We start from the raw sequence: 72089 nt of genomic DNA on the forward strand, positions 1-72089 counted from the left end.
GTAACCTGGTGAAGGATGATATACAAGCCCAGGAAGTTCATGGAGTCCCAAATGAGATGACTCCAAAGAAGCTTTCACTAAGACACATCATAATTAAAATGCCTAACAGAAAAGCAATTAGTTACCTACAAGGGAGCTCCCATAAGATCATCAGTTGATTTCTCAACAGAAACTTTGCAGGCCAGATGGGATTGGCAGTTCCTTGCCTTGCATACTCAAAGTGATGCAAAGCAAGGAACTACAACCAAGGTCACTCTACCCAGCAAAGTTATCATTTAGAATCGAAGGACAGATAAAGAGCTTCCCTGACACACACACACACACACACACACACAAACTAAAGGAGTTCATCACCACCAAACCAGTATGACAAGGATTCTTAAAAGAATTTCTTTAAGGTGAATATATATATATATATAATAAAATGGCAATTACATACCTATCAAATATTACTTTCAATGTAAGTGGATTAAATGCTCCAATCAAAAAACAGGGGGGCTGAATGGATAAGAAAACAAGACCCTTACATATGCTGCCTACCAGAGACTTACTTCAGATTCAGAAACACACAGACTGAAAGCAAAGGAATGGAAAGAAATATTTCATGAAATGAAAACAAACCAACCAACCAAGAGCTGGAGTAGCAATACTTATACCAGATAAAATAGACTTTAAATCAAAGACTACAACAAGAGAAAAAGAAGGACCTAGTAATCCCACTCTTAGTGTTTTTCTGAAGAACCCAAATGCTACTTCAAGGGAACATGCTCATCCATATGTTCATTGCAGCATTATTTACAATAGCCAAGGTATGAAGGCAACCTTGGTGTCTCCAAATGGATGAATGGATAAAGAAGAGGTGGTACATATATACAATGGAATATTATTCAGCTGTAAAAAAAACAAAGAAATCTTGCTATCTGCGACAACATGGATGGACATAGAGGGTATTATGCTGAGTGTAGTAAGTCAGACAGTGACAGAAAAATGTCATATGATTTCACTGATAAGTGGAATCTAAAGAACAAAATACATAAATAAACAAAACAAAAACAAACTCATAGATACAGAGAACATTTTGATGGTTCCCAGATGGGAGAGGGGTTGAAGAGGTGGGTAAAAAAAGGGAAGGGATTAAGAAGTACAAATTGGTTGTTGCATAGTAGTCATGTAAGGAATATAGTCAATAATATTGTAATAACTATATATGGTGTCAGATGGGTACTAGATTTATAGGGGTGATAGATGGAAGAGGGGTTGGGGGCAGTTTGAAAAATGTGAAGGGATTAAGAAGTACAAATGGGGAGTTATAAAAAAGTGAAGGAGATGTAAAACAAAGCATAGGGAATATAGTTAATGATATGGTAATAACTATGTATAGTGCCAGGTGGGTACTAGACTAGGCACTTCTTAAATTATATAAATGTCTAACTACTATCCTGTACATCTGAAATTAATACAAAATAATATTGAATGTCAACTGTAATTGAAAAATTAAAAAGGGGGGAACATAAAGGGGAGTAAGAAGTTCAAAGTTCCAGGTATAAAACAAATAATTTTTGGGGATGTAATCTACAGCATAGAAAATATAGTCGATATTATTGTGATAGCATGGTACAGTGTCAGATGGTTGCTGGACTTGTCATAGTGATCACTTCTTGCTCACAGGGAGTACAATCAATAATATGGTAATAACTATGTATAGTGCCTGGTGGGTACTGTTGAAGAACTATGATGTACACCTGAAACTAATGTAATATTGCATGCTAGATTTATTTTTTAAAAAAATCTTTAGAAACAAAAAATAAATAAAAATAAATTTCAAAAAACTGTCAAAGATATTACCAAGAAAAAGATTACAGAGAAATATACATTATCTACATAGATTTAAAATCCTTAATAATCTTAGCAAATTGAATTCAGCAGCATATAAAAAGAATTCTAGAGCATGAACTAGTGGGGTTTATCCCAGGAAGGCAAGTTTCATTTAACATCAAAAAATTAATTATTGTAATTCACCAGAATTAGATGAGCTGGCTTATCTATATGACAAAACATTACATAGTCATTAAAAAGATCGATTTGATCCATGATGTCAGAAACATGGTGGCATGAGGGTTCCCCTTGAGGTTACAACAAATTGAACAGCTATAATTCAGCAAATGATTCCCTATGCAACAAACAAACATGTCTGAGAGATCCACACATCAAAAGTGAATTGGGGTGAACAGGGGAGGAGTGAAGGGATAAGTGCAGAGATGCATCCCGGAGCTTACTCTGGTCCAGAAATAAGGGAGGATTGAGACTGTAGGTGCAATCCTGCCTGAGTGATCTAGATAGAATACGGCTGAACCCAGTGATCAGAGCAGAGACCTAAGGGCAAAGACAGAATACAGAAGTGTGACAACTGTGGTTTAACAGCCCTCACTGCTAAGCAGAAAATGAAGCCATGGAACCTGGCCACCTTCCCTCACCCTCCCAGGGTCAACAACAGGCCCCAGAAAAATAAAACTGTAGCAGCAGCAGATTAAAGAGCAGGACATCTATAGCTCTGAGAACCAGAGAGATACTTCCTGAGCGGCAGACACACACTGAGGCTAATTCTAGTGACAAGGGAGGAGATATACGGGCAAGGCAGCTGTGGTCTGGCAGTAACCATTACTTGGAGGAGAACAAAGACAAAAACATATCAGATGCCGTTGCCAGCCTATCCTGCCCCTACTATTCATGCTTGATCCCAGTGGGGGCACCCAGAGTTGCTGAAGTGTGTCAGGCTGCAGGGGCAGCACTGGGATTTCAGGGGCTCAGAACCCCATCACCTACTACATATTCCCATGGGGGTGGTGTCCTGAAACCAAGGCAACCTGATGACAGAGGAGATGTCCACCTCCCCAGAAAATCTTCCCTGTGAGTAGCCGGAACAGGGCAAAAGATAATAAAATGCTCCAGTGCTACCTACTGGAAAATAAAAGAAAGACATCTTCATATCAACCTGCTGCAGAATTCATTCCCATAAATGCCCAGGAAGAGAAATAATTAATCAATTATCATGAATAACCAAGATAACAAAGCATCTCAGAAAGAAAATGAAAAATCTCCAGAAAATAAACTTAAAGACATGGAAAATGAGTGACTTAAATGACAGAGAATTTAAGATTGCCATTCTGAAAAAATTCAACAAGATGCAAGAAAACTCAGATAGGCAGTTTAATGGACTTAGAAATAAAATCAATGAACAAAATGAATACTTTACCAAAGTGATTGAAATTTAAAAAAAAGAACCAAATAGAATTTCTGGAGTTGAAGAACTCAATAAAAGAGATGAAGAATGAAATAGCAAGCTTAGGAAATAGAGCTGACCATATGGAGGAAAGAATTAGTGATATCAAAGCTAGAATTCTGGAAAGGATGCAGATGGATGCAAATGGAAGTCACGAGACTTGAGAGTTCAAAGAAACGAAAGAACTCTACAAGAACTATCTGACTCCATCAGAAAGAGCAATATAAGAATAATGGGTATATCAGAAGGCGAAGAGAGGGAGAAGGGCACAGAGAGATTATTCAAACAAATAATAGATGAAAATTTTCCAAACCTATGGAAAGAACTATATCCTCAAATCCAAGAAAGAAACAGGGCACCTCATTACCTCAATTCTAAAAGGCCTTCTCCAAAGTACATTATACTGAAGCTATCAAAAATTAATGACAAAGAGAATTCTCAAGGCAGTCAGGGAAAATAAGACAGTAACCTACAAAGGAAAGCCCATTAGATTATCATCATATTTTTCAGCAGAAACTACAAGCCAGAAGGGAGTGGAAAAAAATATTCAAACTATTAAAAGACAGAAATTACCAGCCAAGCATAATATATCTAGCAAAATTATCTTTTAGATCTGAAGGAGGAATAAAGACATTTCCAGATATACAGAAGCTCAGGGAATTTTCCACCACAAGGTCTGCATTATAGGGAATAATAAAGGAGGTTATTCTGCCCAAAACAGAAAGACAAAAGGATATAAAACTATGAGTAAGATCACTAAGAGATAGCCAGAAGCAGGAAATGGCAACACCTACACAGAATAGGGCTCTATACACTTCAACATAACATAAAGGGTAAAGGAGATAAAAACATAAAAAAAGAAAAAGAGAAGAAGACAGTTTGCTACTGCAATTTAGAAATGAACTCACAGCATAAATATGGATAATTGGTGACAACAGAAACATAAAAGGGGAGGAGGTAAATGCCTGAATTTGCAAAGGGAAATAGAGCTAAGTTCCATGCAGAAGAAAAAGGACTACTGTATACGATGTGCGATCAAAACATATGGTGAATGTTTAAATAAAAAAACACACATTATTTCAGTAAAAGACATATTGCCCTTAATCACACTCAAAATACTCCCCCGTCACTTTGAACAAACTTATCCCATCATTCTTGCCACTTTCTGAAACAGTTGCAAGTCCCCTTTCACGAGCGTCTTTAGTTGCACTGTCATGGCTGCCTCGATGGCCTGAATCAATTCAAAATGTTTACCTTTCAGGGCTATTTTGACTTTGGGGAAGAGCCAGAAGTCACACAGTGCCAGATCTGGTGAATAAGGTGGATGAGGACACACCGTAATGTTTTTATTTGACAGAAATTGCCATACCAGAAACGATGTGTGACACGGAGCCTTTCTATTGTGATCACAAAATACAGTGAATGCTGCTGCTGAGTGCGAGCCAATGGAAAGGCAGGGATCTTCAATATGGGAAGCGGTGTGTCGAACCTTAGTAACAGTGTGTGACAAGTTTTAACTTGTTCAGTGTAGTCAATTGGGGGTGAGCTACAGTTGAGAAAAGGTGTGTTTTAAAGTGTCGCATAAATCATCCTCCGTCATGACAATGCTCTGTGTCACATGTCACTTCCAGTATGGCAATTTCTGTCAAATAAAAATGTTACAGTGTATCCTCATCTACTTTATTCACCACATCTGGCACCGTGTGATTTCTGGCTCTTCCCTAAAGTCAAAATGATTCAGGACATTGAGGTAGCCACAGAAGCACAACTAAAGACACTTACGAAAGAGGACTTCCAGAATTGCTTCAGAAAGTGGCAAGAATGATGGGATAAGTGATGTGTTCAAAGAGAGGGAGAGTATTTTGAAGGGGATTAATGGCAACTTTTTTATTGTAATAAATTTTAAAAATTTAAACATTCACCATATTGTTTGATCACACCTCGTATATGAAAGTTTCTTTTACATAAACGTAATGGTAACCACTCAAAACAAACAAACAAAAAAAACCCAGAACTGAGACACATGAAATAAAAGGAGAGGAAACAGAGGGGAAAAATATAGAATACCACCAAACTAATATGACAGACAGAAACACAAAGGCAAAGAAACAATGGAGATACTGAGCTACCAGAAAACAAAAGATAAAATGACTATAGGAAATCCTCATATATCAATAATTACCCTCAATGTAAGTGGACTGAACTCACCAATAAAAAGACACAGAGTAGCAGACCAGATCAAAAAATAAAACCCAACCATATGCTGCTTTCAAGAGACACATCCCAGCTACAAGGACATCCTTTCACTCACAGTGAAAGGATGGAAAATGATACTCCAAGCAAACGGCATCCACAAAAAAGTGGGTGTATCCATAGTTATATCAAACAAAACATGCTTCAGAATAAAAAAGGTAACAAGACACAAAGATAGACTTTTCCTAATGATAAAGGGGACAATATGAGAAGAAGACATAACACTTATCAATATATATGATCCTAATTAGGGAGCACCAAAGTATATAAAGCAACTACAAACAGAACTAAAAGGAGAAACTGACAAAAGCACAATTATAGTAGGGGACCTAAATATGCCATGACAGCTATGGATAGATCATCCAAACAGAAAATCAATAAGGAAATATCAGCCTCAAGTGACACATTAGACCAAATGGATATTTACAGAACCTTTCATCCTAGAACAACAGACTATACATTCTTTTCTAGTGCACATGGAATATTCTCAAGGATAGATCATATGGTGGGACAGAAAACTATCCTAAGCAAATTTAAGAAGATTGATATCATACCAAGCATATTCTCTGACCACAATGTTTTGAAATTGGAGATCAACTGTAAAAAGAAAGCAGGAAAAACCAGAAATACATGGAGATTAAACAGCATGCTACTAAAGAACAACTTTATCTCTGATGATCACAGACATAAAAATCCTGAAGAAAATACCGGCAAATCGAATACAACAATACATCAAAAATTATACATCTCAAACAAACAAGTCAGATTCATTCCAGGGCACAAGGATGGTTCAATATATGCAAATTGATCAATGTGATACAACACATAAACAAAATAAAGGATAAAAATCATATGATCATATTAATAGATTCAGAAAAAGCATTTGACAAGATACAACACACACTTATGATTAAAACACTCAATAAAATGAGTTTAGATGGAAATACCTCAACATAATAAAGGCCGTATATGACAAAACTTCAGCTAATATCATACTTAATGGTGAAAAACAGCAAGCTCTTCTTCAAAGATCAGGAACAAGACAGGGATGCCCCCTGCTACACTGTTATTCAACATAGATTTAGAAGTCCTAGCCAGAGCAATTGGGCAAGAAAAATAAATAAAAGGTATCCAAATTGGGAATGAAAAAGTTAAATTGTCACTTTCTGCAAATGACCTGATCCTTTATAGAGAAAATCCTAAAGATGCCACCAGAAAACTATTAGAAACAATAAACAAATACATTAAAGTTGCAGGATACGAAAATCAATGTACAAAAATCTATTGTGTTCCTATATCTTAACAATGGAATTTCAGAAAAAGAAATGAAAAAACAAAACAATTCCTTTTGCAATTGCAATAAAAAGAATAAAATACCTGGAAATAAACTTAACAAAGGATGTGAATGACCAATACACTGAAAGCTATAAGACATTATTAAAAGAAATAGAAAACACACAGAAATAGGCAGATATTTTGTGTTCATGGATTAGAAGAATCAATATAGTGAAAATGGCCATATTACACAAAGCAATATGCAGATTTAATGCAATCCTCATCAAAAATCCCAATGGAATTTTTCTAAGGAAATAGAACAAAAAATCAGATTTGTATAGAATCACGAAAAACCTGAATAGCCAAAGGAATCCTAAGGAAAAAAAAATATGGCTGGAGGAATCACACTCCCTGACTTCAATTTATACTACAAAACAAAAATAATCAAAACAGCACGGTACTGGCAGAAAAACAGACACACAGACTAATAGAATAGAACTGAGAACCCAGAAGTGAACCCACGTCTATATGGGTAGATAATTTTCGACAAAGGAGCTAAACATACAATGGAGAAAAGCAAAACTCTTCAGTAAATGGTGCTGGGAGAATTGGAAAGCCACGTACAAAAGAGTGAAACTAGACTGCTAACTGTCACCATATAACAAAATTCTTACAACTCAAAATGCATCAAAGATCTAAACAGAAGACCTGAAACAATAAATTGCATAGAAGAAAGCATAGGTACTAAACTTATGGGACCTGGGTTCAGAGAGGATTTTATGAATTTGGCCTTAGAGGCAAGGGAACTAAAAGCAAAAATAAATGAATGGGACTATATCATACCAAAAAGCTTCTGCATAGCAAAAGAAACCATCAACAAAACAAAGAGACAACCAACCAAATGGGAGAAGATATTTGCAAACAACGTCTCCGATAAAAGGCTCCAAAATATATGAAGAATGCACTCAACTCAGCAAGAAAAAAACAAACAATCCAATTAAAACATGAACAGAAGACCTGAACAGACACTTCTCCCAAGAAGACACATGATGTCTGGTAATTAAGTCCGCAAACTTGCCACCTGCATTTACATTGGAAGTACTGTACAAACAGCTCAGTAAGGTTTCATAACCTTGGTATATGAGTGTCTCACAGCTGTGTTCATGTCAACATGTGGCAGTGTCTTGCTGAGTGGCATTCATTATTGTTGTTGCGTGATTTTGTGTGCTGTCACGAGAATGTTTGAGCTTGAATTAGAGCAACAAACAAACATTCAATTTTTTGTTAAACTTGGCAAGAATGGAAGTGAAATCAGGGGCATGTTAGTCCTACTTTATGGGGATAATGGCATGAAGAAAACAGCAGTGTACCAATGGGTTAAACGTTTTTCTGAGGGGAGAGAATGTGTCACTGATGAAGAGAGGTCAGGGCAGCTAGTAATAAGCAGAACTGATGAAAACATTACAAAAATTCATCAAATTGTGTGTCAAAATCATCCACTGACTGTGAGAAGCATAGCAGACCAAATAAACATTGATAGAGAAACAGGAAAATCTTAACTGAAAACCTTAGCATGAGAAAGGTGTGTGCAAAAATGGTCCAAAAGGAGCTCACCAACGAACAAAAGCAAAGGAGAGTCGAAGTTTGCCAAGACCTTTTAAAGAGGCAAGACAATGTTTTGAGCTGCATTATCACTGGTGATGAAACATGGGTGTACCTATACGACCCTGAAACAAAGCGTCAAAGTGCACAATGGAAGTCAGCCAATACTCCACGGCCAAAAAAGTTCTGTCAGTCTAAATCAAGAGTCAATACAATGTTGCTAAACTTTTTTGATATCAAAGGGATTATTCATTATGAAGTTGTTATACCAAGTGGACAAACAGTTAACCAAGTTTATTATTTGGAAGTGCTTTTTCAGCTGCGTGAAAAAGTTAGACCACCTGAACTTTTCACCAACAATTCATGGCTCTTGCATCACGACAATGCATCAGCTCACAGGGCACTGTCTGTGAGGGAGTTTTTAGCCAGTAAACAAATAACTGTATTGGAACACCCTCCTTACTCACCTGATCTGGCCCCCAATGACTTCTTTCTTTCCTGAAGATAAAGGAAATATTGAAAGGAAGATATTTTGATGACATTTAGGACTTCAAAGGTAATACGATGAGAGCTCTGATGGCCATTCCAGAAAAAGAGTTCCAAAATTGCTTTGAAGGGTGGACTACGCACTGGAATTGGTGCATAGCTTCACAAGGGGAGTACTTCAAAGGTGACCATAGTGATATTCAGCAATGAGGTATGTGGCACTTTTTCTAGAATGAGTTCGCGAACTTAATTGCCATACCTTGTACAAATGGCCAACAGATCTATGAAAAGATGCTCAACTTTATTAGCTATTAGGTAAATATGAATCAAAACCACAATGAGATACCACCTTACACCTGTTAGAATGGCTATTATCAACAAGACAAGTGATAATAAGTGATGGAGAAGCTATGGAGCAAAAGGAACCCTCATACACTACTGCTGGTGGGAATGTAAATTGGTATACCCCTATAGAAAACAGTATGGGGGGTTTCTCAAACAATTAAGAATAGAATTTCCGTATGACCCAGCCATGCCTCTTCTTGATATCTATCCGAAAAAGTCTGAAAACATGTATTTGTAAAGATATATGTACCCCTATGTTCATTGCAGCATTATTTATGGTGGCCAAGACATGGAAATCACCAAAGTGTCCTTTGATAGATGATTGGATAAAGAAATAGTACAATAAATGGAATGGAATATTACTCGGCCATAAGAAAAGATAAAATACTGCCATTTGTGACAACATGGATGTATCTTGAGATTATCAGGCTAAGTGAAATAAGTCAGATAGAAAAAGTTGAGAACCATGTGACTTCACATAAGGGATATAAAACTGAAAGCAACAGATGAACAAGACAAACAAACAAAGAAACAAATCTCATAGACACAGACAATAGTTCAGTGGTTACCAGAGGGTAAGGGGAGAGGGGGAAGTGAGAAGAGGGTAAAGGGGGTCAAATATATGGTGAAGGAAGGAGAACTGACTCTGGGTGGTGAACACACAATGCAATATATAGATGATGTATTATAGAAATGTACACTGGAAACCTATATAATTTTACTAATGAATGTCACCCCAATAAATTTAATAAATATTTTTAAAAAGAATACTTTTTCCTCAAAAATTTGAAGGTATTTCTCTTCTGTCTTTGAGCTTGCAATGTTGTTTTGTAAGGTATATACACGTCTAATCATTATACTGTACACCTGAAACTAATATAATATTGAATGTCAACTATAATTGAAAAATAATACATTTTTATAAAGCAAAAACATAAAAAGATCAAATTTGATCTCTATGTATTGTCCTGAAAAGACGTTTGTCATATATTGTTAGTGGGGGATGGGGATAAAGGGGAAAAAACCAATATAGTAAAATATATACAGAATCAAGGCTTATGTGTTTTGTTATCATTGGTATTGTTAAGTTTTCAATAATATATACATAGAGGAGCTGCCTCTTCTTCAGAGTCCACGTGTATTTTTGGCAAATCTAAGAACAATAATTTTTAAAGAATCTGAAATGATCTGAACATGAATCATTGCCTATATGGCATGACTAAAATTTAATCTTCTAAAAATATTTTAAATTGATCTTCATTGGTATTCACGAAGAAGAATTCAAATTTTTGAAATTTAAGGGCTAATGTCAGTATAGAGAAAGATTGCAACATTTCATTAGTACGTATAAACAAATGGGATTCACTTCTCAGAGGATTTCATCCTGTCTTATCAAGTACCAACCTCTGGTAAGTAGACCAGAAAAAAATGGCAGCAGCTAACTTATTGAGGACTGACTCTTTCCCTGGAAACTAACACCAGCACTTTACACGCATTATCTCGTTTCATTTTGCTTTATTCTCACAACAACATTAATGATATTATGCCCATTGTACAGATGCAAAAAGTAAAGCACAAAGAAGTTTAGTAACTTGACCAAGGTCAACAAAGCAAATAAAATGTCATAGCCGGGAGCTGAATCCAGGCAACTGCCTCCAGAGCCTGTGGTGAAAGCAAAACTAATGTTTAGATGTGATTCTGAAAAAAACATTTTACCTCTGATATTCATATGGCTTCGGTACATGTAAAAACATGTTTTACCTCAAATTGTGAAGTGCTTTATTTTATAACTACAATAGCCTATAAAACAAGTATGTAGTTTAAACTCATTCATCCAGATATTTGCTTGAGAAAGAAATTAACACATTCCTCAAAGGGAGTGGTTAAAAGAATAATAAACGTTAGGTGAAATACACGAGGGAGGCAGATATTAAACAAGACAGCTTCCTTGGGAAGAAACGCCATGTGGGGCATGAGCATATTACAGCAGATCATCAACTTTCGCAAGGGGTAGGAACCGAAATCTCCCAAACACCTCCATTCTGGAATGCCACCACAGTTTATCATGCAGTCAAGGTGATTGGCATTTAAGGGCTCCTTCAGACATTGAAGGAGCATTGTCAGATTCCTGGTAACTGGGCCAGTGTTGAGGAAGGGATCGGGATACAGAGAAAAAAAAATCAGGGCTTCATTCAGCTTATGAACAATTAATTCCCTGTCAAAGGTGTTCCATTCCTTCCCAAGGCATCTGTGAAACATTTATTCAGAGTCGTTTAGGCGTCAGGAATGTAATATCTGGAATAAAAGCATTAGCTGAATTCCAGTTTTCAGAACCACGGGGTATGAGTCAAAATTAAATATTGATAATACATTGTGTTTGTGTCCAAAGTAAATATTGAGATTACATCATCAGATAGGAGTTATTCTTTACCTATGATTTCTGCTCATCCTGCAGGTTTCAACTTTCCATTATTTCCCTTCATAATCTTTATTAAAGTTTGCAATTGCAGTATTGTTTGTCTCTTATTAATTATCTGTTTACTTGTTTACAGTTTGTCTCCTCCATACCAGAAGCCAGGAAACTTGCTAGCACTGAATTCTTATAATAGTGTCAAAATCCTAGAACACTGCCTGGTAAAAGAAAGAGCTTAGTAAATGACTTAAATGGATGAGTGAACAAAGGAAGGAAGGAGGGAGGGAGGAAGGAAGGAAGGAAGGAAGGAAGGAAGGAAGGAAGGAAGGAAGGAAGGAGAGTTTAAATGTCAATGTGGGGAGATCTGTAAGCCTCAGTCACTAGGAAATTGACTCATACCCAAATACTAGTTTTGTGGCCTGCAGTGTAATTCCACTAAGTGGCTCAGTAAAATTATAAGTAATTATATCATATGCCTGCTGCAGCCTTTTGTATTTTTGAAACTGGAAAAACCAAGAGTGTAAATTTTGAGAATCTTGTGTGCAGCAAGTCAAACCCTAGTGCATATAAGAATTTCATGGAGAGATTTTTAAATGTCTATTCCCAACTCCCACTCTGACAGTGATGCACTCAACGGAGATGAACACCAGGCAGAGAATGAGGGGACTTAGAATCAAATCCTGACTCTGGAAAGATTAAGTGAACCTGGGCAAGATATTTCTCTTTTTGTGTGCCTCTCCCTGTGGGCAATGTGAGAGGACTGGATTTAAAAAGTTTGTTTTCTTTCTCTCTGCAGCATTATGTAATTCTGTGGGTCCGGATGTATTTGAGCACTATGTTAGGAGTACAAAGAAATATCACTTATAATCCTTGTTCTTAAACAGGAAGAAAATAATTTAAGCAATATAAAAGATTAATAACAATGTCAAACAACTTATGGTTACCACATTTCTTGTGCTATAAAATGCAAATCTCTCCTTCCACATTTAATGCTTTAGAAATTGAGATGTATATTACAATTAATATTAAAAGAAACCTTCAAGGAAAAAGAATACATTATGACATAGTTCTCTTTGTGTATTAAGTGAACCGATCCATTTCTAGAAGGTACACCTCAGTTAGGATGATCATTTGAATCTTACCTGAAACTTGGACACCTAACAACTGCCTAAAACGTCTTCTAAAATGAAAATACTGTGCTATAATAGTGATACAAACATTTATTGGGTAAGTAGAAGATGAGCACTGTTGTCAACATAGCAAGGAACACAAATGATGGCAGTAAAACCTATAGAATTTGCAGGATAACTCATAGGAGTTTAAAGTGAGGAAAGGTTGGCAGGTTTGACTTATTGATCTTAAAGGTTATTATGCAGAACCCTTCCCATAAAAAACCTCTCCAGCTTTTAAGAAAAGCTAAACATGTAATTAAATTTAAAGGGAGAGCAAGGTGATATGCTCAGTCAAGTAGAAAATGCAGAGAAACCCCAGTATGTTTCATTACACCTAAAGATTATTCTGTGAGGAAGCAGAACAGTGGTTGCCTGGGGAGAACCATTGGTGGGAAGACGGTGGGAGGGGTACAAGGGAACTCTGGAGCATGACAGATATGTTCATTATCTTGATTGCTGTGATAGTTTCATGAGTATGTAAAAATTCGTCAAATTATTCACTTTAAATATGTACACTTCAGTATACTTCAATTATACCTCCAAACACTGAAAACAGGTTTCTTGGGTCAGTAATAAAGATACTACAGAGGTCATGGTCACCGGGATGGATTATCAAAGGCAGCATGACATGAGATGTCATGCCAAAGTGATTCAGGAGAATCTTCAGACTCTGAATAACATGTGAGTATCACCATCACCTTCACCACCACCACCAGCGTTTACTAAGTGCTCACTCTGCATGGAGTGGGAAGTCCACAAAAGTTTACTTGCATTATTTCCTTCAACCCTCCCTACGACCACAGAGGGTTTGTCTTATTATTATCCTCATTTTAGAGATATGGGGGGAGGGGAGCCATAAAAAGATTAAAACTTATCCTGGATCACAGAACTAGTAAGAAGCAAGTGCAAAAATGGAAACAGTCAGCATCTGTGTTCTTAAATCACGAGTCTAGGGGGTCCTCAGCACCGGGAATCTGATCTGATACTTGAAGGTTGCTATTGGGCAGGAGTTTTCATACTGGACAGAACAAGGAACAGTGATATTTCTTAAAAAGCTCTCTCCCTGGCAGAGCCTGCACGAGTATGTCAAGTCTGTGGCATGTTAGAGGGCAACCACAGCTGAGATTGGTCTTGACAACAGCACTCAGGGACTTTGATGGGTCTGTGGTTTGAGCAGCATGCAGTGAGGGTTTCCAATAGCGGTGAACAAGGGGCAGGGTTGCCTCAATCTTGGTTTGGTTATTTCATTACTTTCAGAAAGAGGAATGGTGAATAAAAGTTTAGAGGGACTAGGAAACATCAAATATTTCCAAACGTCTTATTCTATGTGCGGTATGGATTCATGGTTTTATGCCCTGTTTTATTTTTACCGTGGAAAAATATATTTAACATAATATTTACCACTTTAACCATTTTTAAGTGTACAATTTAGTGGCATTAAATACATTTGTTGCCTTAGTCTTAAGGGTAGTGTTTCCTTCTGGGAAGAGCATGCATTGTGGTTAGGGTCTAGGTGCTGGAGTCGGAGAGTTCAGCACTTGGTTTCCACTTCTGCCTCTTGCTACAGTGTAAGACTTTGGACAATTTAATAACCTCTGTATCTTTCAGTTTCCTCATCAGTAAAATGGTGATGATAAAGATCTACCAGACAGCCCTGTTGCAAAGAGCAAGCAATAATATGTATGTAAATTAGTCAGTATAGTTGCTGGCATATCCAGCATTTCTGTGAGTCAGAGGTTCTTCACCTGGGGGATGGAAACCTTAGGGCATCATGGACTGGGCCTGAGGGGAGCTGTGATTCTCCTAAGTGATGTGCAGATCCATGTGTCTTCCCTGTGGGAGTGTTTGGGAACCAGGGACACAGCTTTCATCCAATTCTCACAGTGAGAAATTCAGGGCAAGACCACAAAACCCATCAGAAAAATACTTATAATCAGATCAACCTTGTTCACCTGCTACTCAGAAGCTTTGATCATTGACCTAAGTTTTCCCCTTCTCACTATAGAGATTATGGGTGAATAGCAGAGAAAAATGCTTATTCTTTGTCTCCGGGCCATGGTGTTGTACATACGGGGGTACAATTCACATCCCCTAGAGTTGTGGCCTACAGTCTGTATAACTCCACCTCCTTTGTCCCACACTCTTAGCACAGTGTAACTGCAAACTGAGTGTCCCAGGGGACACAATGCTCACTGGCCAGCAGGGTTGCTCTGGGAGTGTGAAGAGCAAGGCAAGGGGCTCGTGGTGGTCAGAAGGCTGTGCCGTCAGGTGCCCCTCTGTACCCTAAGGGTACACTGCACATGTCTCTGACAGCATTTTAATGTGCATGCAGATTACCCGGGGATCTTGTAAAAATGTTGACTGTCACTTAGGTCCAGGGTGGGACTGAGATCCTATGTTGGTAACAAGTTCCCAGGGGCCCACACTTGGACTACAGAGGCCATAACCTCTTTAGTTTACTTTCCTGTCACTTAGCAAACTGAGGGCAGGAACAGAACATTCTTTTATTCTGTTTCCCAGGGGCTTAGTACAGAGAGGGACTCAGTGAGGCTGAAAGTAAATGCTTAGTAAGTGAGTGAAAGAAAGAAAGAAAAAAGAAAACAGCAAGGAGCTTTTCTCTGAAAGCATGACAGTGTTTTTCCAGGTGCCTTTTCAAGGAACCTTTCTCGATACTTTCCAGGTACTTTTCTGTCTCCAAAGATGAAAATTCCCTTCCCTTCTGGGGCTCAAAGAAAAATCCCTCTCCTGAGCCAGAAAAAGGGGCGGGGAATAGAAGTCATCATGTTGACCACTTATAAAGAGACTTATGTTTGTCAAACACCAATTCTGAGAGAACAAGAACATTTACTGTGTAATGAAATGTGTTGTGCAAATGCTGACCTACATGTAAAAATCTACAGGACATAGACAGAGACACACAAAGCCGTTTTAGACAGCTTATCTTAAAGTAGGCTGTTCTTTGACATGAAATACAAGGTTTAACTTAGGCAGTTATTTTAGCCTTTACGGCTAATGCATGAAAGGTAAAGTCTCAAGGAAAGAAGGAGGAAGGTCTTGGGAAGATTCTTCACTGAGACAGACACAAAATGGGGTTGTAAAGCACAATCAACTTCTGTCACTTAGATTATGCCAGGTGGAGACAGCTGTAACCCCAGGTGTGACCACGTATATTACCTTTCCTGCTCAGTCACTACTGCGTTTACTTGTGAATGGATCATTTCGCAGACAGGCAGAGAAAGTGAGTACCATCAGTCAGATGCTGTGCCTGGATGTCACACTATGTCGTGGCAATGATGAATCACCCTGGGGTTCTCACATCTACTTTCCCATGACCTCAGAGCAACAAGGGAGAGCTGGAGAACAATTGCAGGCTTTCAGTTTCCCTAACAAAGCAACAGAAGGCCCAGATTAAACTGGCCTCTTTGAAACTTAAAAGGAACCACCATTTGTCACTTTTTAAGGAGGCAAACTGATTAATGCACAGTGAATACTCACAGGACAATTGCCCGATTAAATGTGTAGCCATTGTAAGTGCAGATTCAAACCCTTAGAAAGAAATAAATGCAGACCCTTCTTGAGTTCGGCTGAGTCTGCTTGTAAGTTTCACATTTTTAAAGAAAGTGAAAATTGCAAAGGCCATTTTTGAGAAAGCGCTTAAGAGACAAGGGGAAAAGCAAGTCTTTCGCACAAGTTCTGAATGAAGTTAGCCTACTGAACATGGTCATGATTGTTACAATCCACCTCTGGCCACCATCCCAACAAACGCCACAAAAGCTGGGAAAAGCCACACATCTTCACCAAAATTTCAATGCTGTCTGAAAGTTTCTGTGATGATGACAATAATGGTGATGATAACAACTAAGTTGACACCAACTGGGCATTCTAAACATTCTTCAGCTATTGTTTACCCCTCAGACAAAATTGATAATTATCTAACCTTCATTTTCACAGCTGAGGAATCTGAGGCATACAGAGTTTGAATAACTTGCCTAAGTTACACAGCTGGTTAGTGGAGCAACTGCACACATGGGTAATACAGCTCAAACGGTGCTTTCCCCACCCCCAGCTCTACTGAGATATACCTGACGTATAACATCACATACGTTTAAGGTGTACATGTACTGATTTGGTACATCTATCTATTGCAATATGATTACCACCATTGCATTGGCTAATGCCACTAACACATCACATAATTACCATTTCTTTTTTATGGTGAGAACATTTAAGATCTACTCTTAGAAACTTTCAACAATATAATACAGTATTAACTATAATCACCATCCTGAGAACTTATTCATTTCTAACTGGAATATTGTACTTTTTAATCAACACCTCCCCACCCCCAATCCTCTGAAAACCACTGTTCTATTCTCTCTTTATATAAGTCTAGCTTTTTTAGAGTCCACATATACGTGAGATCATATAGTATTTGTCTTCCTCTGTCTGACTTATTTCACTTAGTATAGTATCCTCTAGATACATCCATGTTGTTATAAATGGCAGGATTTCCTTCTTTCTCATGACAAAATAATATTCGTGTGTGTGTGTGTGTGTTTATATATCATATCTTTATCCATTCATCCATTGACACTTAGGTTGTTTGCATATCTTGGCTGTTGTGAATATTGCTGTAATGAACATGGGAGGAGCACCTGTGCTTTTAATTCCTCCCAGCATTAATAATGATGCAACAAATAGTATGCTTACATGATATTGCAGAGTCTACAGTACTTACTGCAACCACCTATGAAGTAGCTCTCCCAGTTCTAATATTCTGTAAGACTATGAGCCAACCATTGCTTCAGTGGGTCGGTGAGTTTAGTTGAAGTGGTTCAGTCCAAGTCAATCCAATAATGAATGCCTAGTGATTCCTTTTTGTGGCACTGGAGAGGACAGGGGGTGATGGGGAAGGACACAGAAGCCACACAGAACATGGTCCCTGTCCTCATACCGTATCTTCTAAAAGATATGTGTGAACTAAATGTGCTTGAGCCTTGAGAGGCTTCAGCAGGAGGATGGCATGGCCACACAGGGAAGCTGAGGGTGGTGCTGGTTTCTGTGGCCCAGCAGCCTAGCCCTTCCATTGGTAACACCACCCTGAACTTCATTGCAAGCCTCTGATCTCCCGTTCTCTCAAGATACACTTTCTTGTTTTGATGTCATGGGGCAGACAAGTGTCTGGAGCTAAGCCACTTGGACTCATCCTCTCGGAAATTCAAGTCTGAGCAGACTAACACAAGAAAAAAATGAAACAATCAAGAACAAAAAACAACAAACAAAAAAAGATTAACATCAACACAAACTGTTCATCACTTAGAGAAGCTGTTGATCGAATTCCGCTACCTGGATCTCCAGATCCTAGAGCAACCCTGGTGTGGCTCCTTCTGGGTCTTGTTCTTCACTATTGCTTAGATTCTGTGTGAACTCCCGTATGTCTCAACACATTGACTTTGGGCCTAAGTTGCCCCGTTTCTGCTGTTTGTAATGGTAGCTGGTACACCAAAATTATGTATTCAATTATTGTGGAAAAGTTAATACTGAACTACACACATCTCAAGTCACTTTACAGAAGCTCTCTGTTGATCACAAAGGGGAGTAATTAGGAAGGATTCAAGTAAACCTGCTGCTGAAAGTCAACGTGGATATATTTTTAAAGAAACATAGTACATTAGAAATGTCCCACAAACTCTCTATACAGTCATTTCATTAACTGAACTAGGTGCTGAATCAGGAATCAAAAGACCTCACTGCTAGGTCCAGCTCAACCACAATAAGACCACGTGTCCTTGAGCAGGTTACTTCTTTCTCTGAGCTTATTTCATACTGTAAAATTAAGGAAGGGCAGGTCCTTGAGCATTCTATGCATAAGTCAGAGTTTCTAAGGTTATAAATGAAAAGGAAAAGCTTCAGAAATTACTGAGGAATTAAGTAGATGCACCTTTAGTCCTCTTTTTCCTGAAAACAGACATTTTTCTCATATGAATTGGTAACATGGAGTTGAGTTCCAATTTGACTCCTTGAAGCAGAAATCTATGGTATGCGTATTAGAGGATCCGGTATTTTTCTTGGGCCTGTAATGATCTTACCATTCAAGAGAAGAAATCCAAAGGTCAGGATTATTAAATAGCTCTTCTGTCATTTAACTGAAATATAGTTACAGACCAACCCAAAGGAGGTCAGCGACAAATGTAATTTAATTCTTAGTTATTAATAAATGAGTTTTAGATTAATTTAAATCTTCAAAGGAACTTTATGTTGAAGCAAAAATTCATCACAAAACTTATTGGATTATGTTGTTGGCAACTATTCAAATTTTATAGTTTCCAGTTTCAGGCTATCACTACAGAGGAACAAAAATTATATCTCTCATTTGAAATAAACAGTTTGAGTCCTGAAATGTATTTATCTTCTCATCATATTTCCTTATACTCCGCTGACCTCCAAAAGCCACCCAAACCACAAGTTTCCTAAAGCTACTCCTGACCTATTTGTTTGTTCTAGAGTTCTCTCCTTTTGCAATTTCATGACATCATTTCCCAGCTCTGAGGTCAGTGGCCTTGAACTGAGCAAAATGGTCAGTTCTTATGGTGAAAGTCTAAATATCAAAGGATTTAGATCAATTCCATCTAGAGCTAACTTTATCAGACAGGTTGAGAAAAGCTGATTCATAGGAAAAGTTTACTTTTTCCAAGTATCATGAAAACAGACACACAAAACACAAAAACTATTGACATATATTCTTATATCAACGTAGTTTTTCTTTCAAAAATACTTTCAGAAGACATACTTTCCCCAATTGTCATTTTTTTCCTGATTTCATCCATGGGCATCAAGATTAAGATTAAAAGAGATAATATGTGGAAATCCATTGGCACAGCTTTGGGACTTTACACTAGCTGTCACATCTTGAACTCTCATATTGAACTAGGCACTGTCATGAATTATACTTAAATCCCATCATTTGATTCTTACTGCCCTTTAAAACAGATGCTATAGTATTGCATTTTTCTGATAAGGAAACAAGATCAGAGTAGTAGAGTACATGCCCAAGGTCACACAGTGAGGGGGTAGCAGAAATAAGGTTCATGTGTAAGACTCTTAAGGGTCATTATTTTAATTACGCTGCATGTTGGCAAGTTCAAGGAGAATCTGATGGAAAAAGAAAGCAGACTGTGGATTTTTGAAAACTTTGAAAAATTAAGTGAATATTATGCCAAAGGGAAAGAAGCATTTCCCCATTTTAAATGGCATAGTTAACAATACCGATGCTACTGCATGTATGACACCTGATGTCCAGAGCCACCAGCACACCTACTGGTTTTGCATTTGACCAGGTAATCTGGGATCTTTCTGGTGGTATGGTTTGGAGGGGAAGGAAGGGAGATGGCCCTCAAGGATGTTGGCTCCTTTTTATTAAGAGGTCAAAGCTGGAGGTGTTGTGACCTAAGCAGAGATCCTTTGAAACAGCAACCAGTTGTCTTTCACTAGAGGTTGCATTTGTAAGAGGAACCATCTGTGCAGTCCCCTCAGGAGGGGCCACATATTTCTCTCCAGAGATTTTGACACAAGCCATTTGTCAGCCACAGTCACACGTGCTTGATGTTGCCACGCTTTATCCCTTTAGTCAAAGCAATAATTCCTCGTTGTGAGAGAGCAACTGTGGGATGCCAGGTGTTGATATTTTAGAAACACACAGTGGTAGGGACAGCTGTGGTGGCAGATTTCAATTTTTTCAGCCAAGCTGGTAATAGCATAATGTGCCAGATGAAATTAAAGAGTTTCAGATATGAAGCCTTTGCATCTCCACAATAATGTATGATTTGTGATGGCCTTTCTCTGAGGGATTCTCCATGGAATTTACCTTCATGCTGAGGCAGGGCACACCAGAGAGCGGCTGCACCCGGGCTCACACTCCTCCTGATGCTGCCAGAGAGAGCTCTCAGGTTTGCCTGTGCCAGGCTCCCCACCGCTGTGCCTGTTCTCATCATCATCCGTCGTCAATATGCCCACTTTCCTGTCAATTCCAATTCAACGTGACATTTGCTTTCGCTTTCCTTTGTGGGTCATTGTCCTGCGAGCTTCAAAGGGCTGGCCATAGCATAATTCTTACTGCTTTAGGTCATAATCACTTGTATGTCCTGATTTCATTAAGACAGAGACAATAAAGAGATTGTATTTTGGAATCCTTTGTTTCTCACATAAAAGCAGGGCAGTGCCAACAAGAATCAGTCCTACAGATTTTTTGATAGGCAGTAAAATCAGGCCCTCAAATAAAATGAACATTCAGTTCAGTTCAGGAGTAGCAGGACATGACTTTGATGATTTAATAGTCCAGTTTAGTGTTTTTAGAAAATGCTGTGCTAACCCTGGCGTACTTAACATGTTTGATAATCTTACGAAAGCCATGCCCCTCTTCCCCAAAAAAGATGCAAATAGGCCCAAAGTTTTATATACATTTTCAGATTTTCATGGGTCCAGTGAAAGCTTTATATCGTAGGCTCTACACCAGTGTTGTCTAAAAGAACTTTCTGTGATGGACATGTTCTTATATGTGCACTGTCCAACATGGTAGCCACGAGCCACGCGTGGCTACTGAGCAGTTGAAATATGACAGGTGCAAATGAGGAACTGAATTTTTATTTTGTTTATTTAAATTTAAAGAGTTACATGTGGCTACTGCACAGGACAATTAGCTCTAAACTAGAGTTCACAGACATCAAATTAAGAACCTGTTTCATATAGATTCATTTTTTTAAAACAGCTTTATTGAGATATAATTATACCATATAATTTACTCATTGAAAGTACATATTTCAGTGTGTTTAGCATATTCACAGTTATGCAACCATCACCATAATCAATCTTAAAACATTTTTGGCACCCCCCAAAAAACCCAAAAACCCATCAGCAGGCATTCCTCATTTCTCCTCAGTCTCAGTCTCCCCTAGATCTAGGTAACCATTAGTTTACCTTTTTTCCTCCATAGATTTGTCTATTCCGGACATTGCATATAAACGGAGTCATACAGGATGTGGTCTTTTGCAACTGGCTTCTTTATGTTATTTACAAAGGTTCTTTACAATGTTTTTAAGGTTCATCCTGATTTAGTATCAATGATACTGATCAAGATGCATCAGTGATTATGGTGTATCAGTACTTCATTCCTTTATACTGTTGAATAACATTCCATTACATGGATAGACTACATTGTAAGGATAGACTATATTTTGTTTATCTATTCATTAACTGATCAACATTTGAATAGTTTCCACTCCTTGGCTATTATTAATAATGCTGCTATCAACATTTATGTACAAGTGTTTGTGTGCATGCATAGTTTAAATCTCTTGGGTATATACATAGGAGTATAATTGTTGGGTTATATGGTAACTCCACCTATAACATTTTGAGGGACTATCAAACTATTTTGCTAATCAGCCATACCATTTTATTTTTCCCAAAGCAAATTATGAGGGCTCCAATTTTTCTACATCCTTACCAAATCTAGTTATTATCTACCTCTTTTATTTTAGCTATCTTAGAGGGAGTGAAAAGTATCTTATTGTGGTTTTGGTTTGTATTTCTCTAGTAGCTAATAATGCTGAGTATCTTTTCATGCACTCATTAGCTATTTGCATATTTTCTTTGGAAAACAAATGCTTTGTCCAAATCCTTTGTTCATTTTTGATTGGACTGTCTTTCTACTGTTGAGTTGCAAGAGTTCTTTATATATTATGGACAATATATATGTAAATAAATATATTCTCTCATTCTCTGGATTGCTTTTTCACTTTTTAATGGTGCCCTTTGAAGCATAAAAGTTTTTAATTTTAATGAAGTATAGTTTATCTTTTTGTTGTTTTTATTGTTCAATTGTGCTTTTGATGTCATATCAAAGAAACCATTGTCTGATCCAAAGGTCATGAAGATTTACTCCTATGTTTTCTTATAACAGTCTAATCAATACAACTCTTATAGTTTGTCTAGGATCCACATTGAGTTCATTTATACATATGGTGTGAGGAAAGGATCCAATTTCATTCTTTTGCATGTGGATATCCAATTGTCCCATAACCTTTCTTGAAAAAACTATCTTTTTCCTCTTGAATTATCTTAGCACACTTGTCAAAAATCAATTGACCATAAATATAATGGTTTCTTTCTGGACTTGGAATTCTATTCTACTAATGTGTCTATCCTTAAGCCAGTACCACACTACTGTAAATTTGAAGTGAGTTTTGAAATTGGAAAGTGTGACTTCTACAGCTTTGTTCTTCTTTTTCAAGATTGTTTGGACTATTCTGAGTCCCTTTCATTTTCATATGAATTTTAGAATGAGTTTGCCAATTTCTGTTAAAAAAAAAAAATTCAGTGAGGATTCTGATAGAAATTCTGTTGAATCTCAAGAACAATTTGGGGAGTATTGCCATCTTACCGATGTTAAGTCTTGTACCCATAAACAAGGATCTACATTACTGAATACATTCATTTGAAATTCTTCTCTAACAATCCTGTTTCACAGCATTTTTCTTTCATTTACTTCAAACTTTTTCATATTCATTTGCAACAACAGAATCATTTTCAAACTTTTATATTATAATGACAATCGTAATAATATTTTTGTGATAACTTCAATTATTCTTCATTAATTTACTCAAAAACATTTTATTGTGTGCTTACTATGTTCCCTGCACTTTTCTCAGCATTCTGATTTTGCTAATTTGAATTGTTTCTCTTTTGCTCATCAGTCTAGCTAAAGGCTTGTCAATTTTGCTGATATTTTCAAAGCACCAACTTTTAGTTTTATTATTTTTTTTGTGTTTTTATTCTTTATTTTATTAATTTCTGCTCTAATCTTTATTTTCTTCTTTTTGCTTGCTCTAGATTTAGTTAACTCTTCTTTTTGCAGTGTCTTAATATGGAAAGCTATGCTATTAACTTGAGACCTTTCTTCTTTTTTAATCTAGGCATTTATAGGTACAAATTTTCCTCTAAGAACGCCTTTAGCTACATCTTATAAGTTTGGTATATATGTTTCATTTTTATTAATCTGAAAATATTTTCTAATTTCCTTTGCAACGTCTTCTTTGATACATTGGTTAGTTATTCATATATGAGGTTGGACAATTAAGTTTGTGAAGTCATCCTAGAAAAAGTGCTACATACCTCATTGTGGAATATCACTTCAGTTTGAAGGACTCTGCTTGGGAAGCTATGCTGTGACGCCAGCACCTAGTCCACACTTCACAGCAATTTTGGAACTCTTTCTGGAATGGCCATCAGAGCTGTCATTGTATTACCCTTGATGTCCTGAATGTCATCAAAATGTCTTCCTTTAAATATTTCCTTTATCTTTGGGTAAAGAAAGAAGTCACTGAGAGGCCAGATCAGGTGAGTGGGGAGGGTGTTCCAATACAGTTATTTGTTCACTGGCTAAAAACTCCCTCACAGACAGTGCTGTGTGAGCTGGTGCATTGTCGTGATGCAAGAGCCATGAATTGTTGGCTAAAAGTTCAAGTTGTCTAACCTTTTCACACAGCCTTTTCAGTACTTCCAAAGAGTAAACTTGGTTAACTGTCCAGTTGGTACAAAGTCATAATGAATAATCCCTCTGATGTCAAAAAATGTTAGCAACATTGCTGCAACAAGTTCGCGAACTTAATTGTCAGACCTCGTAGGTTCATTTTAAAGTGTAATTCGGTTCAATAAGTTAATTATGGAAGAGAAATATACCAATTTCTTACCTGTTATGTTTCGATTTTCAAAAATTAATCATTTGGATTTAAGAAATAAACACATTCTGTACTCACTATGTTAATTTTCACTGCATCTTTGTAGTGCTTCTCAAGCTTTCACATGGACACAAGTCATCTGGGAACTTTGATAAAATGCAGCTTCTGTAAGTCTGGTGTGGGGCCCAAATTCTGCATTTCTAACAAGTTCCTGCTGGTTTCAAGCACACTTGGAATAGGAAGCCTCTGTGCAACTGCTTGGGATGCCCTTTCTATGTATTCTTTGTGATTAGATGCAAATGACCCTTTTTCTGGAAACACTTGCCCTTGCCCTTGTGTTCAGGGTGAATAATATCCTTTCCTGTAATCTCCACAGTACTTTCCTCATATCCTTTATTTGCACTTGCCCCGTTCTTATAGTTATTTCTTTATTTATTTATTGCTTTCTCCCAAAGGACTATGACTATGGAAAATAGGGTCTCTGTTCTCTTCATGATTTGATCTCTATTGTCTGGCTTAGTGTTTGACGGATCAGGCTAGATGTTTATTAACTATCCATTGAACTAATAACAACAACTAACACTTATATGTGTCTGCTATGGCTAGTGCAGTGTCAAATCCTTTGCAGACATCATCTTATTTAATCATCAGACCAGCCCGATGAGAAAGGTACTGTTACCCCCACTTATACATGAGAACTAAGAACCTCGTTGGTGCTCATGATCAATTGAGTTTGATTCTGGTTCCCTTAGAAAATTAACTCAGTCTAATTTCACTATACTTAGCAAATCTCTAAGGAATCTAACGCATGCTATAGTTTATTTGTGTATATTATGGCAGCCAATTTAAGAAAAGAAAAACAGGAAAACACCTTTTTATCTTATGCCTTCCCAGGACAGTGAAAAAGGTTGGCAATAACATTGATATTGCCCTCACCTTTTCTTGCTTGGTCAGTGTATTCACCTCCCATCTTGGACTCCTACCTCCAGACCCCTGTCTTCTATGCTTCCTCTAAAATGTGGATTTGATCATGTCACTGGCTGCAGTTTTCAATGACTCATAATTGCCCTATATGATAATGTCCAAATTCCTTAAGTTAGCTTACAATCTTCCTATAAGCAACTTGTCTAGCATCCCCCACCTGCTGAAAGAGGATACTTCTTGAATCCAGAATTATTCATGACCCAAACTAGACACATTCTACTCCTTTCTGTCTTTTCACATTCTCTTCTCACTGCTCTCAATGTCTTTTTTTACCTGTCCCTTGCCATCTCATCCTTCAGGATCCAGTTCCTACCAACTCTGTTAAAAAAGTAACCTCAGCTCCACCCTGGGCTCCAGGTTCCTTCCTTTGTGCTTCTTTAGAATTATACCCATAATTCTGAGGTTGTAGTTGCCACATTTTAGGATGGTAATCTATTTATGTTTTTGTCACTAGGCTGTGAGCTCCTCACAGGCAGGAAATGTCTCATCTTCCTACTTCCAGCACCCAGCAAAGGACATGGCACTCAACAGATATTGCTGAGTAAACAAATTTGGTCAAAATATAAGTGGTTTGGGACTAAGATACCAACTATGAACCTTATCTATAAGCAGAGTTCTTTCATTCATTCCCAGAGCGCTCCATGTGTACTAATTCTATAGTAAATATCACATCTGCTTTGAATTAGAGTTATATTTATGCATGGAATTGTGAGTTCCTCAGAAGGGCTGTAGTTGTAGCACATTCATCTTTGTATCTCTCGGTTCACATAGGACAGTCTCTTGAACATAGAAACCATTTTGTAAAGGTCTGCAGAACTGAAATGAGCTTAACTAACTTCTTGGGTTTTAGCCAAGTTATTATAAAGCCTCCCAATACTCTGGGGAAATGATTATCGCTTAACACAGGATGGAGGGTCTATTGTAAAGCTGTTTGATGTGTCACACTTTCACATTCCTATGGCTGGAGATATGTTCAAAAGAGGTGGGCATCCTGTCTACTCTGATTACATCGGTCAATACCTGACCAAGATAACAGCAATATAGTGAGAGGAGTCATTTTAGAAGACAGAGTCAATGGAAGAAGGAGTAACGATTCAGAAAGGGAAATATATTTCAATTTGAAACATGTTCATAGTTCCACTCTCTTTTTATTTTGTTGTATCAGAAATGAATTTGTAGGTAAATATCAGAACATGTCTCTTAATGACTTCTTCACAGAATAGCCTCTGGCAACCTCAAACTTTTTATCACTCACTATTCTACAAATGTTTATTGAGCATCAGCTAAGCATGAAGTGCTGTGCTAGGCCCCACTAGGACAGAAGATTGGGTGAAGAAAATATAGAATCAGAAAGCATTATTGTTTTTTTAAATAATATTTTCAATATCAATTGCAAGAAACATCATATGCAAACTACAAAATTACACTAGAAAACACTTTAGGCCATATGAGTTTTTAAATCCAGACTTGTTGGATATTGCAAAGTCAATAGCTGAGATAATGATTCTAATGGTTATATATTATCAACATTTGCCACTCTAAGACAATGGTAATTAAAATTAATGTAACTGCTCCTAGGATGGAGACAAATATTAATAAGGCCGCAGCTTTCTTCACCAACCTCATCGCCTACCACACTCCTTCCTGCTGCCATGCATGAGTACTTCAGCCATATTAGACTTTGTTCAGAGTCGTGAACACTTTCTGCTCGTATGCCAAAGTTGTACATACTGTTTCCTTTTCCTGTAACATTCTTATCTCCCTTCCCCCATTCACATGAAAAAACTCTGTTTATCTTTCATGCTTCAGCTCAGTGTCATTCCTCAGAAAATGTCACTTCCCTCACTTCCCTAATCAGGTCATATCCTCCTTGCATATACCCTCCCAGCCCAGACACTTCTCCTTCAGGGTATTTTTGGCAGTTAAAATTTTTTAAAAATCATATTCTAATGTACCTATCTGGAACTCTAGACTATGAGAACTCTAGACTATGAGTTCCATAAAAGTAGGAACGCAGTTTCTTTTTGTTCACTACCTGCTCCCCAGTGCTCAGCAAAGCACAAGGAGTGTAGTGGCACTTAATTAAAAGCTGTTGAATAAATGAATGAGAAATAAGTTGAAGTATCATTAAAAATAATATTACTATAGTGATTATTATTATACTAGTTTAAAAATTATTTTATGTTAGTAGATAAATATGAAAAAGTATGAAGTGAATAAAAGAAAAAAGCTATGGAACAGGACTGTTGGAGAAGAATTTCAAATGAATATATTCAAACAGATTAGATTCAAATGAATATATTTAAATAGATTAGAATACATTCAAATGAATAGATTCAATGTGGATTCTGAAAACATGAATAATGACAGACAAGATATGTTATAAACAAAGGGAATTAATGGATGAATTATGAGAACCTTCCCTAAAAGCTGTGACAGTAAGAAAAATATGAGCCAAAGACTTTTCAAACTATAAGGAAAAGGAAGCAGTGACACAGGTAACACGTCTTCACATTTATGGTAGAAATGTAGACGCCTCTTGGACTGAGTCTGAAAGGTGCATGAGAACTATAAGTACTTTGGAGAATTGTCGATCAAAACTCTAACTGAATCCACCTTAGAGGTTTAACCAATGTGAACTACAAACTAAGCACATGAATAATGTATGCAAGAGTGAAGTGAGGGTATGGGTATGTGAAAATGAAAACTTGTGATTAATACATCTGTCAGAAATTAGAATGCTATGCCAGTTGGTGATTTGCCTTAAGCTTCTCTCCCTGAGAACTCACGTTGCAAAAGGTGCCAGTTGTTCAGTTTGACACCACCATTTGTTTTCGGTGGACCACCTAGAACGGGGTGTTAGACTCAGTTCTATATTGAAAGAAGAAAGAAAATGGCTTATTTCTTAGCCTCAAAGAAGCCTGTGGGCTTCCATATGACATATTCAGCCAGGAACACTTAGGTCAATAACCAAACTCTCCTTTAGGAAAGCATCTTGTAGAAAACTCGTGACTAAGGGTGGCGTGGGTGTTTTCCAAAGGAGACTTCCAAAGTCTGCAGGGACTTGGCACAAAGGGACCTGGTTCCCTCAGCAATTACAGAGCTCCTTAAGAGAATAGGCTTGTACTCTGGTGATTTAAATGCTCAGACAGGAAGCAGTTCAGGGGATTGTCATGATGTGAAGTCGCTAGACCCACAGGAACAGACTTGCTCTGAAATGACATTCTGACCCGTTTTCTTCACCTCTGCTCATTCTTAACCTCCATCCTTTCCTAATTCCTGACACCATGTGCCTTCCTGGCTCTGTAAGCGGTGGGCTTATCTGCAACATGACTCTTGTAAAGAGCCTATGATTAATTATAGAAGAGACCGAGGCTTGGATAATCAATTGTGCGATGCACCTGTTCATAACCGATTTCATGCTTGCTCTCACTCTTTAATGGCACATGACCAATTTCTTGAAGGCCTGGGGTGAATTTGCACATGTGGCGGCTGCAGAAAATTCTCTGGGCATAATGTTAATGGTAACAAAGAGTTACTTGGCTACATAATACTTAATGGAAGGACAGATAAACTCTTGGAAGGAAATTTGGCAATATTCACCAAGAATCAGGAAATATTTATAGCCTTCGACAGAGCATTAACACTTTGCTTTTTAAAACCTAGTCTAAGGAAATAATCCATATACTGAGAAAAACTATATACACAGAGACATTTTTGCTGCATTTTTATCATAGCAAAGAAATGGAAATAAATCAAATGGCAAGTAGAGGAACTGCTAAGTGTAGTATACCCACTTGTGGAAATTAAGTGGTTATCATTGATGGTAGTTAGCAAGACCAGCAAGAAAAATGAAAAACACCACTTAGAACTAATGTAAAGTGACAAAAAAATCAGAATAAAAAGTTAAATGTATATGAAAATTATAAATAATATATACACATTATAAAATGCAAGCAGGAGACACGTTAAGTTGTTCCCAGGAGAATTTATAAATTGTGGGATGGTGGCCTGTTTTTAATCTTCATCTTTATTTTCTAAATGTATAGTTTGTGAGTGTGATGTTTTAAAGAGAGTTTTATGGAAATATAATACCCATACCATAAAATTCATTCGTTTAAACTGTACAATTCAGTGCTTTTCAGCATATTCACAGAATTGTGCAATCATCATCACTATCTAATTCCAGAACATTTTCATCAACCCTAAAAGAAATTTGGTACCCTTCAGTGGTCACTCCCCATTTTACCCTTCCCCCAGCCCCTGGAAAAAACTCATCTACTTTCAGTCTGTATGGATTTGCCTATTCCAGAGAGTCTATATAAACACGACCATTGGTGTTTGGCTTCTTTCATTTAGCATTAGATTTTCAAGGTTCATCCATGTTGTAGCACATATAAATAGTTAATTCCTTTTGTGGTCATATAATATTTCATTGCATGACTATTTCACATTTTATTTATCCATTTATCAGTTGATGAACATTTGGGTTGTTTCTTTTTGGCTATTATAAATAATGCTGCTATGAACATTCAGCTACAGGTGATTGTTTTCATTCATTGTGGGTATATATCTAGAAATGAAAGTGCTGGGTCATATGGAAACTCTATGCTTAACATTTTTGATGAGCTGCCAAACTCTTTTCCAAAATGAGGGCACCATTTTACAACCCTACCAGCAATGTGAGGGGTTCCCATTTCTCCACATCCTCACCAAAACTTGTTATTGTTTGTCTTTTTTATTTAGACATTCATCTGTGTGTGAGGTGATATCTCACTGTGGTTTTGTTTGCATTTCCCTAATGATTAACAACACTGACCATTTTTTTTCCTCATGTGCTTATTGTTCATTTGTATGTCTTCTTTAGAGAAATGTCTATTCAAAACCTTTACTCACTGGGTTATTTTCATAGTTTTACTACTGAGTTGTAAAAGCTCTTTTTATATTCTTGATACAAACCTCTTATCAGATATATGATTTGTAAATATTTTTCCATTCCATTGATTATATGGATAGTGTCCTTTGAAGCGCAAATCTTTTAATTTTGATGAAGTTGTTTATTTTTTCTTTTGTTACTTGTGTTTTTGATGTCATATCTAAGAAACCATTGCCTGATCCAAAGTCATGAAGGTATACTCCTATGTTATTTTTCTAAAGTTTTTATAATTTTAGCTCTTAAATTTAGGTATATCATATATTTTAATTTAATTTTTATATATGGTGTGAGGAATGACACTTCATTCTATTGTAAGTGGGTATCCAATTGGCCCAGGACAATTTTTTGAAAAGATTATCCTTTCCCATCGAATTTTCTTGGCCCTGGTCAAAAATCATGACTATAAATAAAAGGGTTTATTTCTGGACTTTCGATTCTTTTCCACTGATTCATATTTCTATCATTATGAAATAGCACATTGTCTTGAATACTGTAACTTTATAGAAAGTTTTGAAATTGGGACATATGAGTTCTCTAGCTTTGATCTCTTTAAAGATTGTTTTGGCTACTCTGGGTCCTTGCATTTTAGATGAATTTTAGAATGAGCTTGGCAGTTTCTGCAAAAATGGCAGCTAAATTTTGATAGGGATTCTACTTAATCAGTAGATCAGTTTGGGGGAGTTAATAAGCATCTTAATAATGTTAAGTTTTTTGACCCCTGAATCTAGAATTTCCATTTCTTTAGATCTTTCTTAATTTCTTTGAATGATATCTTATAGCTTTCAATGTGTGAGCTTTATACTCCTTTTGGTAAGTATATTCCTAAGCACTTTATTCTTTTTGATGCTATTGTACATGGAACTGTTTTCTTAATTTCATTTTTAGATTGCTCATTGCTAATAGAAATATAATTAATTTGATCTTGTATTCTATAACTTTGCTGAATTTCTTGAATGGGATTATAAAATAAGAATGAACCATCCGAGGAGAAGAAAGATTACAGTCGCCCCTCAATTTTGCACAAAGGACATGGATACTCTGGGTATCTCTAGTTAGACCTAAAGACACTCATCTACAAACATGCTGCCCATTGGCAGGAGGAGAAAAAAGTGAGAATCCAAAAGGTTAATGTTCTGGCAAGATGGTGCACTCAGCAAGAGTATCTAGGAAAAATGGATAAAATATGATATAATGTATGCTATATTTGTGTTTCCCCCCACCCCCAATCTATATGTTGAAGTCCTAATACAAAATGTGATATTTGCTTGTGGTCCTTCGGTGGGTAATTAGGTTCTAATGAGCTCTTGAGGGCAGAGCCCCCTATGATGGATTTAATGTCCTTATAATAATAAGAAGAGACCAAAGTTCTCTCCACCATGTGAGGACACAGTGAGAAAGTGGCTGTCTGTAAACCGTTACCAGACACCGAATCTGGCAGCACCTGGACCTTGGACTTCCCAGCCTCTAGAACCCTGAAAAATAAATGTTTGTTATTTAAGCCACCAAGTCTATTGTATTTTGTTGTAGCAGCCCAAACTGACTAAGACTATTTATTGGTGTTTGGTTGAGATTGTAGGAAATGCAAATCTCCAAATACAGACTAAACAACAACACAGATTATAGAGAATAAAAGCACTAGGCAAGTGAGTTGACCCTGAACCCATACTGAGAGATTTCTGAACTGGTAACAGCTCTCAGTTTGACTCTTAATGTCATAAAACAAAAAATAAGTCATAGGGCTTGATAAGCTGGGCAGTGAGAACAAAGACCTTTCATGAAGCTGGGCCTTCAAAGAACATAACTCCAGTGTAAAGAGAACAACCAATCTCGACCCACTAGCTCAGGGAAGTGATAGGAAGCTTATTTCTGTGTCTTGGCTTTGAGTGGGAAAAAGTTACATTAAAATTTCTGTGGTAAATAAAAACTCTAAATTTGCCCATGGATCTAATATACAGCATGGTGACTATAGTTATCAATACTGCATTGTATACTTGAAAGTTGCTCTGAGAGTAGAGCTCTCACCATAACAAAAACAGCAACAACAAAATGGTAATTATTTGAAGTGAAAGATATGTTAACATGTATTGCGATAAACACTTTACAACATATACATTTGTCAAATTTATACAATGTTATATGTCAATTATATCTCAAAAGAGCTGGAAAAAACCTAACTCTGAACTTATGCCCCTCATGGATTTAGAGTCAAACTCTATGCTACTCAAGTGGAACAGGTATTACCCCTACTGAGAAAGTAGCAGAAACTTGTATGGCCCAGTGTTACCCCTGGATTATCCAAGAAGGGACCGTAAAACCCACCCTGAAAGGGCACTTCAATTACAAGGGATTTACATACATATATACAAAACAAGGTCTATTGAAACTGAATACACAACTATACATAATAAAACATAAAGGAAAATAAGCCACCATGAGTAAAACTCAGCAAACAAAAACAACACCACAAACAAAATGGAAGAGTTAGCATCATAGAGACTTCTGATAAAGCTATGATATGATAGTGACAGTATATCAAACATATCTAAAATAAATAAAATGGTAAAACAAGAAGTAGAAATAAAAAAAGGAAATCTGCAGATAAACAATAAGAATATTTGTTAAATAACCCAAAGATAAGAGAGCAGGTTCCAAGCAATCTGGAGAGAATGGTAAGTAGAAGAGGAAGGAAAAACCATCTGGGCTCATAAAAATGTGTCTCTCTTTCTCAACAGTCATGTTTTAATTTCAAGGTATTAGGAAACACAATACACTTTGGTAAATGGCATTTCACTTAAATTCTGACACTCTTATTCCAAATAAATCAAACAGCTGTATTTCTTCAACCGTTAGCAATGGGTTCTATAATTAGAGTACCATAATAGATTCTGCGTCAGAAGTCAGAAAAGGATAACCAGGTGTTACAGCCATTTAGTTCCTCATGCTTCAGGCATTACACAGCACTGATTCCACCTCCTTGCCCCCTATAGTGGCCCACTTTACTTCAGTTCTGAATACCATCGGCAGAATAAAATCTATTCCTTCCTTGCTAGTTTCTATTTAAAAAAATAAATAAGGCATAGATGGTGCTCTATTTTTAATGCTTTCCTTTTTTAGAAACTGGTACAAAGTCTCCCAACTTAGAAAAACATTCAGGTTGTTATTTCAGATAGTTTCATATTTCTACAATCAATGGAATTCTTCAGTGACAGTGATCTGTCTACAGTGATTTATAACCCTTTCTGGCTATTTAAGTCTTTGTCATACATTTCAATAGATCTGACTATTTTACTATTTTTGTGCTGTGAATGCCATCACTTTGTTACTTATTCCCTCTCTCCTCTCAAAGTCATTCAGGTCATTTACTTTCTGCCCCACCTAAAAGAGACAAAAATTTCTGACTATTCTTTAAGAAACGTGTGACTGCTTATGAATAAAATTTATTCATAAAATTTATTTTTCCTTCAGAGAAAACCTAAATGTCCCAATGTTAATTATTAGACAAACTTTAAAGTTGATCCATAAGTAGGTTTCTTAGTATTCACTTTTTACTTCATTTTCTTTAAAAACGTCCCCATAACAATTCAAATTAATAGTTCCTCACTTTCTTTATACTTTAGATGAGGATCAAATATATTGTTTCCCTTTAAAATATGCCAAATTCTCTAAGAGTTACAATATACACCTCTCCACCCTCCCCCTACCTTACCCTTTTGCACCTCAGATCTTTGATGATTTTCTTATTAGAAACCCAGGTACAGAAACTAATCATATGCCAATGATTGTACACTTGGGTGTTGAAAATCTTGCTATCTGAAGTTAGATTTGCTGAACAACACTTTTGCCCATGGCAGCAGCAGGAAGATCAGGCATTAAGAAGCATTTAGCAACTTCTCCCTGCTGTAAAATCATTAAAAGTCACTAATCTTTCTACTCACAACTAAGTCCTTTCTTAATCCAACAAGAAGTGGTCCTATTCTGTCAGGGAAGAGCCTGAGTCTTCTTGAATCACTTCCTTTGTTGGGACTGTGAATGAATCTGTTGTGCCAACTGGATTGATACTATAAAATAGGGGCACCTACATAATTATGCTTAAAATAAAATGTAGTTTCAATTCTCTATTTAAAAATAAAGTATAAAGAACTTTCAGAATGACAGAAAGTAAGGGCCTCAGACAATCTGCTCATCCATAAAAGCAATGAGGACACTGGCAAAAATTGTCAAAATCAACTCTTTCAGAACTCTGAAAAATAACCAAAGGATTGCAAAAACCCAATGAATATTATGCAGAAAGAATCGTGGATGCTGAGTAAGAACAGGAAGCTTTCTGGCATTTTATCTTGCCCTGATCCCACCTCCAGTTTCAGGGTAGCCTGGAAAATCAATAGCCTTACAACGAGAGTAACTGTGAAAAGCAGTAGCCTAACAGTCACGGGAGGGGATAAAATGGGCTTAGAGTTCCCCCAAAAGCCTAATTTTTAGAGAATTTTCCACAGTTGACCTCTCTGGCAGCTCCCTGGGAAGCCCCACTTGCAAGGCTTGTATTTATTTAACCTGAATCAGAGCTTGCTCAGTGTGAACAACTTTTTCTCTGGGGCATTTTTTGAAAATAATCCGTGGTAATTACTTAACATCACAGCTGTCTGAGGTGATACAACAAAAGACGGACCAGAGAAAAGGAAAAGCAGAGAAATGAGATGTCCATAGTGTATTCTGAAAATCTCCAATATAATTCCAGGGGTTAGAGAAGATCACATGCATGTGCAGGGCTGTGGACATGCCTAGAAAAGACCCGAGAAGACCCTAATCTGTCACCTCTACATGAACATGAGGTTCTGCTCAAGTGAGAAGTAAGGCTAATGCAGGGTTGTACATTGCCTGCTAGAGCATTGAAGACATGCCCCAACAAACACAGAGTCCTAAGCAAAGGCTGAGAGACTTATTTGTTGAAAGAATTTAAGAAAGTTTCTGTCCAATCATTAACTGACTAGTAAGATAACCAAGCTGAGATTTCAGTGGCCACACATGACAAAGAATACAAATGTTTCAGAATTAGTTCAGGAAAGGCACTAAGCAAACAAATAGCAAGACCTACAACAAATAGCAACAACAATAGACCCTGAGAAGGGGGAATCATATTGTAAGTGTTGCAATATTACATTATTGCAAAATATCCAGTTTTCAACAAAATTATGAGACATAGATAAAAAATAGAAAAGTATGGCCTATACACAGGGAAAGAAGCAGTTACTAGAAACTGTCCATGAGGAACCATATTGGATATAATAGACAAAAACTTTAAGTCAACCAATTCAAAGAACTAAATAATATAGTATCTAAAGATCTAAAAGAAAGTATGTGTATAAATTGATAATCTACCAAATATAGATGATCAATAAGGAGAAATTACAAAAAAGAAACAAATAGAAATTCTGGAGTTGGAAAGTACAATAACAATGAAAAAAATTCACTAGAGGGATTTAACAACAGATGTGAGTTGTTAGAATAAAGAATTAGCAAACTTAAAGATTAATCAATTGAGATTATCCAGTCAAGGAAGAGAAGTAAAACATAATTAAGAAAAAATTAACAGAACCTCAGAGACCTGTAGCACATGTACCAATATAAGCATAATGGGAATCCCTGAAAAAGATAGAAAAAAAGAGGCAGAAAGAATATTTGAAGAAATAATGGTTGAAAACATTCCATATTTGATGAAGACTATTAAGCTATAAATTCTAGAAGCTCAATGAACTCTCAGTAAAATAAACTCAAAGAGATACACACTTGGAACATCATAATCAAACTGTCAAGAGCCAATGACAAAGAGAGAATCTTGAAAGTAACAAGAAAAAGATTCATTATGTACAAGATTCTTAATAAGATTATCAACTGATTTCTTATCAGAAACCATGGAGGTCAGAAGACATTCTCAAAGTGCTGAAAGAAAAAGACTGTCAATCAAGAAATCTATATCTAACAAAATTATCCTTTGAAAACAAAGAATTTAAGACATTATCAGATTTAAAAAAAAAATCAGAATTCCTTATTAGCAGGCCTGACTTACAATAAATACTAAAGGGAGTACCTCAGGCTGAGATAAAAGTACACCGGACAGAAATGTGAAACCACATAAAGAAACAGAGAGCTAGGAGAGGTAACTATATAGGTAAATATAAAAACAGCATGATAATTTTTTTTTGTAACACTTTTCTTCTCCTGACTTAAAAGACAACTACATAAAGCAATAACTATAAAACTGTGTTGATAAGCTTATAATGCATAAAGATGTAATTTGTATTACAGTAATAGCACAAAGGAGTAGGGAAGAAATGGAGCTATACAGGAGCCAAATTGTGTATGCTATTGAAATTAACTTGCTATTAATCCAAACTAGATTTTTATAAGGTGGTAATTGTAATTCTCAGGAAAACCACTAAAAAAATAACTCGAAATATGTAATAAAAAAACAAAAATATAATTAAAATTGTATACTAGAAAATAGCTTTTTAACACAAAAGAAGTCAGTAATGAAGGAACAGAGGAGTATAAAAGGATATAAGATGTGTGGAAAGTAAATAATAAAATGGTAGGTATAAATTCTACCATATCAGAAATTATATTAAATATAAATGGATTAAGCACTCTAATCAAAAGGCAGAAACTGGAAAAATGGAGAGAAAAACACTATGATCCAACTATATGCTGTCCATGGTAGACATACTTTAAATTCAAAGGTTTGAATAGGTTGGAAGAAAAAAGATGGGAAAAGATATACCAAGCCAACAATAACCAAAAGAATACTGTTGTGGCTATAGTTTTAAACAAAACACCAGTGGTTAATATCAGTAAAAAATATACTTTATGACAAAAAAAATGTTACTGAGACAAAGAAGGACATTTTATAATAATAAAATGATCAATTCATCAGGAATACATAACAATTATAAACATACATACATCTGACAACTGCGCTTCAAAATACATGAAGCAAAAACTGACAGAAGTAAAGGGAGTAATAGACAATTCCACAATAATAATGGGAGATTCAAAATTTCATTTTCAATAATGAATAGAACAAGTAGGCAGAAAATAGACAAGGCAAATGAAGACTTGAACAACATTATAAACCAAAGTAGAACTAATGGACACCCACAAAATACTTCACCCAAGAGTAGAACATACATTCTTCTGAAATGCAAAACATTTTCCAGGATTAATCATGTTAGGCCATAAAATAAAACTTAATAAATAAAAAGGATCAAAAGTATGTTTTCTAGCTACCATGCAATGAAATTAGAAATCAATAACAGGAGGACATTCTGGAAATTCATAAATATGTGGAAATTAAACAACAAACTCATAAAATAGAAAATACTTCGAAAATAAAAATGAAAACACAACATACTAAAAATTATGAGATGCAGCTAAAGAAGTGCTTAGAAAGAAATTTATAACTGTAAATGCCTTCATTAGTAAGGAAGAATCAATAATCTAACTTTGCACCTTTTAAAACAAACTTGGGGGGAAAAAAACCTCAACCCAAGCAGAGGAAAGTAAATTAATAAAGATTATAGTGGCAATTTATGAAATAGCGAATAGAAAAACAATAGAGAAAATCATTAAAACCAAAAGTTGGTTTTTTGAAAAGATAAATAATAAATGACAAGACTTTAGCTAAACTGACCAAGGAAAAAGAGAGAAGATTCAAATTACTATACCAGAAATACAAGATAAAATTCCTAGGGAGATACAAACTACTGAAACTGACTCAAGAAACAAAGTATGAACAGATAAATAACAAGAAATTAAATTAGTAATCAAAAATTTCCACAAGATAAGCCCAGGCTCAAATGGCTTCACTGATAAAATCTACCAAATGTTTAAGAAAGAATTATTATTAATATTTCACAAACTTTTCCAAGATCTAGAACAAAATGGACTACTTCCCAACTCATTTTACGTGGCCAGCATTTCTGTTATACCAAAACCAGACAAAGACGTAAGAAAAGAAAACAATAGACCAGTATCCCTTATGATTTATAAATGTGAATCTCCTCAACAAAATACTACCAAACCAAATCCGGTAGGATATAAAGTATTTTATGAAAGCTGACAGAACTCTACAACTATTGCCATTTATCCCCAAGGGATGGAAGATTAACTTAACATATGAAAAAAAAATCAGTTAATAAAATAACAAAATATTAATAAAATAACTAACAAAAAACCACATAATCATCTCAAGAAATCTAGGAAAGCATTTGACAAAAAATCCAACACTTTTTCATGATAAAACATTCAACAAATTAGGAATAAACAGGAATTTCCCCAACCTGATAAATGTTATCTATGAAAAACCCACAGCTAACATCATGGTAAAGGGCAGAATGATTTCCTCCTACGATCAGGAGCCAGACAGAGATGTCCACTTCTGATGCCTTTATTCAGCCTTGTACTGGAGGTTTCAGTCAGGGCAATTAGGCAAGGGGAAAAAAAAGGCATTCAGATTAGAAAGGAAAAAGTAAAATGATCACATGTGATCTTGCAGATAACATGATCTGTATATAGAAAATCCAAGGAATCCACTAATAAAAGAATCCACTAATAAATATTAGATCTAATAAGTGAGTTCAGAAAGGGTGCAGGATACAAAGTCAATTTTAAAATGAATTGTATTTCTATACTCTAGTAATGAACAACTATAAAATAAAAATAGAAAACAAATACATTTACAATAGTATCAAAAATAATAAAATACCTAGGAATAAGTGCAATAAAAGAAGTATAAAACTTGTCACCAAAAGCTATAAAATATTTCCGAGGGTCGGCCGGATGGTTCAGTTGGTTAGAGCGCAAGCTCTCAGCACCAAGGTTGCCGGTTCAATTCCATCCAGGGAACGGTGGGGTGCGCCCCCTGCAACTAAAGATTGAAAACGGACTTGGAGCTAATAGGCCCTGGAGAAACACTATTCCTCAATATTCCCCAATAAAAATTTAAAATACATGTATATATTTTTGAAAGAAATTTTAAAAGATCTAAATAAATGGAAAGACATCCCATATCCATGGATCAGAAGACTTAACATTGTTAATATGGCAATACTATACAAATTGATCTACAAACTCTACCTATTTCCTATCAAAATCCCACCTGCTCCTTTTTCAGAAATGGAAAAGGTGATCCTAAAATTCATATTAAAATACAAGGGACCCAGAATAGCTGAAATAATCTTGAAAATAACATGATTTTTTGAGGTGATGACAATGTTCTGGAATTAAATGGTGCTCATAGTTGTACAACTCCATGAACATACTAAAAACCCACTAAATTGTATACTTTAAAAGAGTGAGTTTTTCTGGCATGTGAATTAGATCTCACTATAGCTGTTTTTAGGAAAACTTGTGGCAGACATGTCAGGCCAAATGTACTGATGATATAGAGTTTGCTTTACTCCTACCATGTTTCCCCCAAAATAAGACCTAGCTGGACAATTAGCTCTAATGCATCTTTTGGAGCAAAAATTAATATAAGACCCAGTCTTATTTTACTATAATATAAGACCGAGTATAATATAATATAATATAATGTAATGTAATGTAATGTAATATAATATAACATAACATAATACTGGGTCTTATATAATATAATACAAGACCGGGTCTTATATTAATTTTTGCTCCAAAAGACACATTAGAACTGATTGTCCCACTAGGTCTTATTTTTGGGGAAACATGGCATTTCCGTCACACTAACAGATGTTGGTATATTTATTCTTTATTTAGCAATTAATTCAGAATTATTTTCTAGAAAGTAATATAATTTAATGTCTGAGTTCAGCGTAATCAGTCATTGCAGAAATTGATGTTCCTAAGAATGTTTAAGTATGCCCATAATAAGCAACTGACCACACATTTCCCAGGTGTGGTCAGTTCTGGCCCTGTAAATGTTCTTCAGTGGAATAACGATTTTAAGGCCCTTTATGAAAAATTATAAGAAGTCTTTTTGCAAAGTGTTCAATTTGTAATATAAGATCATCAATAGGTCAGAATTGTGGGAAGCAGACGAGATGTCATGTTTTTCACCCTTTTGGTTAGAATCATAGAAGCACATTTCAGTGTCCCCCCTATTCCTCTGTGCCAGATGTTGGTCTTTGTAAGATTAGCTCATCTGGACTCCTAAATTATGGATTGCTTACTTTCAAAACACTAGGCTAACAAGCTTCCAAGGATAAGTAATGAAATAAATATTTCATGAATGGAGAGCGGCAAGGCCTAGGTCACTAACTCTAATTTCAGATTCCCTTTCCCTGCTTGCTTCTTTTTTGACTTCTTAGATTAAGTAGACACAGAGAAGAAGAAAGAAAAAAGCCTAAGGCTATTTGAAGAAACCAGTTATCACACACTGAAAGATTCTTTCACACCGTCTTATGTCTTTTGGAGGGACTACTAAAGAAAGAAAAAGGGGTTTGCATAGCAAAGTTTATAGTAGAAACAAATCAATAATCAGGAGCTAGATATTTATTTCAACTTTTGATTTTTAGAAAAGACTTTGATTTTTATCTTGACTTTGAGATAATCCATTTAAGCCCCTTCTTATGGACAACTGCCACCAGATCAGTCTCTTCACAGGGAGAAGTCACCTCTTAAGACAAAATTGTCTATCAGGCATACTGTCTATATACAGATTAGTGCTATGGGACATACCACAAGGATGAGGACCAATAAGCCAACTGAAAGACCACTCTCTTGTGTTAACATGGATGGGATAGATACAAGCAAATGCACATATTTAAAGGTATGACCCAGAAGATGGTGGAGCTAAGAATGGGAATTTTGTGGACAACTCACCTGGGATCATTCATAAAACTGAAAAACTATGTAGCTGCCACTTATTACACTTCTACGCCCCAGCTCTTTATATATATTAACTTATGTGATAGATGTCATTATCTCTAGTTTAAAGAGAATGAAATGTAAGTTTAGGGAGGTTTATTGACTAAATGCAAGGTGACCAAGTTGGTAATTTTTATCTGGAATTTGCACGAAGATGTGAAAGTCTAAAGCCCATGCTGTTCACCATAATTCTATATTGCTTTCCCAACTAAAAATAAGTCTCATCCAGTGAAGACCTCTATGAGAAAGACAAAAGCAGAACATTCTTCATTCGTTTGCCTTTTCCAAATAACTGCGAACACTGTGTACGATATTCTTTCATTCCACCAATATTTATTAACTGTCAGCCATGTGCCTAAAACACAGTCTTTACAACACTATTCATACTTTGAATGGAAAAATGAGTTAGGTGAGAAGTCAGGGGAAATTGCACTGCATCATTTTAACTATCTTGAGTTAGCAGTGTAGTTGGATTTCATGTTAAGGATCTCTTTACAAATAGGATTACGACCAACTATCGGACAAATACTATGAATGATACGAAAATAGTCATATTTCTGTACCACAGTGATTTTACTTATATTTTTATGTTCATTTGGATTGTTATGTAACACACAGATCATTTTTGGTTAACACTTAAAAACAGCTACTAGTCTTCTGATAGCATTTGAAAGGGAAACTAAACAGCAATTGATACGTTTCTGAATAATTCTCCTATAGAATAACTACCAAAGGCAAATTAAATGCCTGATAATGTTTATGTTACCATTTTTGCTTTTCTCCATCCCAATCCCTAATACGTTTAAGATGAAAAATTATGAGCCCAAATTCAGGCCTGAAAATATGGAAAGTACTTTGTGTTGAAGCACAGAACAAAAATACTTTGTCCTCCTTAAAAATTATCTGCAGCTTGTAAAACTTCCCACGTGCACAGAGGAAGGAATCCAGCTTTTATCTGACAAGGCTGTTTAAGAAGCTTGACCTCTGGCTTCCTTTGCATTGCTGGAACTTAACTTTTCATGTAGTGTGTCCAGCATACTTTTTTTTTTCATGCAAATTTCCGTGTCAAAACTACAAAGGGACATTTGATCAAAGGTCAGCCCTCCTTCATATTCCTGTTTGGTACAGAAACTTCTGTTTCATCTTTGGCTTTCAGGCCAGTTTGAGAAAGTGTTACCTGACAGAGAAATTACTGATGCATTTCTTCCTGGACCTCTTCAAAGTTTTTCCACCTCCCTCCTTTTTCTTGAAATCTCGTGGGTGTTTTCATTTGATTATGTTTTCACTTTTTAATGGGTTATTTAAGTTAGCTGAAGGAATCTGAACTTTGTCTGCTTGTTAACAGAGGTTGAATTGCTGGTAGATAATATCCAGCAACTAATCATCAATCTTTTTTATCAGCAGTTTTGTATTATGCTTAACTTGTAGAATATGCCTAAAGCAGAAAAGTTGTTACCTAGGGCCAAACAAAAGTCTTTGTATCTCTCTGAATACTCTTTTGTCTTTCTTGCTGAGAAGAATAAGGAAAAGAAGAACAAAGAAAATCGTAAATTACTTTGTATATATACCATTATTCTGCAGTCAGCTGCCTCCCACTGCAAACCCAAGTTGAGTTTAAACAAAGATATTCATTCATTTAGTGCATTTTCAGTTATTGAAGGGAAGGTTAACTATGAGATGTTACAGGACAGGCAAAGTTCCACTTGAATTTTCATCAGGATTGCCTCAGCTAGTTGTAAATGGTATAGAGCCTTGAAAAACTCAATGTGATGTTAAAACACAGCTATTGAAAGATTATATTGCAAAAGCAACACTCAAAATTATGTTGAGAGAAACAACACTGCTGATTATAACACAAATCTTCAATCAGACAAAGAAAAAATTGTCAAGTGAAAATTTGGTGATCTAAATAACACTACCATGTATTATAAATACTTCATTTTTAATGAAAGGTACCGTGATCACTGGAAGAGACACTTTGAAAGGAGAGAAACTGGGCTTGAATCTTAGTCTTGCCACTTCTAGGTGATTGTTTGACTTTGTATAGTTTTCTGAGACCTAACTTGCTCATCTCTAAAATGATAAAGTTCCTTACTCAGGTGCACTCAATAGATGCTACTATTTCTTCCTTTTCTTTATATATATATTTATATATAGTGGATTCACATAATAAATAAATTAAATATAGTAATAATGTCGCCCCCCAAAATGGGTTCTTGGTGAACTTCACACGAAGAATTCAAGGACATACTGAATAAGCCAAGCAAGCAGCAGATTTATTAAAAGAAAGGAAAAGAGTACACTCTCAAAATACTGGGAGGGCAACTGCACTGAAGAACAAAGAGGCTTAGGATTTTATTAGAATGAGGGTGCGAAATATTCAAGTTTTAGGGGTGGTGTCTCAGGTATTCCCAGGTGGGTCCTCGCTGACCATTCCTTCCCATAGGGAGGTGGGATTCCCTGGTCCTTATTTGGCCCTTGTCAGAACTGTCATGGCAACACAGGGGGTGGAGACTTTTCCCTGCCGGCAATGCTAATGGTATTATAATCCATTACAATTAACTAAAGTTCACCTTGAGGGCAAGATGGTGTTCTGAGTCACCAAAATCTAGTTCTGGCCGGTCTGGTAGCTGCACCTTTTCTTAAGAATGATCTCATCTCCACCTTCCTTTTTCTCCCTTCACGTTGTCCTTTCAGTGCTCTCCCCTCTCCCCACGGCCCCATTCTTTCTCCCTACGGTAACAATAATGTAGGAATGACTGATGAAATAGTTTTCTTCATTACCCAGTGACAAAACAGGGACAATTGGAGAGGTTAACTGACCTGCCTAGAGTCCCATAGCTACCGTGTTTCCCCAAAGATAAGACCTAGCCGGACAATCAGCTCTAATGTGTCTTTTGGAGCAAACATTAATGTAAGACCTTATATTGAATTATATTATATCATATTATATCCAGTCTTATAGTAAAATAAAACTGGGTCTTATATTAATTTTTGCTCCAAAAGACTCATTAGAGCTGATTGTCCGGCTAGGTCTTATTTTCGTGGAAACACTGTAAGAAGTGAGTCAAGGATTTGTGCTCCGACCTTCTCTCCCCAAGGTAAAAGCTCTTTCCTACATTTTTTAAAAAATAGAAAATAAAATTGAAGGACTTTTACAATTCCTATGTAATGAGGAATCTGAAATTCCTCCAACAAAATACCTTTCACTACTTATCCCACATCCATTCTAAAAGTTTTATCAATTTAGTTAGCATTTTATAAAGCAAATTGTTACTATGGTAGTCCTGTCCAATCTTACTGATTTAGAAAATCAGATTCTGGTGCACCAACGAGAAAGTCAGCTTCCCTTTAGGTAGGTGCAATGTCCTTATACTTTGTCCCCAGGGTTCTAAAACAGCTTACTGTCTAAATGCACCACCAATTACTTTTTAAAACAAATCTAAGGGGTCCCCTCCATGGGCACATCCAGGGAGAATCTTTGACCCTTGTGGTCAGTCTCAGGGCAGTGTATCAGGCAAAGACATAAGAGGCCCATGATCCAATGAATTGTTGAGAGCTCAAATCCCTCTTTCAAAGCTCAGGAATATACCGTGTTTTCCCGAAAATAAGACCAGTTCTTATATTAAGTTTTGCTTCAAAAGACGCATTAAGGCTTAAGTTCAGGGGATGTCATTCTGAAAAATCATGCTAGGGCTTATTTTCACATCAGGTCTTATTTTTAGGGAAACACGGTAGGAGGGGTGTGGGGACAGAGCCCCAAAGAGCAGTTTCCAGGCTCTATGGAGGGGTGCTGGCTCGGGTGGTAGCTGGCCATCAGCTGTGGCTGGTTGGCCGTCAGCTGGAACCATTGAGCCATTGGCCACTAATATAACTGCTACGGCTACAGAGGAGAGTAGAGGAGCAGAGTTGAGGAGAGTGGAGGAGAGTCGTCTTTCGGTTGGCAGAAAAGCGGACAGCAGGTCACACGTCCTGTGAACCCAGCCTCCAGTGAGACCATAGTGGTATGACTCCCCTACCTATGGCTCCGTGGGTATTCCTTTTGGACCTGGCCATATCCTGCATTCTTATGTGGGGAGTAGGAGCAGAGACCCCGCAGGCCGCCCCGCACAACGACACCTGTGATCTTGTGCAGGGAGCGGGAGCAGAGACCCCGCATGACTCCCCACACGACAAGGGGCATCTGTAGTACTACACACCCTCCCTGCCTTTCTTATCTACTTCCCTGCCTTGCTCCTCCTTCACCCAGCACAGGCTGCCCCCTCCACACCCCCCAGAGTAGCCAGCTTTTACTGCCCCAATCTTCCCTTTATGCCTTTCTCTGGTCTTTCATCATGTAGAAGTACAAGGCATTTTTTCCAACCCAGAGAAGTTTCCTCTTTAGGACTGGGAAGTAGGGAGAAAACAACCTACAATTCTGGGATTCTCTTCCTGGAGCTGGGGAGGTAGTGAGAGGTAGGCTGAGAAAAAGTTATTTCACACAAGATGATACCAGCCCTTCTGTGCTGCTATATGCATCAGCTCTAGTTTTGTGAGTAAGAAGGAAAATTGTGGGGGCTAAGAATGGTTTAGGACCGAGAGGCAACTCTGAGCAATCTTTAGTTATAAGATCACAAGTGGAGAGGAGGAAATTCGCCACTGCTCCCCTGTTTAGGGAGAAATTCATCAAGATACTGAAGTAATTGGGCCAGTCTAAGCCGATGGTTAACAGTGCTGCCAAGCCAGTTGTCTTGCTCGCATGATGCCCCTCCCTTAGGTGAATGGAGGCTCATTTTGAGTCCAAATTTTCTAAATGCCACCCTTCCCACCGTGTGGCTCCACCATAAGTCAACATCCAGTGGAAGGGAAGGGACAGCACTCTGGTGGTGGAACTGAATTGCCCTTCACTTTTTCTTTTCCCTTTTGTTTTTGGGAGTTAGGATAATAAGCATGTATTGGGAGGCAGTGTGGTCATCAAAAGTGATGAAACATCTGGATGTGGTCCCCTAACTAAGGCCATTAGCATCACTGGCAGGATTCAAATAACCTGGTGCTGCTTTCTTTCAGGGCCTGATTATCATCTTTCTTCCTTTTGTTTTAAAGAAACGGCAAAGTCTGGCTGTTTCCAGAGCTGCTTGCAAGGCTTCCTGCTAATGGGTCTCAGTGAGCCTGTGCCTGACCAGCAATGATCTAAAAGGGAACACCTTTGGGACCCCCAACTCCTGCACCCCACAAGTGTTTGCAAGTGTAAACCAAGCACCACTGTATGAGCGATTACTGGTTGTGAATTTGATAAATAACCGTGGCAGTATCGACATTGCCTACAAATGTTGTATTGGCTGTCAGATAAGCTAAATACCTCTAGTGGGATTTTTTTTCCAATCACAGCTTTATTAAGATATAATCCCCCAGCCTACAAATCACCCATTTAAAGTGTAAATTCAAGGGTTTTTAGCATATTCATAGAATTGTGCAATAATCACCATAATCAATTTTACAACATTTTCATCATCCCAAATGAAACCCAGTCACTATCCACTTCCCCTTAACGCTTGAGCTCTAAGCAACCTCTCATTTACTCTCTGTTGCTATATAACGGGATCCTTTTAACTCCTGCCTTTTAAACCAACGAAAGAAAATCTGTCTCACAGTGCTGAGGAGTAGTGTTGGGACTGGATTAAACACACAGGCTCAGACGGTCTCGGTCTCAGTGAACTAAGTAAGAACTGAGCATCTAGGAAGATGACCTGAATTTAAGTCCTGGCTCTGCTCAGGCTAGCTGTGTTCTCAGAAAAGTTACCCTCTGGGAATCGATTTTTCTCAACTGCAAAATGGTAGTAATAGTTTCTACTTCATGGGCTTGTTTTGAGTATTAAATGAGAATGCTTATTAAGCATTTAGCAGCATTCCTGGAATATTGTAAGCATTCATTATATGTTAATATTGTCATATTTGTTCTTATTTTTCTTGGAACTCTGCAGAATGGATTCCAGTTTACATAATAACTCATCCTGCCACAGGTTAATAATTTCACTTTACTTCTGAGGTAACTGGAGTCATCACTTAACAGGTCAATTGCTTCAGAGAGTGGCTTTCGAGTGGTACAAGAGATGGATACCAGGTCACAGTAGGCCGAGGGGTGAAGGAGAGTGGCACAAATGAAGGTAGCAAAAGCAGACTCCTCTGTCAAGAAATCGGGCAATGGCTCGAGTGGGGGAAGATCTCTGCAGGATGTAGAGAGTTTGCTCATGTTTCTAAACCACTGAGAAGGAACCAAACAAAGAAGTGTGATTGGAGATGCCAGAGAAGAGGGTCAAGGTCATAAGGACGTGAGACAAGGCCATCATGGAAATGGACATATCAGATGAATAACTGGATAAGCATTCTTCAAAGAAAGAAAATAGTAGTGTCTTATCCTGGGTCACCCTGAAATCAGAGCGTGAGACAAAGGCTCAAGTGCATGTGGTTTATTTGGGAATACGATCCTAGAGAGCAGGAGTGCAAGAGAGCAGGGGGGAAACAGGTAGGAAGAGAAGTTTAAACAAGGGGGTCCCCTTCTGTACAGGCAACTGGTACTAATTCCACTGAACCTCCTGAAAATCTCATAAAACACATTTCAGAACTGCCTACCTAGGGACAAAAAGGGGGGGAAATCTTCTGTTTCCCTTTCTCCTAGGTCAAAGGTGGTCCACTGGATTAACTCCTTTGCATTTCTGGGATGAGAAACTGTGATGGTAAAGCAGGTCCCACAAGTGTCCCGTGCTGTGGCTTCCAAAAAGCCCCAGGACTGAAAGCAAAGGGACAGGGCTGTGGCCCAGTGTAGGACTCTGCCACTGTATCTGTCAAAACCTGCACAGAACTGTCACCAAGTAGTGGTTGAGAGGACTTTTATAGTGACAGATAAGAGATGTCCCACACGGATGGCTCTCATCATCGGACACTTATTATACATCAGGCACTGTTTTAAGCACTGGACATTGATTAATTTAATCCTCACGACTGCCTTGCATTGCAAATGAGAAAACTGAGGCACAAAAACTTGCGTATCCCACTCGAGGTCACTAAGCAACAAAACCAGGAGTCAGGATCCAGCACACGAGCTCCTAACCGCTGCTCTGCATGTCCTCTGATAGCACTGCGCTGGGTGAAGCTGAGACACGGGAGTGTGTGTGTGCACGGGGACAGGGGTAATCTCTCTCATTCACATTTCTCTGGCCTTCTCCCCTTAACAGGCCATAAAGAACCGCTAAAATTGGTATTGAATCCTCTGTCACTGCCATTTCTATTACAGTGGAATAAATGCTTGGATGGGTGAAATGGGTTTTCCTGTTTTCTCGTAACCAACTTTTTGGATAATGTCCAATTTTTAAAAGAAACTTGGCCCACCTAGATGGAGTGTTTCAACTCTCAGGTTTGACATGTCAAACCTGACTGAGCTCCCACCACATTTGTACCACATCTGTCAGTAAGGTTGAAGGATCAGCTTGAAGCTTAAGGATCTTTATAAGGGTGTTTTTCTCGGAAGGAATGCTGACTTGTCTGGCCTTCCAGTGAGGAGGGATTCCCCTCCTCTCGCATTCACAGGGAAGTCATTTCTCTCCGTGTCATCGGCTGTAAGTGACGATAGAGGGCAGCAGAGTCCTTTCCACGGGGAGCAAAGACCAAGGAAGATGTCGGGCTGTGCCTAAAGTCAAGCCCCTTTCAGAGAGAAATTGCTAAGGAGTCCTGTTATGTCTAGGATGGGACTTACTGGCATGGGCATATTTTATCTCATCTCCAATTATGTAGATGACGCAAACTTCTGAAGAAGTGGAATTTGCATATTTGGAAGTTAGGGTATTGTAACAACCTTGTCTGAAAAAAAAGCCGTACAGTCTTATTTCTGTTCCTCAACCTCCTTATTAAACACTTATTTTATCTGGGTTTTTATTTCCTTTGTTTCATTTTATTTATAGTTTAAGAATTGGCTGAGGGGCTGTAAAACTGGAGTAACTTGTTATTGGTGGACTCATGTTTACGTGGTCTCCATCTCATCCTGGACTTTCAGAAATGAAAGTTGGTTTCTGGTGACACCTAATTCCTATATTTACCTGTATTGATCATCTAAAGGGCAGATGGTTTTAACTCGAACTTTCCCTGTGACACAGAAATAAATGTCTTCACTAACCCCTTACCATTGCAGCATTGAGCATTTTCAATAAAGAACAGATATGTGTGTAGGACAAGTGATTACTAACTCGCTAGAAGTGAGGTAGATAAGATACTTGTAGATATTTCAACTAAGCTACTTAGTCACACAAATATGCTTCCTAAGAACATAAGAAGAAAGATCCAATTTCCGCCAAAGTATTTTTAAAATCCAATTGGTAGTGAAGTGCTTATAAGGAATTACAAAGTACCTTGGTCAATTAGTGATTTTAGAATTAAGTATTAGCTAGAAACTTCAGTAAACCAGCAGCTTAAGGGTATTTAACCTGCTCAATTTATTTTTGTTTTTTAACTTTCATTACATTTACCCAAAAAGTCACAATTAATTCTTCATCTCTGTGTTTCATGGACAAAAACACAAAAAAAAGGTTTAGAAAAGATCACTTAACCTTAGCATGTTGGTGATGAAAGTTAGCAGCTAGAAGTGACTAGAAGCTTCCTCCACTAGTTATACTCCCTAGGAGTCTACCCAGATGCTACTTTTCTGTGTCTCAGCAACAGAATTTTTATTTATAACTGAATTTACTCTCAAATTGTGGCTCACTGTTTTGATACCCAGTACTTACATGGATCTCTGTTATCATGTTCTGGTTGCTTGTATTGTGAATGCCACATTCTCTAAAAATTCTGTGGAGGATAAACAGCCCGCACATGCTCAGGGCCAGAAGACAGAGACTTGACTTTGCTCAGCCATAATCATAGTTATTATATCAATAGCCACAGAAAGATTGGGTTGCTCTTTACGGCCACACCAATCAGTCTCAGCCTGGATTGTGTGGGCTTTGTTTGAATCTTATACTTAACTTTGAACTCTAGGTTTTGAAAATTTCCACTCAGTCTCAGGAACATAACCTTAGGAAATTGGATTCTCAAGAGAAGGCAGTAGATAGTATTCAGCATGGCTTTTAGATAAAAAATCAGATTAAAGAGCTTCATCCTGTTGAAATTATTTATTATTGGAGCCTCTGAATATAAATGGACTCCTGAAGGCAGTGAAGCTTAAGGCAGCCGTATGAAGGAGAATAAGATTTCTATTATTACTCATACGAGATGCTGAGAAAGAGATGAGAAAAAACTATAAGGTAAACATGAAATGGTTGTGGGATAGACATTCCGTTGGAATAGATGAAGATAGTGTCAGGGAAAAAAATCTTTTCACTTATAATATTTCTATGCAATGTGCATAAACCAACTCTTATTTAAAAACCTAATTCTGGTTTAAGAAGTGGGAAAAAAATCTATGTATCCTGAATCCATCTATGTAGTGACAAAGAACGGAATTGTGACATAAACTCAGGACATTTGAAGAATATGTTCTAAAAAAACGTGTAATAAACCTTCCTTTGTCCCAGGTGTGGTACTGGATATTGTGGACGTGAACAAAAACAGTCTCTGGCCTGGCAGAGTTCACTTCCAGTCAGGGAGACTGGACAAATAATTCCACACATTTATTTAACCAATAATCATAGTACAATATGATGAGTGCAACAGCCAAAATATGGGCAAACTGTTGCAGGAGCAGGAACAAACAAGACTTCTGCAAAAAACACGTACCTACCTATTTGGATACAATTTTATCTGAAAATAAATCAGCACATCAATACACAAACACAAAGGTTAGGCACTTGCTTTGTAACTTCAGATCAGTTTTGCGTACAATTATTTCTTTTTAATGATAGTGCCAATAATTTAGTTTTTATGGCTACTTGGGATTCCAGTTTTGTGAAGTCAGTATATGAATCTCACTCAGAAAACACAGTTCTCGCTTTACTTATTTTGGGGCTCCTCCATAGCACCTAACACTGTGCCAGCAGTCAACAAAAATTTTGGAGCTAAATTAAATTGGAATATGTTCTTATAGGGCAGATGAAGTATCAAAAAGAAAGATTACTCACTGACAATATTTGAAGCAAAACAAGATAAGGCAGTATAAAAAAGAAAATTGTATACACCCTCTTCATATGGTTATGTGCCAAAACTCTACATTAAGTACACTATTTAGGAATAAAAAGATAACCTTACAACTTCCATCATTTGATACAGATTTATTGTACTTTTGGCAGAAAATATATATCGAATTACTAAAAAGTAAAAAACTCTGAATTTTTGGTTTGTTCAAGATATTTTTTCTTTATATAAGTGGGATTAGATTACAGCACATGGATTTATCTAGGATGGTCTGGTCTCAGATAGACCCATTGCCTTAAAAGACTTCAGTAATGAATTGTTTTTTCCCTTGGAATAAATGTATAACTTTTCATAGTTGCATTTTTAAGCTTTCTTTAGTTATGGTTAAAAAAAAAAAAAAAAAAGCCCTATCTAAAGTATTAGTAAGCAGATGGGGAATTTATTTTGGGTGGTAGCAGTGGCTCTCCTTGAAACCCTTCTCCCAAATGCCATTTCATCAATACATGCCAACTAAATCCAACTGAGATTTGGGCTTTCCAAACGGTCCTTTATTTTTCTAAAACAGCATCTCTTAGACCAAAAGTTTCCCACGTAAGGAGTTGCCTAAACCACCATGTAACCTCTGGCTTCACTTTGCTCCAAGTCACGTGTGACTGTCCATGGTAATCACAGCACCTTGTACTCTCACCATACATGATCTCACTTGACTTGAGTAACATCGCAGCCGACATGGTAAATCTCCACTCTTCAGGTATAGAACCACCTTACAGACATTATAAGAGACGAAAAAAATACATGATAACACAAACTTAGATCCTCCATTAACTAGTGATGTTGGTCTCACCATGTAATTTTTCTGCTCTAGTCAGGGTGTTTTCCAAAGCTGGGGAAGATGCTGTTTATTTCATGAACACATCCTTTGTGGGTACTTTAAATTGCTAACTATGGTGGAAATCATCACACATTCAGAATGGGAACCACCAACAATGATTTCCTGTGAGTATATTACTAGCAGGATTTGAGAATGCTTCTGTTCCTGAATTCTGAAACAAACATTTAATGAGCATCTACTGCTCTGAGGATAAAATAGTCAAAGCATAGGGTACAAAAAATAAAATAAAATATATAAGTTATAGCTACCCTCTTTAAAAAAAAATTTGCACAGACAAATGATATACACAAAAACTTAACTAGCATTTGAGGGAACATTTAACCAGTACTGATGACAGACTTGAACATCAGCTCTAGGAGTACGGTGTTTTGTCACTGCTGTATCCTCAGCTCATATATGTAACAAGCACATACTTAGTGCTCAATATTTTTTTTCTCTTTTTCTGAATGAATGAGCAGCACAGGCAACAGGGGATGATGGGATTCAGGGGGAGAGACCTGTGTGGATGGAGAGGCCCTTGGCCCTCAGACACACCACGGAGGAAGGAAGAGTTGAGCTGAGCCTTGAAGTACATAGTTTAGGTCGGCTTATTAAATGTAGAGCCTTATTTATGAGGGCAGAGCAAAAACCAAATCTCTAGGATCATCCAAAGAATGTAACTTACAGTCTAAAAGCAGCTCTGTTTGCTAAATATTTCCTATAATTCAAAACATGTACGGGAAGGCAAAACTAGAGTGAAGTAATTAAGAATAATCACCAGTCTGAAAACAGATTGCGTAGCGACAGAAAAGGAGAACATACTAAGTCCCTTGCTTGCCTGCCCTTTCCTTTCATTCTTTCCAAACATGGTTCGGAAGTCCTGGGAAGTAGTACAAAGTCAGGACAGGAATGCTACGGTCTTTGTCGCCGCCCGTGGAAGGATCCCTTGGCCTTTGTCTTCCAGCCGGCAGGCTGGTCTCACGTTACGCACCTCTTTGCGTACTTTGTTGTCCGCCAGCGCCCAGCCTCCCTACCCCATTCCCAGCCCCCACCACTAAGTCAAGGAAGGATGACACCCATGCCTGGATGGGCTGTACATCTGAGTTTCTGGAAAACCTACTTCTGTTTGTTCTTAATCATTTCGCTTGCAAATCAAAAAATTACCCAGGTAGCTATGGGCTTTGGTGGGTTGGGAGGTAACCCAAGGCCAGAAAAATATAGCCACTGAGAGGTCGTCTGAAATCTTTCCACCAGCAGCTTTCTAAGTAGGAAAGCCAGATGCAAGATTTTTGATGGTAGGAATCTCTCACCATTCTTACTGTTCTAAGCAGCTAACAGTGTTATCTGACATCTTGATGGTGGCAATTCAGTGTGGATTGTTTTTTTCATGTGGTGAGACCCATGCTTTGAGAAAAATATTAAAAATAGAAATATATAAATATGTATGTGTGTATGCATATGTAGCTTTTGCTTGCACTACCTCTGTTGTGTGGCTTTCCTTGGAAACGAGGTGAATTTTGGAGGTCCACGTGGCAGGCTTTTAAGGTCCTGAGCCTCGTAGCCCAGCAGATGTTGGCTTAGCCCAACTTCCTCTGTGTACGGCAAGTGACTAGACCATCTATGTTCCCACCTGTTCTGGGGACTATCACAGCATCCTTCATAGCACTGTTGTGACGATTGGATGGGATCATCAATCCCTGAGGTAGTGAGCATAGTAATAAAAGTTAGCTATTATTGTGGTTGTTCTGTTTTGTTTCCCAGTCTTGAGCCTGACGTCAAATTAATCACTTTAGTCTGGCTTTCTTTGTTGTTTATCCTAGTTAGTTAGGCCCAGCCCCTTAGCAGGATTTCTCAACCTTGGCACTACTGACATTTTGGACCAGATAATTCTGTGCTGTGGGGCTGCCTGCCCTCTGCCTTGTGTAGTATCTTTAGCAGCATCTTTGGTTTCACCCACTAGGTGTCAGTAGGAAACCACAGCCCCATCCCCAACTGTGACAACGGATATCTCCAGATATTGACATATGTGCCCTGGGGGGCAAAATCACCCCTGGTTGCAAACCACTGAGTTAGAGTCATTCTTGACTTCTCTCTTTTTTGCACACTCTTTAACCTAATCCATCAACCCTCTCAGCTCTACTTTGAAAATGACCCTTTCCTCCTCTCTCCACCTGGTTTATCCAAGCCACCAACACCTCTTTGGCATTACTGCCTCAGTCCTTGCTGGTCTCCTTATCCCCTAACCTCCCCTCCACCCGCACTCAGTGTCACCCATGTTGGCCCCTGGCTGCGCCTTCAACACAGACAGGCTCCCCACTCTCAGTGGCAATTCCTTCTGCGTGAACCGTTGTTCCTCCCCTTATCTCCAAGCCTCACACTCTCACTGTCAGGCTCCTGCTCCCATGTTATCCATGAGGTGAGGTCTTCCCAATTACCCCAAATTCTGTCAGCACTGAAACTTTCTGCTTTATTTTTCTCCAGGGCACTTTTCTCCATCTAATACAGTATATTTTAAAATTTTGTTTGTCTTGTTTCACGAGACTGCCAACTCCATGAAGGTAAGGTCTTTTGTATGCTGTGTTATTGTGTTCCCCAACATGAGAACAGTGCTGGCCCTTAGTGGGTTCTCAAATACTTGTCAAAGGAATAAGTGCGTGTGTTACCATAATTTACATTTTTAAAAACTTGCGGTAAAATAGACAACATAAAATGCACCATCTTAGCCATTTTTAACTGTACACGTTAGTAATATTAAGTACATTCACATTGTTGTGCAACCAGTCCTGGGAACTCATTTGATCTTGCTAAACTGAAACTCTATACCCATTAAACAATGACTCCCATTACAATGACTCCCCCAGCTTTTGGAAACCACCATTCTACTTTCTGTCTCTATGAATGTGACTACTCTAGGGACCTCATATAAGTGGAATCACAACAGTATTTGTATTTTTGTGACTGGCATATTTCACTTACCGTAAGGTCCTCAAGTTTCGTCCATGTGTCAGAATGTCCTTCATATTTAAGGATGAATAATATTCCATAATATGTATATACCACATTTTTTAATTAATTCATCTGCCAGTGGACAGAAGTGGAATTCCTGGGTCATATGTTCATTCTGTTTTTAATCTTTTGAGGAACCCCCACTTTGTTTCCACAGTGGCTGCACCATTTTACATTCTCACCAACTGTGCACAAGGGGTCCGATTTCTCCACACCCTTACCGACTCTTGTCATTTTCTATTATTTTTTAAATTTAATTTATTATTTTTTTATAGTAGCCATCCTAGTGGTATCTCATTGTGGGTCTGACTGGCACTTCTCTATTGATTAGGGATACTGAACATCTTTTCATGTGTTTCACCATTGTTTTTAACATCCAGGTCCCTCTTCTTTGTAAGGGTTTGTGGCTTACCCAGGCAGTAGCATAGAAATCTCTGTCCCTCACACCCACTGCCTCTTCTATTCTATATACCTTGAGCCTTTGCATCTCTGTCTCAGTCTTTACTCAGCAGGCTTCGCCAGTTAGTCAGGAAGGAGGCTACACTTTCTCATTTGAGAAATGTCCATTTCTGTCCTTCTCTCAATGACATCAATCTTTATGCTCCTACAGGCAATTATCTCATAGCAAAGTTACAAGAGTAAACAATTAAATGTTTAAATTAGGTCATTTATTGGTAAGAATTTCAGAAGCTCTCTGAGTAGATGACTCACTCAGTTGACTCACTTATATAATTCTAATGTAACACTTGTCAATCAGATGTTTAATCTGAGGACAGGATTTCTTCCCTTTCTAGTACCATGTTTTTCTCTTTTCGATCTTGCAACATCTCAACATTGAAGAGTTATTTGCAGTACCTGACTTACTTTAACTATATCTTGTACGTATTATCTATATTAATAAGTAAAGGCCTCTTCACTAAAATCTGGAACATGTTCACATGTGCTCACTAGACACCTAGCATAGGTAAAGAATTAATAAATGAATCTCATATCCTCATGTTCATTTTTTTTTCCCATTTAACATTGACGACTTCCTCTGAGAAACTCCAAAATGTTTCCTCCAAGAAATATGAATTTGTGCATATAAAATGCTAGGCTGATCTGTCATTGAGAGCTCACTCCAGTCAACACTCACTCTTTCTTCACTATGGCCTGAAGATTGTGTCGCAACAATGCCCCAAAGGTGATCATACTGTCATGTGACAATCCAAATTTGCACATATGCTCAGCCTCCAGACACCAGATAACTGACTGCCCAGAAAGTAGATGGGATAGTCACCTTTCCTTTTTTCACTGTCTTCCGTTTTCCCCTCACTTCTCCTTGAATTCCTCCTTTGATTTCTCTACATGTTGCCGTTTCCTTGTCTATCTCTCAGAGAGCTCCTGATCTCAGTCTCTTTCATGTGTTCCTCTCCTTTCCGCCTTTAAACATAGGTGTTCAAGTCTCTTTGCTCAGTCTCCTGCTTTTTCTCTTTGCCAGCTCTGTTCATTTCAAATTTCCTTTTACACCTCTCTGTATGAGACCCAAATCCACTGGCGCGGCCTTTCCTGAGCTCTGGGTAGGAATCCTCAGTGCTGGGCAGGCATCTTGTCAAAGCTACCACATCACCCTAAACTCAGTCCTCCCCCAGAACCTCCTGTTTGCTTAAGGATGTAAGCGTCCTATAAATCTCAGTTTACAAAATTTAAATGTCTTTTCTACTTTCATTTCCACTGTCAACAACAAGTAGATAGTGTTTAAAGCATTTAAAGGAGAGAAAGATTGTTGTGGGTTGGGGGACTCAGAGAAGTCTCCAAGGAAGAAATGCTGTTGGGCTGATTTTTAAAGGATGTGGAGAAGATTGTTAGGTAGAGATGAAGGGTGGAAGAGTGTTTTCAGACAGAAAATGAAACAGGCCATATTTCGGGAGGAGGAGAGTTAGCTGAGTTGGCTAGAACACACTGCAGAGTGGAAGAGGAAATTAAGGTAGAAATCATGGAGATCCATGAGCTTAGTAGGAATAGCATTATTTAAATTTATAACCTATTCTACTGTACCCCTGTTTTACTTTCCCTGGGAAACTTTAAGTCCTTGGGTAATTCTCTCTCTCTCTCTCTCTCCCTTCCACTCTCTCCCACTCTCTCTGGTTCTTTTCTGTATCCCCCAGCTTGTTACCCAGCATATTGTAAATCAAAATGTTTGATAAATGGATAAATAAGTACGTAGTACAAATATAAAGGTACAATGAGCACAAACTACCACAAAAATCAATGTTTCATTTAGTACTTGAACTTTTTAAGCCTTTAGCCTTTTCCTCTAACTATCCATCCCCTCACGTATCTGTTCTCCTTCCTTTCACTTGGCTAACCAGTCCTGTTTACTTGTAGTGAGACAAATAGGATGGATATAAAAGAGCAAGACCTCAAGAAGTGACGTGAGGAAGTCAGAATGGCATGTAAACAAACTAAAATATGGTGCACAGAGAATTTTGAGAGAAAAATGCCTAAACTTATATGGAAACACACAGAAAGAACAACTAGCTACCTGGAATGGCATCTGAGCCACAGAGACCATTCATTCAACAAATATAATCTCCTGTATGCTTGTGACATAGCTGGAGGTATCCTGTATGCGAGGTACATGAGTCAGGACTCCTGTTCCCAAGACCTCTTAGTCTAATTAATCACAAAATACTCTTGTTTATTGAGCAACTCCCATTAAACCATGGGTTCTCACGTAAAGCCTTTATACAGACAATGAAACTAGGATTCAGAGAGGATAAGTAACTTGCCCAGTTGGAGTGGGGGATTGATTCTAAAGCTCATGCTCTGTTTACTACACAATGCCTCTCACAAACAGTAAATAGAAGGATCTGCAAAGTGCAGGGAGAACTTAGAGGAGGGGAAAAGTAGGGTAGAGTTAGGGAAGTCTTCCTGGAAGAATGGGCCTTCGTAGTAACAGGATGGATGGCTGTTACCTGTTATTTGCCCTAATGAAAAAAAAATTAATATCCAGATCTAGTGACAGAATATTTTTCACCAATCCTATTATGTACTCGAAGGAGCACAGACGTGCAACTGTACTGTTTTGTTCCATTTGGGTACCTGAGGTTGCATGTTTACGTGATTTAGGAGCAACATTTCCAGAAGAATTTATTTACCCCAACAAAAGTCTGTTACATGAGGCCTCTTCTCTCCTATCCTAACATAGTAACAAAAATGCTTGGGGCTCAAAGTTCACTACCTATTGTTACAGAAAACAAAACCAGGGCACTAAGGAAGATAGGCTCATCTTTTCTCCTTGCCAAACATTGCTCAACTGATATAAATCAATTTATTTGCACTGGGTTTGAGATCAGACATTTGAGCCTTAGTCACAAAAGCCAAGTCACAATATCCCTCACCTGAATAATTCATATTGTTTGTAACAGCTCTTTTAAGCCTTTCTGTTAAACTTGAAGATTAACTTTTTCTTTTTTTCTTCCTGAACCAAAGCTTATTTTAACTTAACTTTGAACAATTCCTCAAACTGAACTGCTCGACTCTTTGATTCAGTGTTTTGGGGCCTTGGAGGCTAGTTCTTAGGTCGACTATATTATTTAGCGCCTTCATAAATGATGAATAGGGTGAAAGCCTAGAAGGCTATTTTCTAATTTCTCAAGGGTCTCTTCACCACCTAATTTTCTTTCCACCAAATGTTATTTACTGAGTAACTGCAATCAACCGCTTTGGCATTGTAGCTTGCTGTGATCCTACAGATAATAAATGTCAGCGTGGGGAGGCTAAGAGATCGAAGCTGCAAATTTAATAATTTTGTTTGTTTGAAATTGGCTTCGCTTTCATCACACTGAGTGTCACAGAGGGCAGGACCTTTACTCAGCCATCTCGATAAGATCCCTGGGGTCCCTGCTGGTATCTCTAGGATTTGCCACATGGCAAGAGAAGAAAAGATCTAAGAAACGAAGTGATCTATTATTTGTCTTGAAGATCATATTCTGTTCTGTGTTTTATAGGCACAGTAGGTAAATTAATAGATAGATAGTGCAGTCTATCAAAGACATAGGAACAAAGATGTTAAATTAATATATTATAGAGAACCTAGCAAGAAAGAGTCATTTCTACTTGGAAGGTAGGAAGATTAAAGTGGAAAGTCCCAGAGGGCGAATGTGGAAGTCAAGTCACAGTAGCCCCTTCTGCACCGTAAGCATTATATATCACACCAAGCCCTCTTTCCTGCTGAGCTCAGATGCAGCTTCTCAACACAGTCCACCAGGAAGCTGAGCTCAGATGCAGCTTCTCAACACAGTCCACCAGGAAGCCACTGCCAACCTTGAGCTGTCATGCCCAAGGAAATGTTGACCCCTTCCCAGTCGCTTAGGTAAGTTATCCCCAAATGCAGGGACGGTTATAGGCCAATCCAAGATATTAGAGATATCCTTATTAAATACCATGCTAAAGTAATCTCCCAAAATGGGGGGGGGGGATTCCAAATCATTATTTCAGTGTTGGTAGTATCAAAACTCTGTAAGTATAATAACCACACACCCTGGTTAGCCTGAGTCAGACTAGGTTTTTAACTGTCGTCCTGCATTAGCTGTCAACAATGACCAGTTCACTCAAAAGTGTCCTGGTTTGGACAATAAGGATAAGGACAGGGTTGCCAGATCAAATATAAAATACCAAATATTGCATGGAATATACCGATCCAAAAATTTTTTCATGGTTTATCTGAAATTCAAGTTTAATAGTTTCCTATATTTTTATTTGCTGAATCTGGCAACCCTATCAAGTGTGTGCAATGGCCCTAAGGGTTACACCCCTGCCTCCCACTGTGTTGTCTCCAGTCCTCCCTCCTCTGCTCCAGCCCCACTGGTCCTCATGTGCCTTGAACATCCATGTTCATTCCCTTCTCTGGATCCTGCACCTGCTCTTTGATCTCCCTATATCGCTCACCTTCTTATCTTCACTCAGCTGACTCCTTCTGATCAATCAAGTTCCAGCAGATGTTAGTTCAGAAAGATGTTCTATTACCCCAGTGAAAGAAGCCCTGTACCTTCCCTTCTCTATCAGTACAGAAAATAACAGCACTTGTTTTCATGGCTGTCTTTCTTTCCCCGTTAGGGTAGCTCTTCTATGAGATCAGGGGACATTGTCTTTCTAGATCACTACACTAATGTTTGGAACACAGCAGATACTCAATAACTAATTGTTGAATATTAAATGGTCACATACATATATATCAAAATGCAGTGTCTTTGAGTGTGTTGGCATAGGAGCACACACACAATTTTTCCCTACAAGAGGGTCCTATTTATTTAGAAAGATCTAAGACTTGAATCTGAGCTATTTCCAAATGGTAGTGCATATGGTAATGGTTTCATAAAGTATGTTAATCAAGGAACCATAAAAATCATTTAATCTAGGAGGTTTCCTCACCACCATCAAATACTGATTATATTTACATAGAAATCGACTCATTATCATGCAGCTGATAAACATTGCTGAAGGGAGAGCCTGCAGAAATGTATTTGCCAGCATCTCCGATTCCAACTGCTGACAGGAAATAATCATTTTAAAGATTGCCACACAAAAAAGGGACATTTCTGCGTCATCACATTTCCTTTCCCTATAGTAGAAACAAAGATTAATTAAGTTAATAAAAAATAAAGCTACCATATTAAAAACTAAAATGTTAAGGGTATAGAAATGTAAGGTGATAGATGTGTGATAATATCTAAAATAAGGACCTAACATCACTGCATAAAGTTCTTAAACTCTATTTAGGGCATTGAGCTATGGAAAAAAAAAATTAAAGATGAGGAATAATGAAATGATTCCATGCCTCCTTTAGATGGATATGTATGTATGGAACCATTCTCTAGTTGTATATGTAAATAAACACAGCAGAGCCACATGCTTGAAGTAAAATTCTGCTTCCACTTAACTTTAAATAAAAGTATGAAATGTATATTTAAAAATTCAAGTACCATATTCTCATCTGATTTACATTCTTCCATGTATTTTATTTTAAAATAAACTTGCTCCTCGTTGATGCTGTAGATAATTTTAATGAGCACAAACAGTCCCAAGTGAATCTGGGCTCCGCATTGACCTGCGGTTGAAACTAGTACTAAGCTGTCACCCCAGTACCCCGCCTCACAGATGCTTTCCCTGCCCTGTTCCACACTGAGGATTCACACCTTTTGGTTAAAGAGCTGCAGTGTGGCACACAGGTAAGGTCAGCTCTGCACTGATCTTACAGTGGAGCTGATTTTCTAGCCCTCTCTAGCTCTAGAGAACATTTTGTGTTCAGCAGCTAAACTAATTTCCATGATGCAAAAATGGAAGTGTTACCCAGTAAGCTACTGAACGTGTCTGCACCTCAGCCTGCTTGTCGGTTATGTGGGTGAAATGAGCTGTATGCCAAACTCTGCATACAGTGAGTGACACATAGACGCTCATTCATTTTAGTTTCTTCTGTTACTTGGGTGTTCAGGGCGGCTCAGTAGCTCCATAAAGTTGGAATACAGACAGTTACTGGTGAGGAAAGACAATGAGTGGCAAAGGTAAAGCAAGAAAGAGGCTGGATGGAGGCAAGACCATGAAGAACCTTCTGTTTCATACTTCGGATTTATCTGAAAGTCAACATAAGTTAATGATGTAGCAGAAGATGATGTGATCAGATCCACTGTTAGGATCATCTGGAATCTACTGAGAATCCATTTTGGTAGTCTAGGCCAGAAATGGTGAGAAACAGATTCCTGCCCCTGGGAAGAGGAGGACGGCTGCTGCAATCCGCACACTGTGGGTGCCTGAGGCAGAGCATCCCAGGAGGAGTGGTACTTGGAAGGAGTACTTGTGGGATGGTGTCTGAGACCCTAGGAGGCTCATTAAGCTTCCATCGGCTGAGTTAAGACGTCAGGATGCCTACCTCCAAAAGGACCATATACTTTGGGGAAGGAACGGCTACTTTAGTAACATCCAAGGACCAGAATTCAGGGTTTGGCCCATTCTCCCAGACCTTGCAAGCCCAGAGAGCTACTCCTAACCTCGGCAAGTAAAGTTAGAGCCACAGGTCATTGTGAGAATTTTTTAAAATACGGCTTCAGGTTTTTTCACTCTAAGTAACACAGTCTGATACACACATATTCTAACAGATGGAAAGAACAAAGAGATGTACTCATACCTACCACTGCCTCTCCCTTTACAGCCAAGTTCCCTGAAAGGACATTCTACATTCACACTCTGTATCAGCAAGGGTCCCAGCAAGAAACAGGTGGCACCCTAGCATTGGGTCATAAGAAGGAATAGTGCAGTCCCCTGAGGCTGTTACCACTTTAAGAGTCATCAGAAACTTGATTGGTATATTTCATAGTTATAAACAAATTTACTTAAAATTTCTTGTAGGTTATTACTTCTATGATATGAGATATGAAGGATCAACTTCAGGTGTATTTAAAAAATCGATATATCTGTTTTTCCATAAGCTGAGTGATTTAGGTGATGTTGGATCTGCTAGCAGTTTCTGAGTGCGGGCCAGGATTGTGTCTCATGAAGCCGAAGAATGGAAACACAGACCAGGGAGAGGCAAAAAGTTTTAAAAAGAGGATAGTTTATTAGAGGCAGGAGAAGAGGTTGCAACTCTGGAGCGGGAGGGTGTCCTGAATGGGGGTGCCCGGTGACTGAGGCAAAAGCTCTTACTTTTATACCTTCCCTTGCCTGCTTGGGGAAGCGGAGCTGTTTGAAGAAGAGAACTTATTTGAAGAAGGGAACTGGCGCCTTCTAATGAAATTTGTCTACCAGGTTTGTTCTGCTTGCCCATCCTAAAGGAATTAGCAAAGTAGCCCACTCTTATCTATCAGATCTGCTCCATTTGTTAGGCCAAAATGAATTAACCTCAAGGCCTTGTTACATTATGTCCTGGAGCGAAGGAGTGATTTCAAAACCTGAAGTTTTAGGATATGACTGTCTTTGTTTATTCCACCAGGGACCTCCCTGTCTACCTGGGGACATGCTAACTCTCCTATATCATGAGGACCATGACAATTTAGTTCAATTTATCAACTGGTTGTTTTACTGCCATGAAAGTTTTCCCTTGTGAGGATATACCTTTTATTCCTACGTTAATTTTTTTCTGTACTTAGTTAAGATGAGCGTATGATGAAAAATAAGATAATGGTTAATCAATGCAATCTAAATATAACTGCTCAGTTTGAGATTTAAGATTTAGTAGGAAATAACTTGACACATTGATGAAATGTTTAAGGGAGAGGAAAAGAAGCCAGTGCTTTAGCTTTTTCCTCCTTCCCTGTATTTCTAAGTTTTTCTTATCCCAAATCCTATTTAAGAAATTTATATATCTCCTAAACCCTACAATTTTTCTGTTGTATCTCCCGTATTCCAGTGGCCTTTTCCCTCAATTCTGATAAGGTAATTTGCCCTTTTGAACCACTTTTACCTCATTTTGTGTTTTTTTTTTTTTTCTTTTTCTTTTTTTTTTATCCTCTTCCCTGAGTAGTTTCACCTTTAAGGTCCTGTTTTCAGTTTTATCTATATTGATCTTCCTCTTTCTTATTGATCTTGTCTTTCACTACATGTGATATATTTGGGGATGATAAAGATAATTAAGTGCTAAAAACAAAGTCATTGATTTAGTGCTGGAAGACAAATAGAACAGGAACAAAAAGTTTAACTTGATTTCAACTCCAGGGCCCCATTTGCGTCAGTGAGTAAACAGAGCATTATGGAATTTGGAGAGGTCTGTGGATGTCAGCACCGCAGTGCCAGGTCGAGCTGCAAGTGACTAAGAAGACAGCAAGAGGTCACCTCCGGAGTTGGGATTTTGCTTCTGTGGTCTTTACTGCTGCGTGGAGCCCTTCTGGACTCATGGGTGCTAGGACTGACTTTGTCAATACAATTGCTTTGTTCTTTCCCATCAAACTTCCTTCATCTCTTATAAAAAGAGATTTATGCAGAATGTGGTTTATGGACAAAATGATCTTATTAGGCCCTTTTAACCTTACATTCTATGGCACAGAATGAATTCACAGTTAAGATAAGGATACAATGCCTTTTAGCAGCCTGCATTTCACGTTCTTGTTTACTTAAACTATTTGATTTTAAGACTAACTAGGCTTTTAAGAATTGAAAATGTGAATAGACACATAGCCAAAGATATTTCCACATGGATGTACAGTGCAGTGTTGTTCACAAGAAGAAACGTTCTGAAACAGCTAACATGTCCGTCAGTAGAAGACTGATATCCATTCATAATTCGAACAGAAAAATATTATGAAGTATTAAAATAAATGTGCTGTGCTGCCATATAAATATCTCCAAGATATATTTAATGAGAAAAAAATGATAAACGTGTTAATATAGTATGATTTCATTTGTGTGTAAAAAAGCAAAGACCTGTGCTTGCATATGTTTGTATATGCATACGAGTGGAACTCTGAGGTCCTCAGAACTGCCTGAATTTCCATTAGTTGCATGTGTTACCTTGTTGTTTTACAAGTGTGTAACAAAGGCTTCCTTGCTATTTCCTTGATTCCAAATGAAGTTTTAATTAAAAAACAATTCTTTTAAGAACCTAGTGGCTCTTCCTTTTCCCTTGCTTACTGTTTCCTCTCTTCCCTAACAATCGAGGCTGCAGGCAATTTGGTAGGGCAGAGCAAGTTAGGCATTACGTAGAGGACTGGCCTGGTGTGGGCTCCTGGAGAGACCATCAGATGGGTATGGGCAGGCCTGGGCTGTGTGAGGATGGCATCCGTGGAGTTGGAAGGCCTGGCACAGGGTGTGAAGCCCAAATGGGTTGAGGAGGGATCCTTGCAAAGAGTCAGCCTGATGTCAGAGCCCATGCAGAAGAGGATGTGGCTCCTATGGGGATGGGAACGGCTTCTTCACATGGGGTGAGGAAGGTATCCACACTTGGGGTGGTCTGGCACGGGCTGTCAAAGCCCAAGATGAGTGAAAGGGGCTTCCAGTAAGAGTGTGGCCCAACAAGGAAAGTCAGAGCCCAAGTGGGTTGAGGAGGGCATAAATGTAGGTGAGAGTGGGGTGGTGAGGGGAAATTAATGATGTGGAGGGGAATTGACAAAATGAGTATTATGGGAGCCTGGTTTCTCACTCACTGAGATGAAAAACATCAATAAGGAAATGGAGAAGTCTAAAATGAATCCTGTGATGCTGGAGTGAAATTAAATTTATTCATATGAATTCATAGATTTCAATATATAGGTAGATATATACTAACCAATATACAGTATATATAGAGAGAGATCCATCAATGTAGATAGATATAAATACATATATTTATATATAGATAGATGTAAAGATGTGTATATATATGTATACACACACTTATATTGATACATATATTAATTTTGTATATATGTGTATGGAAGTATATGGTGTGTGTGTGTGTGTGTGTGTGTATGTGTTCCCTAGTTCTGTCCACTTAGAAGTCTGGTAAGCAACAACACCCCAATAGCAGTGAACACAACCAGTGTCCAAATCTTGGCTTCTAATTATTTTCTCCACTACAATGAATCAAAGCTTCTTACAGAAATGGCTGCTTCTAAGGCTGGGGCAGGCAAAATAGGAGGTGAACCCAGAATATCTTGTTATGCCAGAAAACAAGGAAGTGCTCAAAGAATGATGAAGGCATGTCAGCTCAAAGGTGCCCCTATTGGCCAAATCTGGGATAAAGTGAATGTCAGAATAAATAAGGATAGTGACAAATTATAACCCATTGAATAAAACCGGAAACCCAGTATCACACTGATATAAGTTAATGGATGACTAAATTGAAAGTCTGATGAAGAATCAGATATTTACATGGTTTCAAAGCACCTCCTCCACATACATATAAATTACAAAGGAAAAAAGCAACTTTCCAGTGGAGAAATCTAGCAGAAGCTACCTTATCCAAGTGATCAAAGTGAGTATCATTAGTAATGGGATGAATAGAATCATGTGACATCTAATTGGATGCAATGAAAACAATATAACATCCCTCCTGCCAAAGATATATAAGCTGAATCTAATCATGAGGAAACATCAGACAAACACAACTTGAGGAAGAGTCAACAAAATCACTGCTGTGTGATTTTTAAAGGTGTCAAAGTTGAGAAAGTTTTTTTAAATGCACAGGAACTGTTCCAGACTGAAGGAAACCAAAGAGACATTACAACTAGATGCAACATTTCAGTCTTAACTGGATCTTTTTTGCTATCATGGTCATTATTAGGTAATGAGGAATTTGCATAGGGTTTGAGGATTAGATGATAGTAACGTGTCAATATTAATTTCCCAATTTTGCATATGTATTATCATTATATAGGAGAATGTCATTGTTTGTGGGAAATATACTCTGGGGCCATGGGTGTTGGGCCAGAAATTTATTCTCAAATGGCTCAAGGGAAAAAAAAGTCCTTATACTGTACTTACAACTCTTGTAAGTTTGAGATAGTTTCAAGATAAAAATAAAAAATAAAAATGTATAATGTGTAATATTTGATCAAATGTATTTCTTAGACAAATGCTGTATGATATCACTTACATGTGGAATTTTTTAAAAAGCCAATTTCATAGAAATAAAGACTAAAATGGTGGTTACTAGGGGTTGGGGGCTTGGGGATTATGGGAAGATATTGGTCAAAGGGTACAAACTTCCAGTTATGAGTAAGTTTTAGGGATCTAAGGTACAGTATGGTGATTATAGTCAAAACTGTAGAATATACTATATGTTGCTAAGAGAGTAAATCTTGAATGTTTTCAGCAGAACAAAGAAATGGTAGTTATGTGCATGCTGGAGGTGTTAGCTAATTCTCTGGTGGTCCTCATTGTACAGTACATAAGTCACATTATGGCAATTATATGTCAATAAAGCAGAAAAAATTGATTTATTTTTGTAAGCTTTGGAATTGTTCATTAAATTGGAGTGTGTATAAATCTGCATCAGTAAAAACATAGACAAAGAGAAATGTTTCTACTAATTGTCTTTTGTTATTTAAATTATAGTAATGATTGAAGCCTGGAAAAATACATGAATGCTAAATTTTGAGTTCACATACAAAAATTGCCAAAGGTTGTTATTTGTTATTAAAACAAGATTGTAATATACTTAGTAATTTTGGAAAAATGTTCCTGATATATAGTTTACCTTTATGCCCAGTACTGCATTCTTTCATACAACAACTTCTTATATAAATAAATATCCTAGGATCAAATACATCTCCAGATATGAGGTTATAAAATTTCAAAGTAGCTTCTTTCCTGATTACATCTGCCAGGGCCCCTACTTAGTCTTTTCCCATCTCTACCTAACACTCTCTACCTTGTGCCCCAATCCCTAGCCAGACTGAATCGAGTTAAGATGAATAATGACAGAGGTGATTCTGCTACATGTGAGAACAAGCAGAATATTTCTCTTGTATTGAATTTAACTACATTATTGAGTAGCTCTATAATAAAAATGAATAGGACACAGTCTCTGTGCCCAGTCTTTGCAGACAATGTCAGCTAGTGGTTTGCCTTGAACAGAAAGTAAAGAAAAATATTTTCCACTATGCATAGTCAAACAAAGGCCACTCCAAATCCTCAGGTGTTAATTGTACCCTGTATTCAATTTAGGGGTCTTCTCAAATTAACAAGTGATTATCCCAAAGTGGAAATTAAAATAGAAGAGCAATGCATTAAATTGCAGAATGTTCTTCCAGGCTAGCCTCTGAACAACTTTTAATTCATCTTCAGCACATTTTGCTGAACCTTTTATCATTGCAGTTTTTGATGTAACTGAAAGCAGTTTGCAAACTCTCTTTATAGAATCATGAACTAATTACTTATAATTAGTAAATCACTTGCTAGGATTTTCATTTTAGCTAGTAATTTCACATGTATCTGAGTGTAATTGAGAGGTAAATCAGAAGAAAGAAAAATTAATCACTATATTTATCGCACTTAAATCTTAAAATCTTTCCAGGTTACACTTAAATTTTTGCATTATAGAAGTTTAGCTGCTGAACACAAAATATTCTCTAGAGCTAGAGAGGGCTAGAAAATCAGCTCCACTCTAAGATCAGTGCAGAGCTGACCTTACCTGGGGGCCACACTGCAGCTGTTTAACTGCAGGGCATGAATCCTCAGTGTGGAACAGGGCAGGGAAAGCGCCTATGAGGTTTGAGAGCCAATAAGTGGTGGAGAAGTTGCTGCATGGAGCTCAGGCTTTCAAATATGGTGCGACCTCCAAGGTTCAGAGCTACCGCTGGTGAAGCTGTCCCAATCACAGTGTTCTTTCCCACCTTCTCCACCTGGTAAAACCCTCTACTTCCTTAGTGCCAAGCCTGGATTTTCATCTCTCCTGAACTCTTCTATGGCTACAATAAACAGGCTTGGTCCCTTCTCTCCCTTAGACCCTGCAGCACATTCAATGCCTTCCTATCACAGTTCTTTTCACATGGCATCATTGCCTGCATTTGTGTCAGTCTGTAATTACTAACTGCAGAGGGTTTGGGGGAACCAAGACTGAAAGTGTATTATTCATCCTTGATCCTCAGTTCTTGCACAGGGCCTGATAAGTATAAGATGTTCTATCAATATTTGATAAGGAAAGAAAGAAAGAAATGGAAATAACATATGTGTTGCCTGGTAGGAAAGTTTCTAACCACGTACTATTCAATCATGCCAAATAATGACATGTGCCATATGTAGATGATACTGGGAATAAAAGATTTGCTAAAATACCAGTGAAAATTCCATTTAATGGAAATATTATTTAAAATAGTGACAAAAGTACATCATGCCATACAGTTCTGAGATATAAAATCTATTTCCCAAAATTGATCCATAACATAGAATTTCCTGGATTCAGGTAAAAAAGCTTAGCAGCAAAGATGAATTATCTTATATAACAAAAAAATATATGAAAAAACAAAGAGGATAGACTTGTAAAAACAGAAGAATAAAAGAAAGGTTAACCATTTAATATCAAAGGTGACTTCTCTAAGATTCTAAAGCTCAAATAGGATTTTGAAAAGTGAATCATAGTAGCTATGTATCATTTTTATGATTGAAATTGATAAAAATTAGCAGAAAGCAACACAATTAGGGTCATAAATTGTTATTTCAGTGTTCTAATGTAAAATTAAAAGGAAAAATGAAATAAAATATTTTAACAGCTGTATATTAGAAATTCAAAATGTATAGTATCAGAAAAATCTCATTCAAGAGATGTGAGATAAAATGATTTTTTTCTGAGGGGTGGAGTAAAATCCATTTACTCTCCTCAACCCAATGTGAGTTTTAAACAAAATTCCTTCAGTTTTCTCTGTGTACATATTTATGAAAAACTATAGCACTCAGAAGCTAATTAATATAAAACCAAAACATTAAAATGGTAATTATTACAAAGACACACTATCCAAAATTCAGTACTCTGTCTTTCCACTGACTGTATTAAGCATGAAATAAAAATCAACAATTCTCAGAAAAAGCAGAATTGTCAATTTCAGAAGTTTATGAACTTCTGGGGATACTGTTGACCTCAAAACAAGATTTATGGAAGAACTTTAATGTGATCATTTGTAAAGTTATTTTGCACTCAATTAAAGAGTAAGAGAATCCAGAAAGACCATTTTAATCTTGCATATATTTAATCAGTTGATTTCAAGAATCTTCTTAAAAACAGACATATTTTTACTGAAACACTAAGTCCCAGAGCTAATTACCATAAAGTGAATGAACTTGGAATATATGAAAGATGTCAAAGTGTTTTATCCAAAGAGAGTTCAAAAACCTTTGTATACAGAACACAGCTTCTGACTCTAAGGCATTGGCATATGTGCCACGATTATAAAATAAGTGCATTCAGGATGGTGAGTAACCTCCAGTTACTGATTTCATGCACTAAGACAAAGAAAGACACTTGGTTTTAGGGGTAACATCAATAAGAAAATTACCATGTAATTAATTCTCCATTTTGGGAAGACATTCTGCTGCAAATTATTAAGAGTTAAATTGATGAGATCTAATCAGAACAGATGGGTTTAACAGTGCTTATTTGTAAACCTTTTTAATAAGGGATGTTGTAACATACTTTCCTATTTTGTTTTAAAATCCAGGATCTAAAAGGAAGATAATTAGTTTAAATATTAGTGATACAGGGAACCCAAATTTTTTGTTTTTTGTTTTATTTCTGTTTTTGAGTCCGTCTGCCTGCAGGCACTGGCTCAAAGAAATGCATAAGCAGGAGTTTGCAGCATAGAAAGAAAAATAGCTAATATTGAATTGGCCAATGTGGAACTGGGGAGCTTATGTCTAAAGACCCTACTCCCTGATGGCATGTAGGTTACAAATTATCTAGGGCAATATCACAAGACACTGTGTGTTAGGGAGTTTGGGGTTGTGTTGGGCGCTAGTTGGTCGGAGGTGAGGTAAGGGTAATAAATCACTTCTTTACGTCTTGAGGACAGTTCTGAGGTCTGTTCTGTTGTCCCTCTGTCTGGTCTGAAGGGAACGTGGCTGGGTGGCCATTCCACCTTAGGGCTGAGGAGCTGAAACATAACTTAGGGCAAGATGCTAGGGTTAGCTGCCGGAGGTCCGGACCGTGTCACCATTAGTTAGGTTCAGGCTACGGTCTTCTGCTGCCTGGGGAACGGGGGATGCTGATTATCTGAGAGGAAAGGTTAGGGCTCTGAGGGGTGTATATATAGAAAGATATGATTTCTAGAACTAGATTTAAAACTAAAATTAATCGAAGTATAGGTACCCTCAGTTTCACTAGTCAGTCACACATTCCTTTCAATATAGTCACTAAAATCAGCCTTGAATTTAACACCAAACTTCTACAGCCATCCTCTTTAGTAAAGAAAGATTAGTAGCCTTAAAACATGTATTTTGAAATATAAAACTGAAATAAGTTTGTATATTATTTATGTTTCTAGTTCATTGTTTCCCTGGTTTGTTTATCAAATTCCTATTACTGAAGCACTTCACTGAGGATTCACGAAGTATGCTAGGGCAGAATAGAGCAGTGAACATAGCACCTTCCATCTCTTCTTTGGAAGACAGATAGGAAATGGCTTTTGCACAAAAATATATTGCTTCCATGGAGGATGGTGAAATAGAAAGCTCTCAACCTTTGGAATCAGGTACACCTGAAATAAGACGCTGCCTAGTGGTGAGCTTGTGGCCACATGTTAGCCTCCTAGTTTGGGGCAAAATAGGGACGGTGACACCCAGCACAGAGAATTCTTCTGAAAATGAACCAGGTTAAAGGCCTGGGAAAGGCCTGACAATTAACAGGTATTCAAATCATTCCCTTTTTCTCCCTTATTTGTATTCCCTCTCCCTAATTTTCCATTCACATAATGCTGAATAACAAAAATCTGATGGTGAAAACCCTTTTGCTTTATTAAAGTTAAGAAGTTACTTAATAAAAATAATTCACTTCAAAACAAAAGTTAAAATAATTTTCTTAGTTAATGAAGAAGTTATCTATATTGAGAGTAAGGTCTATTGAATTTTATTATCAAGTTCCTTGTCTATTCTCAGTGTTCATCCAATTTCCTTACAATTGAAAACATAAAAAAAATAGTATTTTCATTGCCTTAGGGAAAACTCGATTTTATATGCAAAACAACAAAGCTCACAGAAAGCAAAGAATAAAGTACATAATTCTGCACTATTTTCTCTTAGGTATAAGAAAACCAAGTTTATGGAATTGAAACTATTTGGGTCTATGCAATCAATATAAATTTGAAC

Source organism: Rhinolophus sinicus, linkage group LG10 (assembly GCF_036562045.2).
Source record: "Rhinolophus sinicus isolate RSC01 linkage group LG10, ASM3656204v1, whole genome shotgun sequence".
In the NCBI taxonomy this organism is placed as follows: domain Eukaryota; kingdom Metazoa; phylum Chordata; class Mammalia; order Chiroptera; family Rhinolophidae; genus Rhinolophus; species Rhinolophus sinicus.